General features: G+C 53.1%; 2 protein-coding genes across 2 annotated transcripts; one reads left to right on the forward strand and one right to left on the reverse strand.

The window, feature by feature from the left end:
• The first annotated feature begins 3,433 nt into the window (after nt 1-3,433).
• LOC147094598 (nuclear protein 1-like) lies at nt 3,434-11,395 on the forward strand. The gene is made up of 3 exons (XM_085974438.1): nt 3,434-3,633; nt 9,978-10,122; nt 11,090-11,395. The coding sequence occupies exons 1-2, from the start codon at nt 3,552-3,554 to the stop codon at nt 10,109-10,111; spliced, it is 216 nt and encodes a 71-aa protein (XP_085830564.1). The 5' UTR covers nt 3,434-3,551; the 3' UTR covers nt 10,112-10,122; nt 11,090-11,395.
• Nucleotides 11,396-15,292: 3,897 nt separating this feature from the next.
• On the reverse strand, nt 15,293-52,602 carry LOC147094599 (uncharacterized). The gene is made up of 12 exons (XM_085974433.1): nt 52,348-52,602; nt 45,050-45,161; nt 43,766-43,859; nt 36,722-36,776; nt 31,173-31,313; nt 25,841-26,001; nt 25,272-25,370; nt 24,230-24,375; nt 23,317-23,488; nt 22,906-23,018; nt 22,699-22,783; nt 15,293-16,266 (listed from the first exon to the last, which is right to left on the reverse strand). The coding sequence occupies exons 1-12, from the start codon at nt 52,457-52,459 to the stop codon at nt 16,210-16,212; spliced, it is 1,347 nt and encodes a 448-aa protein (XP_085830559.1). The 5' UTR covers nt 52,460-52,602; the 3' UTR covers nt 15,293-16,209.
• Nucleotides 52,603-70,521: the final 17,919 nt, after the last annotated feature.

Below are 70,521 nucleotides of genomic sequence, written 5' to 3' on the forward strand. Positions count from 1 at the left end.
CACACTCACACACACAGACCGAGACACACACTCACACACACAGACCCAGACACACACTCACAGACCCAGACACACACTCACACACAGACCCAGACACACACTCACACACACAGACCGAGACACACACTCACACACACAGACCCAGACACACACTCACACACACAGACCCAGACACACACTCACACACACAGACCCAGACACACACTCACACACACAGACCCAGACACACACTCACACACACAGACCGAGACACACACACTCACACATACACACACATATATTATGAGGTGTGGCAGTGTAGTGGTTATGTTACTGGGCTAGTAATCCAGAGGCCTGGACTAGTTAAACCAGTGACGTGAGTTCCAATCCCACCATGAATTTAAATTCAGTTTATTAAATAAATCTGGAATAAAAAGCTAGTATCAGTAATGGTGACCCTGATTGTTGCAAAAACCAGCTGGTTGACTAACTAGGTAATCTTGAGGTCATCCAAATCTCGGCCAAGTCCTGTTCGCCCGTCACCCCCTGTACTCGCTGACCTACATTGGCTACTGGTTAAGCAACGCCTCGATTTCAAAATTCTCATCCTAATTTTCAAATCCCTCCATGGCCCTCGCACCTCCCTATCTCTGTAATCTCCTCTGTATGTCTCAGAGACATGGACCATGTACAGCAGGCACCTCAAAGCACTGGAGAGGTACCACCAACACTGCCTCCGCAAGATCCTGCAAATCCATTGGCAGGATAGGCGCACCAATGTCAGTGTTCTTGCTCAGGCCAACATCCCCAGCATCGAAGCTTTGACCACGCTCGATCAGCTCCAATGGACAGGTCACATTGTCCGCATGCCCGATACGCGACTCCCAAAACAAGCGCTCTACTCGGAGCTCCGACACGGCAAGAGAGCCCCAGGTGGGCAGAAGAAACGCTTCAAGGACACCCTCAAAGTCTCCTTGGAAAAAGTGTAACATCCCCACCGACACCTGGGAATCCCCTGGCCCAAGACCGCACAAAGTGGAGGAGAAGCATCCGGGAAGGCGCCGAACACCTCGAGTCTCTTCGCTGGGAGCAAGCGCAAGCCAAGTGCAGGCAGTTCAAGGAGCGCACGTCAACCCAAGCACCCCACCCACCCGCCCCCTTCAACCACCGTCTGCCCCACCTGTGACAGAGACTGTAGGTCCCGCATTGGACTCATCAGTCACCTGAGAGCTCATTTTTAATGTGGAAGCAAGTCATCCTCGGTTCCGAGGGACTGCCTAAGAAGGGAAGAATCTCCTCCAGCCTCACACCACCACCCCCCCCCCCCCAAGATATCTGCGCTCCTCCCATCCTGCCCTCTTGAGCATCCCTGATTATAATCGCTCAACCTTGTTGTGCTGTGAGGAGGATGCCGAGAAACTCCAGTATGATTTGGACAGGTTGGGTGATTGGGCAAAAGCATGGCAGATGCAATATAACGTGGATAAATGGGAGGTTGTCCACTTTGGTGGCAAAAACAGGAAGGCAGATTATTATCTGAATGGCAATAGATTGGGAGAAGGGGAGGTGCAACGAGACCTGGGTGTCCTTGTGCACCAGTCGCTGAAGGTAAGCATGCAGGTGCAGCAGGCGGTTAAGAAGGCAAATGGTATGTTGGCCTTCGTAGCGAGAGGATTCGAGTACAGGAGCAAGGATGTCTTGCTGCAGTTGTACAGGGCCTTGGTGAGACCACACCTTGAGTATTGTGTGCAGTTTTGGTTGCCTTATCTGAGGAAGGATGTTCTTGACATGGAAGGAGTTCAGCGAAGATTCACCAGACTGATACCTGGGATGGCAGGAATGACGTATGAGGAGAGATTGGGTCAATTGGGCTTATACTCACTGGAGTTTAGAAGAATGAGAGGGGATCTCATCGAAACTTATAAAATTCTAACAGGACTAGACAGACTAGATGCAGGAAGGATGTTCCTGATGGCCGGGGAGTCCAGAACCAGGGGTCACAGTCTAAAGATAAGGGGTAAGCCATTTAGGACAGAGATGAGGAGGAATTTCTTCACCCAGAGAGTGGTGAACCTGTGGAATTCTCTACCACAGAAGGCAGTTGAGGCCAATACATTAAATATATTCAAGAAGGAGTTGGATATATTTCTTAAGGCTAAAGGGATCAAGGGATATGGGGAGAAGGCAGGGACAGGGTACTGAATTTGGATGATCAGCCATGATCGCATTGAATGGCGGAGCAGGCTCGAGGGGCCGAATGGCCGACTCCTGCTCCTATCTTCTATGTTTCTATGGTGGTCGTGCCTTCAGCTGCCTGGGCCCGGAGCTCTGGAATTCCCTCCCTAAACCTCTCTCTCCTCCTTTAAGACGCTCATTAAAACCGACCTCTTTGACCCAGCTTTTGGTCACCTGCCCTGAGTTCTCCCTATGTGGCTCGGTGTCAAATGCTTTGTTTTGTAACACTCCTGTGCAGCGCCTTGGGATGTTTTACTATGTTAATAGCACTATCTAAATTGCTGCCGTTGTCATGTCCTTTAGGGAAGGAAATCTGCCGTCCTTACCCGGTCTGGCCATCTTCGTCTGCCGTCCGGACACGCCTTGGCATGGCGTCTTGCCGGCCGGCGGAGGTCCCCAATGGAGGGCTCTCTACGCGGGAGTCCTCCCTTGTTCCATCGGGGACTTGGCCTGGAGGGTGTTGCACGGAGCGGTCCCGTGCAATATGGTTTTAAATAGGTTCACGGACTCCCAGGCCGCCTGTATTTTCTGCGGCCTGGAGGAGTCCGTGTTTCACGTTTATATGCAGAATGTGAGAGGTTGCAGCCCCTCTTTCACTACTTGAAGGGGCTGCTCCTTGATTTTTGGTTGCACTTAAGTCCCACGCTCTTGATCTACGGTCACCCGGTGCGGAGGGGAGCGGGCAGGTTGGAGGACCTCCTTGTGGGCCTGCTCCTGGGCCTGGCTAAAAAAGCCATCAATTGGTCCCGGCAGCGGGCGGTCGTCCAGCCGGATTGCCTGCCTCTCTTCCGCGGCCATGTTCGCGCCCGGGTGGCCCTGGAGATGGAGCACGCGGTGTCCGCCGGCGCGCTCGAGTATTTCCGCGACCGGTGGGCGCCACGGGGACTGGAGTGCATCATCAACCCGGCCAACACAATTTTAATTTGATTTGTTTAAGTTTCAGTTGAAGTTTGTTTAATTTACAGTCAAAATTGTTTAAGCATCAACCAAAAAGAGTACCCGGTCTGGCTGATACGTGACGCCAGACCCGCAGTAATGCGGTTGACTCTTAACCGCTCACCTTCTCGAGGCCAATTAGCGACCGGCAATAGATGCTGGCCTCACCAGCGATGCCCATATCCTGTGGCCGAATATAGAAAAAGTGATTGTGCAAGGTTTGTTTGCACACAGGGAGAGAGTTCCGCCTACATTTTTTTTTCTCTCTCAACGGCTGATGTAATCGCTTCCTGAACTGTGGATATAAACAGGCCGAGAGAGGAAGTCGCAGCAACTAAAGTCTGTTTTTCATTTCTGCACCGTGTTAAAGATCGCAGACTAGCTTCTGAATTCAAGGCACCATGACAGACGTCGGGAACAGCACTTTCGAAGAGAATTACTACGACCAGTACGAGTTTTATAACCACCAAGATCGCTATTGCAGTGAGTTCCTCATCTTTACCGCTTATTTATTTTGATTTCCAACTGTGTTTATAGACTTTAAAAAATTCTGTCGAGAAACCTCTTCGTCATTTATAAATAAACCTCCTTGCAAAAGTTTGGAACAAGTTTTTAATCTGATTTGTTCGTGCAAAGTTCACAAAACAACTTTTAGCAAAGTTTACAAAACAACTTTTAGCCAAGTTTGTTAACTTTTTACAAAGTTTGCGAACCACCTTTTAACCAAGTTTGTTAACTTTTTACAAAGTTTACAAAACAACTTTTAACCAAGTTTGTTAACTTTTTACAAAGTTCACAAAACAACTTTTAGCAAAGTTTACAAAACTTTTAACCAAGTTTGTTAACTTTTTACAAAGTTTACAAAACTTTTAACCAAGTTTGTTAACTTTTTACCAAGTTTTGAGCCAACTTTTAGCCAAGTTTGTTAACTTTTTACAAAGTTTACAAAACTTTTAACCAAGTTTGTTAATTTTTTACAAAGTTTACAAAACAACTTTTAACCAAGTTTGTTAACTTTTTACAAAGTTTGCAAAACAACTTTTAACCAAGTTTGTTAACTTTTTACAAAGTTTGCAAAACAACTTTTAACCAAGTTTGTTAACTTTTTACAAAGTTTGCGAACCAACTTTTAGCCAGGTTTGTTAACAATTTTTTTTACAAAGTTTGGAACCCAAATTCCTCTACACAAAAGTTACCAACGAGTTTCACGTCGATTTAAAGTTTCAACATCGTTTAAAAAAAACAACAGGAAGTTTTGAAACCGATTTGTCAGCCTTTAACAACTTTTAACCAGCTACGCAACATTGTAAACACATTTCTCAAACCCGATTTTTTTCAAACGAGTCTGGCAATATTTTTAAACAACTTTCACACTTGGAGAAGCTTTTTTTTGTAACATTTCTACATATCTCCAAAGCTTTTCAAAACACGTAGGAACTTTTTGAGATCTAACGAGTTTTAAACAAGCGTTTAATTTGATTTGGGAGCCAGTGTTGTGAACAAGTTTTATTTACCCGGTGTCCCCGGACCTCGGAACGAAGGGGCGTCACCTGATTTTCAGACCACATGAGTGAGTCTGTTTTTGCTGCTTTGTCTATGGGTGCTAAGGCAGCTGGCTCTGGGAGTGAAGATTTCTCAAAGTGGGCTGCAATTTTAAGAACATATCCCCACAAAGCACACTGTGTTCTCTATCTGTCGCTCTCTTTTTCTCTGTCTGTCTGTGTGTGTGTCTTTCTCTGCCTCTTCCCTCTGTCGGTCTCTCTTTCTGTCTCTTAACTCTCTCTGTCTCTCCCTCTCTCTTTGTCTCTCTCTCTGCCTCTCTTTCTGTGTCTCTGTGTCTCTCTCTCTGTTTCTGTCTGTGTGTGTGTCTCTGCGTCTTCCCTCTGTCACTCAATTCAATTCAATTCAAATGCTTTATTGGCATGAAAGTTTACAGGGAACCATATTGCCAAAGCTTACATAACAAAAAGTACAGTTTTCCAACATTCTGTAGGTGTCAAACAATTCTGACCTTCGTTGGGTACATACACTATTACTTTAAACAATATTAATTTAAACAGTCTTTGTACATCAGTGGGTACATTCAGTATTAATTTTAAACAGTCCTCAGGTTGTGACATGTTGTTACATATTTGGCCCCAAGGTATGGTCTGTCTCCTCCCAGGACTAATCTTAATTTTGACAGGTCATCCAATTCCTTGAAATCTGGGGTTGTTTGGCTGAGCTTGTCAAATAATATGTTTCTTGATGTGTTGAATTTTTTGCATTTTAGGAGGAAATGCATCTCTGTCTCAACCTCGCCGGCCAGACATTGATCACATATTCTATTCTCTCTAGGCTGCCAGAATTTCTTGTATCTTCCTTTTTCAATTGCCAGTTGGTGGTCGCTTAGTCTGTACTTGGTGAGGGTCTGTCTCTGTTTTGTGTCTCTGATGGTCGTGAGGTAGTCTGCCAGTTTATATTCTCTTTTTAGGGCCCGGTAACATTCTAATCTGCTTTGGCTTTTGGTTATTTTGTTCCAATGTTCCAGGTAGGTTTCTTTGCATTGTTTAATGATTTGGTTCACTCGGATTGGTGTTTGGATGGCAGTGTTGGTCTGGGACTGGTCAGGGTCCGGCTGAGTAGGAGTACTTAGTTTCAGTAGCAGCTGACTCGGGGGACTCTTTTCTGGGTTTAGCTCTTGGGTCTGAAAGGCTTTGAAATGAAGGGTGTCTGGGGAGCTAGATTTGAGGTGATTTAGGAAGTTTAGTGCTCGTTTTTGGATGTTTATTATCAGTGGGTATCTGCCTAGTTCGGCTCTGCATGCATTTGTTGGTGTTTTCCTTTTGGTGCGAAGGATGCTTCGGCAAAATTCTGCATGTAGGGCTTCTATTGTGTGTTTTTCCCATTTAGTGTAGCTATGGTGATTGAGCGGGCCCCATACTTCACTACCGTACAGTGCAATGGGCAGGATTACGCTGTCAAATATTTTTAGCCAGATTTTGATTGGGATTTGGATGTTGTAGAATTTTCTTTTTATTGCATATAGGGCTCTTCGGGCTTTTTCTTTTAGTGCATTCACTGCTATGCTGAAGCTCCCTGATGCTGTAATGGTTAGACCAAGGTAAGTGTAGCTCATAGTGTGTCCTATGATGGTATCACTGAGATGGTATCCCTATCTCGGTCACTCTCCATCTGTCTCTCTCTCTCCCCCAGTCTCTCTGTCTCTCTCTCTGTCTTTGTCCCTCTCTCCCCGCCCCCCCAGTCTCTCTCTCTGTCCATCTCTCCCGTCTCTCTGTCTGTCTCTGTCCCTCTCTCCCCCGTCTGTCTCTCTGTCTCTCTGTCCCTCTCTCCCCCAGTCGCTCTGTCTCTGTCCCTCTCTCCCCTGTCTGTCTCTGTCTCTCTCCCCAGTCTCTCTCTCTCTGTCCCTCTCTCCCCTGTCTGTCTCTCTCTGTCCCTCTCTCCCCAGTCTCTCTCTCTCTCTCTCCCTCTCTCCCCCAGTCGCTCTGTCTCTGTCCCTCTCTCCCCTGTCTGTCTCTGTCTCTCTCTCTCTGTCCCTCTCTCCCGTCTGTCTCTCTCTGTCCCTCTCTCCCCAGTCTCTCTCTCTCTCTCTCCCTCTCTCCCCCAGTCGCTCTGTCTCTGTCCCTCTCTCCCCCAGTCTCTCTCTCTCTGTCCCTCTCTCCCCCAGTCTCTCTCTCTCTGTCCCTCTCTCCCCCGTCTGTCTCTCTGTCTCTCTCTCTGTCCCTCTCTCCCCCAGTCGCTCTGTCTCTGTCCCTCTCTCCCCTGTCTCTCTGTCTGTCTCTGTCTCTCTCTCCCCCAGTCTCTCTCTCTCTGTCCCTCTCTCCCCTGTCTGTCTCTCTTTCTCTCTCTGTCCCTCTCTCCCCCGTCTGTCTCTCTGTCTCTCTCTCTGTCCCTCTCTCCCCCAGTCGCTCTGTCTCTGTCCCTCTCTCCCCTGTCTCTCTGTCTGTCTCTGTCTCTCTCTCCCCCAGTCTCTCTCTCTCTCTCTCTGTCCCTCTCTCCCCTGTCTGTCTCTCTCTCTCTCTCTCTCTGTCCCTCTCCCCCAGTCGCTCTGTCTCTGTCCCTCTCTCCCCTGTCTCTCTGTCTGTCTCTGTCTCTCTCTCCCCCAGTCTCTCTCTGTCCCTCTCTCCCCTGTCTGTCTCTCTCTCTCCCCCAGTCGCTCTCTCTGTCCCTCTCTCCCCCAGTCTCTGTCTGTCTCTGTCCCTCTCTCCCCTGTCTCTCTCTCTCTCTGTCCCTCTCTCCCCCGTCTGTCTCTCTCTGTCCCTCTCTCCCCCAGTCTCTCTCTCTCCCCCGTCCCTCTCTCCCCCAGTCGCTCTGTCTCTCTCTCCCCTGTCTCTCTCTGTCTCTGTCCCTCTCTCCCCCAGTCTCCCTGTCTGTCTCTGTCCCTCTCTCCCCCAGTCCCTCTCTCTCTGTCCCCCTCTCCCCATCTGTCTCTCTGTCTGTCTCTGTCCCACTCTCCACCAGTCTCTATCTCTGTCTGTCTCTCTCTCCTCCTCTCTGTCTCTCTCTCTCCCTCTCTCTGTCTCTGTTCCTCTCTCTCTCCCTCTCTCTGTCTCGGTCTCTCTCTCTCAATTCAATTCAATTCAATTCAAATGCTTTATTGGCATGAAAGTTTACAGAGAACCATATTGCCAAAGCTTACATAGCAATAAGGTACAGTTTTCCAACATTCTGTAGGTGTCAATCGATTTGACATTTGTTGGGTACATACAATATTACTTTTAACAATATTAATTTTAAACAGTCTTACTTTTAAACAGTCCTCAGGTTGTGACATGTTGTTACATATTTGGCCCCAAGGTATGGTCTGTCTCCTTCTCCCAGGACTAATCTCAATTTTGACAGGTCATCCAATTCCTTGAAATCTGGGGTTGTTTGGCTTAGCTTGTTGAATAATATGTTTCTTGATGTGTTGAATTTTTCGCATTTTAGGAGGAAATGCATTTCTGTTTCAACCTCGCCGGCCAGACATTGATCGCATATTCTATTCTCTCTGGGCTGCCAGGATTTCTTGTATCTGCCTTTTTCAATTTCCAGTTGGTGGTCGCTTAGTCTGTATCTGGTGAGGGTCTGTCTCTGTTTTGTGTCTCTGATGGTCGTGAGGTAGTCTGCCAGTTTATAATCTCTTTTTAGGGCCCGGTAACATTCTAATCTGCTTTGGCTTTCGGTTATTTTGTTCCAATGTTCCAGGTAGGTTTCTTTGCATTGTTTAATGATTTGGTTCACTCGGATTGGTGTTTGGATGGCAGTGTTGGTCTGGGACTGGTCAGGGTCCGGCTGAGTAGGAGTACTTAGTTTCAGTAGCAGCTGACTCGGGGGACTCTTTTCTGGGTTTAGCTCTTGGGTCTGAAAGGCTTTGAAATGAAGGGTGTCTGGGGAGCTAGATTTGAGGTGATTTAGGAAGTTTAGTGCTCGTTTTTGGATGTTTATTATCAGTGGGTATCTGCCTAGTTCGGCTCTGCATGCATTTGTTGGCGTTTTTCTTTGGGTGCGAAGGATGCTTCGGCAGAATTCTGCATGTAGGGCTTCTATTGTGTGTTTTTCCCATTTAGTGTAGCTTTGGTGATTTAGCGGGCCCCATACTTCACTACCGTACAGTGCAATGGGCAGGATTATGCTGTCAAATATTTTGAGCCAGATTTTGATTGGGATTTGGATGTTGTAGAATTCTCTTTTTATTGCATATAGGGCTCTTCGGGCTTTTTCTTTTAGTGCATTCACTGCTATGCTGAAGCTCCCTGATGCTGTAATAGTTAGACCAAGGTAGGTGTAGCTCATAGTGTGTCCTATAGCGGTATCACTGAGGGTAAATTGGTATTTGTTTTCCTGACATCTGGGCCTTTTTTGAAAAATCATGATGTTGGTTTTCTTTAGATTTACTGTTAGAGCCCAATTTTGGCAGTATTTGTCGAGTAGGTCTAGTTGTTGCTGTAATCCCTGTTCTGTGGGAGACAGCAGAACCAGGTCGTCCGCATAGAACAGGGATTTCACTTCTCCATCAAGGAGACGGAGACCTGGTGACTCGCTTTGCTCCAGCATGTCTGCTAATTCATTTATGTATATGTTGAACAGGGTCGGGCTCAAATTGCAGCCCTGTCGGACGCCTCTTCTCTGGGTGAAGAAATCGGTGCGTTTGTCTCCAATTTTGACCCTGCATTTGTTTTTCAGATACATTGATTTAATAAGGTCATAGACTTTGCCCCCTATTCCACACTGAAGAAGTTTATAATAGAGCCCTTCGTGCCATATAGAGTCAAAGGCTTTCTTGAAGTCGATGAAACAGGCGAATATTTTCCCATTTTTTGTTTGGTGTATATGTTTTTCAATGAGGGTGTGAAGGGTATAGATATCTGTCCCTCCCCCTCTCTGTCTCTCTGTCTCTCTCTCTCTCTCCCTCTCTCTGTCTCTGTCCCTCTCTCCCCCCCCCAGTCTCTCTCTCTCTCTCTCTCTTACCTCCCGTGTACGATTGCTGAACCGCACTCTAACTGCTCTCAAACCTGCTCCTCTCATTAATTATTTTCCTTTGGGACTGGTGCCCCGCCCAGTGTTCACTGCTCCTGGGAGTCAGGAATCAACTTATCCTCCACTCCCCGGGGTACGGGTCCCCCGCGGGCGCCGACTCTCCCCGGGGTACGGGTCCCCCGCGGGCGCCGACTCTCCCCGGGGTACGGGTCCCCCGCGGGCGCCGACTCTCCCCGGGGTACGGGTCCCCCGCGGGCGCCGACTCTCCCCGGGGTACGGGTCCCCCGCGGGCGCCGACTCTCCCCGGGGTACGGGTCCCCACGGGCACCGACTATGGGCTGAGACTCTCTCTCTGTCTCCCCTGGCAGCTAGCGCCAGTCGCAAGGGTCGCACCAAGAAGGAGGCGAGCAAGAACACCAACCGTTTCAACCCGTCGGGCCACGAGCGCAAGATCACCTACAAACTGCAGCGCTCCGCAGAGAAGAAGAAGAAGGGGAACTGAAGGAGTCGCAGGTGAGCGAGGGAGGGAGGGAGGTTGAGGGGGAGGAGGAAGGGAGTGAGGATGAGGTGGAGGAGGTAAGGGGATGAGGTGAGGAGGGGAGGGAGTGAGGATGAGGTGGAGGGAGGAAGGGAGTGAGGATGAGGTGGGGGGAGGGAGAGGATGAGGTGATGGAGGGAGGGAGTGAGGATGAGGTGGAGGGGGCAGGGGAGGAGGGTGGAGAGCGGTAACGGCGATGTTGTGGGCGATGGGATTTGGGTCGTCCTGGCGGTACTGCCGCCGGTGGGACATGGGGGGTAAGTGGGGGGCGGGAGGCAGGGTTGGGGAGGGGAGGGGAGGGGAGCATCACGGCTAAGAGTTCATGTCCACTACCTGGGCTTGCTGAAGCTTTTGAGTAGCCCGAATCCTTCTCGCCCCCCCGCCCTCTTCCTCCCTCCCTCCCTCCTCCCTCCCCTCCTCCTCCTCCTCCTCCTCCCCCCCCCTCCTCCTCCCCCCCCTCCTCCTCCTTCCCCCCTCCTCCTTCCCCCCACTCCTCCTCCTTCCCCCCCTCCTCCTTCCCCCCCCTTCCCCCCACTCCTCCTCCTTCCCCCCCCTCCTCCTTCCCCCCCCTCCTCCTTCCCCCCCTCCTCCTCCTTCCCCCCACTCCTCCTCCTTCCCCCCTCCTCCTTCCCCCACTCCTCCTCCTTCCCCCCCTCCTCCTTCCCCCCCCTTCCCCCCACTCCTCCTCCTTCCCCCCCCTCCTCCTTCCCCCCCCTCCTCCTCCTTCCCCCTCCCCCTCCTCCTCCTCCTCCTTCCCCTCCTCCTCCTCCTCCTCCTCCTCCTCCCCCTCCTCCTTCCCCTCCTCCTCCTCCTTCCCCCCCCCCCCTCCTCCTCACCCAACATCAGCCATGATTTCAGGCTCGAGGGGCCGAATGGCCGACTCCTGCTCCTATTTCTTTCCTTTGTGACTTTTAACTCTCGCCTCTGCTCCTGTGCTTTAAGGTGGACCCTCGTGTTGGATACAATGGCTCCCGGAACTGAGTGAACGGACCCCTTCGGACAAGGCAGCGGATTTCAGGGGATGACAGACCCGAGACCTCCGGCAGGGGAGGCAAGGGGAACTCTGACCCCCGCCCTCACAGGGAGGTGGAGGGGGGGGGGGGGGGCAAGGAAAACCGCCCCCCACCCCCACACGTCCCCTCCCTTCACACGACGGAGCACATCGGCCCGAGGTGGCTGAGCTCCGAGTTTTCAAAGGTAACTGTGTTTGTGTCGGATGATGTTTTAAATAAAATTCAGTGAGATTTTTTCCGGCATTGTGTGTTTTATTCTCGACTCGACTTCCTTCTCTTGTCCCGAGCTCAACTTCAAAACCCCCAACCCACTGCCTTCCGCCTCCTACCCCCTCCCCCGCTCGCTCTCTGTCCCTCCCGCGCTCTCGCTCCCCCGCCTTCCCTCCCCCGCCCTCCCTTGCTCGCGCTCGCCCTCCCCCGCTCTCTCCCTCCTTCCCCCGCTCTCAATTCAATTCAATTCAATTCAAATCGCTTTATTGGCATGACAAGGTACATCTTATGTTGCCAAAGCACCGAAAAAACATGTATGGTTGAACACATAAACGCAGATCTATCCATACAGTGTATAAACAGATATATCCCTGAGTGTATATAAATATATATTCATATAATATGTATATACTCTTTTAGATTTAATGGTTGTCCCTCTGCTTATGGCAAGCTGTAACGTAGTGTGCCGCTAAAGTTACACAATTTCTCTGTTCCCCTAGTAGGTATGGGAGTTATTGGTCGTCATTCAAATTTTTGAATTCAGGGCATATTTTTATGAATTTTGGGTAGAAATTCCCCCTTATGTCCTGATATTTTCCATAAGCCGTGAGGAAGTGCATCTCTGTCTCCACTACTCCCTGACTGCAGTGAGAGCATATCCTGTCCTCTCTTGGCAGCCTGGTCTGCCTGTGTCTGCCTTTTTCGATAGCCAGGCTATGCTCACTAAGTCTGTACATAGTCAAGGTTTTTCTCCATTTGCTATCTTTTACCGTGGTCAGGTATTCAGCCATGTTGTATTGTCTGTTTAGGGCCAAGTAGCAATCGAGTTTGTTTTGGGTTTTTGTTGTTTCTGTCCAATATGTCAGATATTTTTCCTTTTGTTTAGTGACAATTGTGTTGGGTCGAATTCTCTGTGCTACGATGTCACTGTCCTGGGGCTGGTTATTATTAGTAGTTACTTCACTGAGTCCCAGGACTAGTTGACTGAGGGGACTCTTCTTTATGATCCTCTCTAGGCATTTGAGGGCTTCGCAATGATAGCAGTGGGGGTTGCTCATTTTTAGGTGTTTCCAAAATTTGGTGGCTCTTTTTTGGATAGTAATTAGTAGTGGATATTGGCCTAGTTCTGCCCTGCATGCATTGTTTACAGTTTTCCTTTGAGTCCGGAGGATACTTTTACAGAATTCTGCATGTAGGATCTCAATTGGGTGTTTGTCCCATTTTGCAAATTCTTGTTGTGTTAGCGGTCCCCACACCTCACTGCCATAGAGTGCAATTGGTTCAATTACTGATTTAAAAATTTTGAGCCAAATGCCAATTGGGATTTCTATTTGGATTGACTTTTTAATGGCATAGAAAGCCCTTCTTGCTTTCTCTTTCAGTTTCCTGTAGAACTGATTTTTAAGCCTAAGTATGTGTAGTTTGTGGTTTGTTCAATTTTAGTTGTTCCTAGTGTGAAATTTATTCTGGGTCCCTGATGTCTGGATCTTTGCTGGAACACAAGAACTTTGGTTTTTGGGGGTTTATTGTCAGGGCCCAGGTCTGACAGAATGACTAGCAGATCCAGGTTCTGCTGTAGACCCTTCTTAGTTGGTGACAGCAGAACCAGGTCATCTGCATAGAGGAGGAATTTAACCTTGGATTCATATAGGGTGAGGCCGGGTGCTGTAGATTGTTCAAGTAGTGTGGTAAACCACTGTTATCGTTCACAACCGTTCACTATTGTTACACTGTTGTTATCACTACACAAGGTTACCTCTTGCCACGCACGCTGTTATACCTAGGCATACCTCAGCTGACTCCGCCCATGGCTCCGCCTGCTTGCTCAGGTATAAAGGTGACTGATTGGCTAGTATTCTTCCTTGTTGGAACCGATCACCCACGAGGGTGGGCTCTGTTATTTAGCCAATAAAAACCTATAGTTACTATCTTAACTCGTCGCTTTTCATGGAATGAATTGATAGGTATATCAAGTAGTTTTGCCAATTCATTTATGTAAATATTAGAGTGTCGGTGAGATGGGCGAGCCCTGCGCCACACCACGCCCCTGTGAGAAGTATTTTGTTTGTCTCCAATTTTAACTGCACATTTATTGTTTGTATACATTGATTTAATTACATCATATTGCAGGTGGTGTAGGGGAAGTTTTAAGAATAGACCGTCGTGCCAAATAGAATCGAAAGCCTTCTGGAAATCTATAAAGCAGGCAAAAATTTTGCTTTTGTTTTGGTGAACATGTTTGTCAATTAGGGTGTGTAGGGTAAAGGTATGATCCGATGTTCTATAATTTGGTAAGAATCCAATTTGGCTTTTACTCGAGACATTGTGCTCCTCAAGGAAGTTTATAAATCTTTTGTTTGTGATACTACAGAATACCTTCCCCAGGTTACTGTTTACACAGATGCCTCGATAGGGTATGGGTCCTCCCCGGGGCACGGGTCCCCGCGGGCGCCGACCCTCCCCGGGGCACGGCTCCCCGCGGGCACCGACCCGCCCCCGGGCACCGACCCTCCCCGTGGGCACGGCTCCCCGCGGGCACCGACCCTCCCCGGGGCACCGACCCTCCCCGGGGCACGGCTCCCCGCGGGCACCGACCCTCCCCGGGGCACGGCTCCCCGCGGGCACCGACCCTCCCCGCGGGCACCGACCCTCCCCGGGGCACGGCTCCCCGCGGGCACCGACCCTCCCCGCGGGCACCGACTCTCCCCGGGGCACGGGTCCCCGCGGGCACCGACCCTCCCCGGGGCACGGCTCCCCGCGGGCACCGACCCTCCCCGGGGCACGGGTCCCCGCGGGCACCGACTCTCCCCGGGGCATGGGTCCCCACAGGCATAGAGGGCCTCAATTCCCGCCCACCCCACCCACTCCCCTCCCCTGAACCAGACTCAGTGTAACTAACATCTCACCAACCGTGGCTCAGTGGGCAGCACCCTCGCTCTCTCTGTGTCACAATGTTGTGAGTTCAAGCCCCACTCCAGAGACTTGAGCACAGTGCAGTACTGAGGGAGCGCCGCACTGTGAGGGGCAGTACTGAGGGAGCGCCGCACTGTCTGAGGGGCAGTACTGAGGGAGCGCCGCACTGTCGGAGGGGCAGTACTGAGGGAGCGCCGCACTGTCGGAGGGGCGGTACTGAGGGAGCGCCGCACTGTCGGAGGGGCGGTACTGAGGGAGCGCCGCACTGTCGGAGGGGCGGTACTGAGGGAGCGCCGCACTGTCGGAGGGGCGGTACTGAGGGAGCGCCCACCTGAGAAGGCAGACGTGGGCTCGGTTTAACGTTTCGTCCGAAAGATCGCACCTCTGACAGTGCGGCACTTTAACCTTACAACAGTGACCACACTTCGAAAAAGTCTCATTGAAACTTATACAATTCTAACAGGACTAGTCAGACTAGATGCAGGAAGGATGTTCCCGATGGCGGGGGAGTCCAGAACCAGGGGTCACAGTCTAAGGATAAGGGGTAAGCCATTTAGGACAGAAATGAGGAGGAATTTCTTCACCCAGAGAGTGGTGAACCTGTGGAATTCTCTACCACAGAAAACAGTTGAGGCCAATTCATTAAATATATTCAAGAAGGAGTTGGATACATTTCTTAAGGCTAAGGGGATCAAGGGATATGGGTAGAAAGCAGGGACAGGATACTGAACTTGGATGATCAGCCATGATCTCATTGAATGGCGGAGCAGGCTCGAGGGGCCAAATGGCCTACTCCTGCTCCTATCTTCTATGTTTCATTGACTGTGAAGCGCTTTGGGATGTCCCGAGGTGGTGAAAGATGCCGGAGAAATGAGAATCTCTCTCTTTCTGAGCAGAGATCAGGACTGGGAGGTGAAACCAGCAGCTAGGCTGTAAACTGAAGGAAGCTCCCCGAGTGACCACCGACCCCCAAAAAACACACACACACACACACACACACACACCCACATGAATTTCAGAACCTTTATTTAGTAATTGTATAAAATAGGTAGAAAACTCTGCAAGGCTCCATATGCCTGTGAATAGGGAGTAACACTGGCAGGATTTAGTTAATGTTTAGGGGTGAGAGGTGAGGCCCAACACCGTTCCCTTGTACAGCCTAATACAGATTAGATTTCTTCTAACTAAAAATTAATTCAAGGGACTGGATTTGGGAGGTCACAGACCACGACATCAACCCGGTTCCCCATTCACAAGTGCCCAGGTCCTCATGGGCTCCGACTCTCCCCGGGTACGGGTCCCCGCGGGCGCCGACTCTCCCCGGGGTACGGGTCCCCGTGGGCACCGACTCTCCCCGGGGTACGGGTCCCCGTGGGCACCGACTCTCCCCGGGGTACGGGTCCCCGTGGGCACCGACTCTCCCCGGGGTACGGGTCCCCGCGGGCGCCAACTCTCCCCGGGGTACGGGTCCCCACAGGCACCGACTCTCCCCGGGTCGGGGGCAGAGGAGGGAGGGAGGAGGAGAGGGAGATGGGGCGGAGGGAGGGAGATGGGGCGGAGGGCGCGGAGGGAGATGGGACGGAGGGAGAGAGGGCGGAGGGAGAGATTCCCAATTAATTTACAACAGAGCCTGGACAACAATAACAGTTTAAACAGGAGAGAAGGGAATTGATGGGAGCCAGTGCCCGGTGTCTGGCGCAGTTAGGAGGCGATATGGGTGGAGAGTCAAAGTCCTCAGCAGCTCGAAGTACAAACGGTGCATTGACCAGCGAGGGGATGAACCCTGCCGGCAGTTCGGTTTGTCCTTCACATGTTGTGTTATTTAAAATTAAAAATAAGTTAAGAAAATGCCATTCACAGTTGAGACTGTCGATGATCGCTGTGGATACTGGGTGAGAGGTCGGGTCGGGTCCTGGGGGTCCGGGGTCAGGCCAGGTCGTGCTCTCCCACGCTCTGTCGCAAGTATCCCTCGTAAAGCTGCCTCTGTTGAACAAACCCCAAAAACCGGGGATTGGGAGGGGAGGGGAGGGGAAGAAAAAACAAAAAGGGCAGGTTACAAATCGCCAAACTCCTCATTCAACATCCAGTCCTGGCTCGGCAGAAATGTCCTGCCGTTAAATATCAGGAAGAGCCAAGCCGCGAACTCCGTTCCCCAGACACCGACTCCACCCCTCTGCCTGGCCACTGAGGCCGAGCCAGACTGTTCGCAACTTCCCCGTCCTCTTTGACCCGGGGAGGAGCGTCCTCCCGCCCAGCCACCATCACCAAGACCGCCAACTACCACCTCCGTAACATCGCCCGTCTCCAGCCTCTTGCCCCAGCTCATCCGCTGCCGAAACCCTCATCCCTCGTTGCCTTTGTAAGCGCGACTAATTCCAATGCTCTCTCCTGGGCCGGCCTCGCACCGCAGGCAAACTCGAGCTCATCCAAAAACTCTGCTGCCCCCAGAGTCCTAACTCGCAACGAGTCCCGTTCACCCATCACCCCCCGCTGTTGCTCGCTGACCGACACGGGCTTCCGGTCCGGCAACGCCTCGATTTTAAAATTCTCATCCTGGTTTTCAAATCCCTCAATGGCCCTCGCCCCCTCCCTATCTCTGTAACCTCCTCCAGCCCCTACAACCCTCCCTATCTCTGTAACCTCCTCCAGCACCTACAACCCTCCCTATCTCTGTAATCTCCTCCAGCCCCCTACAACCCTCCCCATCTCTGTAACCTCCTCCAGCCCCCTACAACCCTCCCTATCTCTGTAACCTCCTCCAGCCCCTACCACCCTCCCTATCTCTGTAACCTTCTCCAGCCCCCTACAACCCTCCCTATCTCTGTAATCTCCTCCAGCCCCTACAACCCTCCCTATCTCTGTAACCTTCTCCAGCCCCCTACAACCCTCCCTATCTCTGTAACCTTCTCCAGCCCCCTACAACCCTCCCTATCTCTGTAACCTCCTCCAGCCCCTACAACCCTCCCTATCTCTGTAACCTCCTCCAGCCCCCACAACCCTCCCTATCTCTGTAACCTCCTCCAGCCCCTACAACCCTCCCTATCTCTGTAACCTCCTCCAGCCCCTACAACCCTCCCCATCTCTGTAACCTCCTCCAGCCCCTACCACCCTCCCTATCTCTGTAACCTCCTCCAGCCCCTACACCCCTCCCTATCTCTGTAACCTCCTCCAGCCCTACAACCCTCCCTATCTCTGTAACCTCCTCCAGCCCCTACCACCCTCCCTATCTCTGTAACCCCCTCCAGCCCCTACAACCCTCCCTATCTCTGTAACCTCCTCCAGCCCCTACCACCCTCCCTATCTCTGTAACCTCCTCCAGCCCCGACAACACTCCCTATCTCTGTAACCTCCTCCAGCCCTACAACCCTCCGGGATCTCTTCACTCCTCCAATTCCGGCCTCTTGCGGATCCCCGATTTCCATCGCCCCATCATTGGCGGCCGTGCCATCAGCTGCCTGGAATTCCCTCCCTAAACCTCTCCGCCCCTCTACACCTCTCTCTCCCCTAAAGCGTTCCCTAAAACCTACCTCTCCGAGCGAGCATTTGGTCACCTGTCCCCAATATATCTCCTTATAAAGAACATAAGAAATAGGAGCAGGAGTCGGCCATTCGGCCCCTCGAGCCTGCTCCGCCATTCAATAAGATCCTGGCTGATCATCGACCTCAACTGTGTGCAGTTTTGTTCACCTTATCTGAGGAAGGATGATCTTGCCATGGAGGGAGTGCAGCGAAGATTCACCAGACTGATACCTGGGATGGCAGGAATGACGTACGAGGAGAGATTGGGTCGATTGGGCTTATACTCGCTGGAGTTTAGAAGAATGAGAGGGGATCTCATTGAAACTTATAAAATTCTAACAGGACTGGACAGACTAGATGCAGGAAGGATGTTCCCGATGGTCGGGGAGTCCAGAACCAGGGGTCACAGTCTAAGGATAAGGGGTAGGCCATTTAGGACTGAGATGAGGAAGAATTTCTTCACCCAGAGAGTGGTGAACCTGTGGAATTCTCTACCACACAAGGCAGTGGAGGCCAATTCATTAAATATATTCAAGAAGGAGTTGGATATATTTCTTAAGGCTAAAGGGATCAAGGGATATGGGGAGAAGGCAGGGACCGGGTACTGAATTTGGATGATCAGCCATGATCTCATTGAATGGCGGAGCAGGCTCGAGGGGCCGAATGGCCTACTCCTGCTCCTATCTTCTGTGTAAATCCACTTTCCCGCCCGATCCCCATATCCTTTGATTCCTTTAATATTCAAACATCTATCGATCTCGGCCTTGAATATACTCAACGACTGAGCCTCCACAGCCCTCTGGGGTAGAGAATCCCAAAGATTCACCACCCTCTGAGTGAAGAAATTCCTCCTCATCTCAGTCCTAAATGGCCGACCCCTTCTCCTGAGACTGTGACCCCCTAGTTCTAGACTCTCCAGCCAGGGGGAAACAAACCGTACAATTGTAGCAAGACTTCCTCACACTTACACTCCAATCCCCTTGCAACAAAGGCCAACATACGAATTAGGAGCAGGAGTCGGCCACTCGGCCCCTCGAGCCTGCTCCGCCATTCAATAAGATCATGGCTGATCCGATGACTCCACATTCCCGCCTACCCCCGATAACCTTTCACCCCCTTGCTTACCAAGAATCTATCTACCTCTGCCTTAAAAATATCCACAGACTCTGCTTCCACTGCCCTCTGAGGAAGAGAGTTCCAAAGACTCACCAACCTCTGAAGTAATTTCTCCTCATCTCTGTCTTAAGTGGGCGACCCCTTATTTTTGAACAGTGACCCCTAGTTCTAGATTCTCCCACAAGAGGAAACATCCTCTCCACATCCACCCTGTCCAGACCCCCTCAGGATCTTATATGTTTCAATCAAGTCACCTCTTACTCTTCTAAACTCCAGCGGATACAAGCCCAGCCTGTCCAACCTTTCCTCATAAGACAAGCCGCCCATTCCAGGTATTAGTCTAGTAAACCTTCTCTGAACTGCTTCCAACTCATTTACATCCTTCCTTAAACAAGACGACCAATACTCAGAGTCATAGTCAGAGTCATACAGCACAGAAAGAGGCCCTTCGGCCCGTCGTGTCCGCGCTGGCCATCAAGCCCTGTCTAATCTAATCCCATTTTCCAGCACTTGGTCCCTAGCCTTGTATGCTATGGCGTTTCAAGTGCTCATCTAAATGCTTCTTGAATGTTATGAGGGTTCCTGCCTCTACCACCCTTTCAGGCAGTGAGTTCCAGATTCCAACCACCCTCTGGGTGAAAAAGTTCCTCCTCAAATCCCCTCTAAACCTCCTGCCCCTTACCTTGAAACTATGCCCCCTGGTTATTGACCCCTCTACTAAGGGGAAAAGTTCCTTTCTATCCACCCTATCTATGCCCCTCATAATTTTGTACACCTCAATCAGGTTCCCCCTCCACCTTCTCTGCTCTAAGGAAAACAACCCCAGCCTGTCCAGTCTCTCTTCATAGCTGAAGCGCTCCAGCCCAGGTAACATCCTGGAGAATCTCCTCTGCACCCTCTCCAATGCAATCACATCCTTCCTATAGTGAGGCGACCAGAACTGCACACAGTATTCCAGCTGTGGCCTCACCAGCGTTTTGTACAGCTCCATCATAACCTCCCTGCTCTTATATTCTATGCCTCGGCTAATGAAGGCAAGTATCCCATATGCCTTTTTAACCACCTTATCTACCTGTCCTGCTGCCTTCAGGGATCTATGTACATGCACACCAAGGTCCCTTTGATCCTCTGTCCTTCCTAGGGTCCTACCATTCATTGGGTATTCCCTTGCCTTGTTAGTCCTCCCAAAATGCATCACCTCACACTTTTCAGGGTTAAATTCCATTTGCCACTGTTCTGCCCATCTAACCAACCCGTCTATATCGTCTTGTAGCCTGAGGCTTCCCTCCTCGCTATTTACCACTCCACCAATATTCGTGTTATCTGCAAACATACGGATCATACCTCCTACATTCATAATCTAAATCATTAATGTACACTACAAACAACAAAGGACCCAGCACCCATCCCTGCGGTACACCACTGGACACAGGCTTCCAGTCACTAAAACAACCTTCGACCATCACCCTCTGCCTCCTGCCACTAAGCCAATTTTGGATCCAACGCGCCAAGGCACCCTGGATCCCATGGGCTCTTCCCTTCTTGACCAGTCTCCCATGCGGGACTTTGTCAAAAGCCTTACTGAAATCCATGTAGGCTACATCAACGGCACTACCCTCGTCCACACACCTAGTCAACCCCTCGAAAAATTCAATCAAATTGGTCAGACACGACCTCCCCCTGACATAGCCATGCTGACTATCCTTGATTAATCCTTGCCTCTCCAAGTGGAGACTAATTCTGTCCCTCAGAATCATGAGGAACGACACATCTGAGAGTAGGTTTAATCAAGTACCCCTTACAAAGAGTACCGTAGAGTTAAAAACCTACTCGGGAGAAATCCTGGCGACGTGGATAAATGGAATGTACAGTTCAACACAATGGCCAGTCAGTAAAGCCGCCTATTATTGTAGCGAAATAGTCATTGCCTGGCACTTAAGTGGCAGGTGACATTCGCGCCACAGATCAGCCCAAGCCTGAACGTTGTCAGAGTCTTGTTGCATGCGGGCATGGGCTGCTTCATTCTCACAGGTACACGGGTAGCGTGCTGAGTCACTGTTCGACGGGACTCGGAAGCCTCAGTATTCCAGCTGTGGCCTAACTAGCGTTTTGTACAGCTCCATCATAACCTCCCTGCTCTTATATGCTATGCCTCGGCTAATGAAGGCAAGTATCCCATATGCCTTTTTAACCACCTTATCTACCTGTCCCGCTGTACACAGTACTACAGATGTGGTCTCCCCAACGCCCTGCTTAAGTGAAGCACAACTTCCCTGACGTGAATCAGTCATTCATGAAAGACTTATGAAATAATGCTGAGCGGCCTACGGGTGGCGCTGTCCAGGGGTGGGGGAAGAGTATAAATACTCGGGCACGGGCCCAGCTTGCGCAGGACATTCTTAACAGGAACTAGTGAAGGACACAACCAGATCTCCATGTTGTAAAACAGTTGATTAAAGCTTTGTTTAACATTTAGACCAAGTACCTAGTATTTTTCTTACGTCAGACCCTACTTTTGTGGTGTATTTGGATTTTCAAAAGGCTTTCGATAAGGTCCCGCATAAGAGATTAGCGTGTAAAATTAAGGCACATGGGATTGGGGGCAAGGTATTGACTTGGATAGAGAACTGGTTGGCAGACAGAAAGCAAAGAGTTGGAATAAACGGCTCTTTTTCCGAGTGGCAGGCAGTGACTAGTGGGGTACCGCAGGGATCGGTCCTCGGACCCCAGCTATACACAATATATATTAATGATCTGGACGAGGGAACTAGATGTAATATCTCCAAGTTTGCAGACGACACAAAGCTGGGTGGGCGTGTGTGCTGTGAGGAGGATGCTGAGAAACTCCAGTATGATTTGGACAGGTTGGGTGATTGGGCAGATGCATGGCAGATGCAATATAATGTGGATAAGTGCGAGGTTATCCACTTTGGTGTCAAAAACAGGAAGGCAGATTATTATCTAAATGGCAATAGATTGGGAGAAGGGGAAGTGCAACGAGACCTGGGTGTCCTTGTGCACCAGTCGCTGAAGGTAAGCATGCAGGTGCAGCAGGCGGTTAAGAAGGCAAATGGTATGTTGGCCTTCGTAGCGAGAGGGTTTGAGTACAGGAACAAGGATGTCTTGCTGCAGTTGTACAGGGCCTTGGTGAGACCACACCTTGAGTATTGTGTGCAGTTTTGGTTGCCTTATCTGAGGAAGGATGTTCTTGCCATGGAAGGAGTGCAGCGAAGATTCACCAGACTGATACCTGGGATGGCAGGAATGACGTATGAGGAGAGATTGGGTCGATTGGGCTTATACTCGCTGGAGTTTAGAAGATTGAGAGGGGATCTCATTGAAACTTATAAAATTCTAACAGGACTAGACAGACTAGATGCAGGAAGGATGTTCCCGATGGTTGGGGAGTCCAGAACCAGGGGTCGCAGTCTAAGGATAAGGGGTAAGCCATTGAGGACAGAGATGAGGAGGAATTTCTTCACCCAGAGAGTGGTGAACCTGTGGAATTCTCTACCACAGAAGGCAGTGGAGGCCAGTTCATTAAATATATTCAAGAAGGAGTTGGATATATTTCTTAAGGCTAAAGGGATCAAGGGATATGGGGAGAAGGCAGGGACAGGGTACTGAGTTTGGATGATCAGCCATGATCTCATTGAATGGCGGAGCAGGCTCGAGGGGCCGAATGGCCTACTCCTGCTCCTATCTTCTATGTTTCTATGTTTCTAGTGGGACAATGTCTTACGACGTTAAAGGTGCTGGGTAATTGGGAGTTGGCGTTACCTTCTTCTGCTTCACCACCTCCTGCACGAGCTCTCGCTGGTCCAACAACTTGCGTTTCTGTTTGCTCGTCAGGGTCCGGGTTGTCCTGAAAGGGGGGGTGGGGGGAGCCGAGCGGAGAGAAGGGGAATCAGTCACACACAGTGGATTCAACTCAGCCACCGCACCCCCCCCCTACCCGCCGACTAACTGGTAACGGAGGGTGTTTACCTGAAGGAGAATCGGGCGACGATGAGGAGTGCCAAAGAGAGGACAGCCAGTGCCAAGATCACGTATTGAGCCATCTCGCTGGGGATCAGTGCCCAGAACGTGGAGACAGGGCCCTGGGAGGAAACAAACAGCAGCAGGTCATCAAAATCAGAGTGGCGGGGGGGGCGGGAAAAGAGAGAGAGAGAGCGAGCGGGGGCCAGAGCGAGCGGGGGCCAGAGAGAGCAGGGGCCAGAGAGAGCAGGGGCCAGAGAGAGCAGGGGCCAGAGAGAGCAGGGGCCAGAGAGAGCAGGGGCCAGAGAGAGCAGGGGCCAGAGAGAGCAGGGGCCAGAGAGAGCAGGGGCCAGAGAGAGCAGGGGCCAGAGAGAGCAGGGGCCAGAGAGAGGATTCTTGAAACACACAGCCACACCTTACCATGTAAACCTGTAGTGTCTCGGTACCGTTGTCTCCCAGTACAGCACTGATCATTTCCCGTGAGAGAGTCCCCAGCACCGCACTGACCAGGAGGAACGTGGGCACGAGAAGGCCCAGTAACCCGAACAGGCAGCCTTTCGACTGAGCTTTGCGGTTACGGGCAGCCGCCAGGCTGAAAGAAAGGAGGGAGGAAAGAGAACACGTCAGCACTTCAGTTCGGTTCCTGCTTGCAAACCAGGCACTCTGGAGCCTGCTGGGGCAGTACTGAGGGAGCGCCGCACTGTCGGAGGGGCGGTACTGAGGGGGCGGCGCACTGTCGGAGGGGCGGTACTGAGGGGGCGCCGCACTGTCGGAGGGGCGGTACTGAGGGGGCGCCGCACTGTCGGAGGGGCGGTACTGAGGGAGCGGCGCACTGTCGGAGGGGCGGTACTGAGGGAGCGGCGCACTGTCGGAGGGGCAGTACTGAGGGAGCGGCGCACTGTCGGAGGGGCAGTACTGAGGGAGCGGCGCACTGTCGGAGGGGCAGTACTGAGGGAGCGCTGCACTGCCGGAGGGGCAGTACTGAGGGAGCGGTGCACTGTCGGAGGGGCAGTACTGAGGGAGCGGCGCACTGTCGGAGGGGCAGTACTGAGGGAGCGCCGCACTGTCGGAGGGGCAGTACTAAGAGAGCACCGCGCTGTCGGAGGGGCAGTACTGAGGGAGCGCTGCACTGTCGGAGGGGCAGTACTGAGGGAGCGCTGCACTGCCGGAGGGGCAGTACTGATGTTTCGCCCCCTCCCCCAAGGTGCATGGACTTGGTGTGGGGGGGAAGAGTGCGCGGGGTGGGGTGGGACGGAGGAGCCGCAGCGAGCACGCTAGCCGCCCACCCTATGTTTGAGAGTGAATCTCGCTTGCCGCTCCCTCCCTCCCTCACCTGTCCTCCTGCAGGGCGCGGTCCACACTGCTGGCGATCAGCTCACAGTCCCTCTCCAGCTGGTTCAAGTTGTTCTGCACAGTTTGGTTGATGGTTTTCTCGATGGTCTGACACACATCCTCGATTTGGTTCACACAGCGACTCAGCTGCAGGGCGACAAAGGACAGAATGAGCGAGAGCGGGGAGGGCTGGGGAAGAGACGGATGAACACACACAGGCACAGAGAGCGGGCGGCGAGCGAGGGAGGGGGGGCGGCGAGCGAGGGAGGGGGGGCGGCGAGCGAGGGAGGGGGGGGGCGGCGAGCGAGGGAGGGGGGGCGGCGAGCGAGGGAGGGGGGGGCGGCGAGCGAGGGAGGGGGGGGCGGCGAGTGAGGGAGGGGGGGCGGCGAGCGAGGGAGGGGGGGGCGGCGAGCGAGGGAGGGGGGGGCGGCGAGCGAGGGAGGGGGGGCGGCGAGCGAGGGAGGGGGGGCGGCGAGCGAGGGAGGGGGGGCGGCGAGCGAGGGAGGGGGGGGCGGCGAGCGAGGGAGGGGGGGGCGGCGAGCGAGGGAGGGGGGGCGGCGAGCGAGGGAGGGGGGGCGGCGAGCGAGGGAGGGGGGGGCGGCGAGCGAGGGAGGGGGGGCGGCGAGCGAGGGAGGGGGGGCGGCGAGCGAGGGAGGGGGGGCGGCGAGCGAGGGAGGGGGGGCGGCGAGCACACAGAGAGAGACGCCACTCCTACCAGCAGGGAGCAGGGCCGCACTGCGAGCGAGCCACAGCCAGTATTAAACCTGCCTGGAAGAATGATGTGCCCTAAAGTTCGATGCCAAGCGGCCGGATTTCAGCGGCAGCTGCGGTTTTACTGTCGCGACTGCCATCTGTTCCTCCTGTCTGTAAGCCCACTGACCAAAATGCATAACCAGCTTGAAAGTCCAGTCTGTGCCCTCCCCCACCCAGGGTCCCAGAGAGAGAGAGAGAGAGAGAGAGAGAGAGAGGCCCTCGTCCCCAGTGTGCCTGGGGCTGGGAGCGGGGGACAGAGTCTCGGTCTTCGAGGAGAGAGTTGACCTCACCTTGTTTGGGTGTGGAATGTAGATGGTGGGCATGTCGAAGCCACACTTGTTCAGCCCCGGCCTCTTGCAGAGTTCCTGGACAATCTGCATCATCACCCTCTGTGGACAGAGAGGGAGAGAGAGAGAGAGAAAAAGGTGTCAGCAGCTTGCAAATTGACACATACCGGAGCAATAGCGCACAATGTGTTTCATCAAACTAATCCGATTTCTGGGATTGGTGAGGGGTGGGGAAACGTGGGACAGAGTTCCGGCTCCTCCTCGTTATGTGGAGGAGAAGACCGGGCTCAGCGGGGCGGACACCCAGAGCGAGAGCGGGGCGGACACCCAGAGCGAGAGCGGGGCGGACACCCAGAGCGAGAGCGGGGCGGACACCCAGAGCGAGAGCGGGGCGGACACCCAGAGCGAGAGCGGGGCGGACACCCAGAGCGAGAGCGGGACAGGATGGGACGACACATGGGACAGACCACGGGGACGGGCCGAGACATGGGACAGATCACGGGGACGGGACATGACATGGGACAGATCACGGGCCGGGACGTGACGCAGACACCAGGGATGGTTCGCTGTACCTGCCGGTCGGTCTCGGAGCCCGCCTCGTCGGCCTTGCTGAGGTAGAAGCGGATCTTCTCGCCCTGCGTCTTGTTGAGCCTCTCCACGATGTTGAGCGTCCGCTTGCACAGGGCCTGGCCCATGGGGTCGAAGAAGACAAACACCAGTTCGCTCAGCTCACCTGGGATCCGGTGCAGAAAGAGGATGGGGGGGGGGGGGGGTAAAAAGAGAGACCCATTGGTGATTGCAATCCATCTTCCCGGCGCCGTGCCCCCACCTTCCCGCGTCCAGGGTTATAGAACCACGGAAATTTACAGCTCAGAAGGAGGCCATTCGGCCCGTCATGTCCATGGGGGCCGACAAATAGCTACCCAGCCTATTCCCACTTTCCAGCTCTTGCTCCGTAGCCCTGTAGGTTACGGCACTTCAAGCGTATATCTAGGTGGAACTAGATGTAATATCTCCACGTTTGCAGATGACACAAAGCTGGGTGGGCGTGTGTGCTGTGAGGAGGATGCCGAGAAACTCCAGTACGATTTGGACAGGTTGGGTGATTGGGCAGAAGCATGGCAGATGCAGTGTAATGTGAGGTTATCCACTTTGGTGGCAAAAACAGGAAGGCAGATTATCTGAACGGCAATAGATTGGGAGAAGGGGAAGTGCAACGAGACCTGGGTGTCCTTGTGCACCAGTCGCTGAAGGTGAGCATGCAGGTGCAGCAGGCGGTTAAGAAGGCAAATGGTGTGTTGGCCTTCGTAGCGAGAGGGTTCGAGTACAGGAGCAAGGATGTCTTGCTGCAGTTGTACAGGGCCTTGGTGAGACCGCACCTTGAGTATTGTGTGCAGTTTTGGTCGCCTTATCTGAGGAAGGATGTTCTTGCCATGGAGGGAGTGCAACGAAGATTCACCAGACTGATACCTGGGATGGCAGGAATGACGTACAAGGAGAGATTGGGTCAATTGGGCTTGTATTCGCTGGAGTTTAGAAGAATGAGAGGGGATCTCATTGAAACTTATAAAATTCTAACAGGACTAGACAGACTAGATGCAGGAAGGATGTTCCCAATGGCGGGGGAGTCCAGAACCAGGGGTCACAGTCTAAGGATAAGGGGTAAGCCATTTTGGACTGAGATGAGGAGGAATTTCTTCACCCAGAGAGTGGTGAACCTGTGGAATTCTCTACCACACAAGGCAGTTGAGGCCAATTCATTAAATATATTCAAGAAGGAGTTGGATATATTTCTTAAGGCTAAAGGTATCAAGGGGTATGGGGAGAAGGCAGGGACCGGGTACTGAATTTGGATGATCAGCCATGATCTCATTGAATGGCGGAGGAGGCTCGAGGAGCTGAATGGCCTACTCCTGCTCCTATCCTCTATGTTTCTATCCGAGTACTTTTTAAATGCGATGAGTGTTTTGGTCTCCTTACCTAAGGAAAGATATACTTGCCGTAGAGGGAGTGCAACGAAGGTTCACCAGATTGATTCCTGGGATGGTGGGACTGTCGTATGAGAAGAGATTGAGTAAACTAGGCCTGTATTCTCTTGAATTCAGAAAAATGAGAGGGGATCTCATTGAAGCATACAAAATTGTTACAGGGCTTGATAGGGTGGATGCTGGGAGAATGTTTCCCTTGGCTGGGGAGTCTAGAACCAGGGGCCACAGCCTCAGGGTAAAGGGTCGGCCATTCAGGACTGAGATGAGAAGAAATTTCTTCACACAGAGGGTGGTGAATCTTTGGAATTCTCTACCCCAGAGGGCTGTGGAGGCTCAGTCATTGGGTAGATTCAAGACAGAAGTCGATAGATTTCTGACCAGTAAGGGCATCGAGGGAGATGGCGATGGGGTCGGTGAATGGAGTTGAGGCAGAAGATCAGCCATGATCTCATTGAACGGCGGAGCAGGCTCGAGGGGCCGAATGGCCTGCTCCTGTTCCTTATGTTCTTAACTCTGACACTGCCGCAATGAGAGACCTCCCAAACCATTCTGCCACTCCACCCCACCCCAACGCAGCATGGACCAGCTGCTAAGAACAGCAGCGACGGCACGGAAATCAATCATTCAGGCTGTCACTGGCTGGGCAATGTCGTCGCGCACCGGTGACTCGACGCTGGCCGAGCGCCTGCCCTTCCTTCTACCCTCACCCGCCCGCAGCCTGTGGGCAGGGAACATGCCTCGGCAGGGGGTGGGGGGGGGGCACCGCTCGATTGCTGCCCCCTCCTCGGCAGCCAGCAGGAATACAGGAGGCCGCACAAGCCCGTGGAGCCACTTCAACTCTCCGAGGCCGTGGGCGGCACTCGAGGAGCCAGGGCCGCCGCGGGCCGTGGCTCAGTGGGCAGCACACACTTACTCAACTCGGAGTCAGAAGGTCGTGGGTTCGAGCCCCACACACTGCAGAGGCTCGAGCCCACATGATCCAGGCCGACACTCTCCAGTTGCCAGTGCTGAGGGAGGGCCGCACTGTCAGAGGGGCGGTACTGAGGGAGGACTGCACTGTCGGAGGGGCAGTACTGAGGGAGAGCCGCACTGTCAGAGGGGCAGTACTGAGGGAGGGCCGCACTGTCAGAGGGGCAGTACTGAGGGAGAGCCGCACTGTCGGAGGGGCAGTACTGAGGGTGAGCCGCACTGTCGGAGGGGCAGCGCTGAGGGGGCGCCGCACTGTCGGAGGGGCGGTACTGAGGGAGCGCCGCACTGTCGGAGGGGCAGTACTGAGGGAGCGCCGCACTGTCGGAGGGGCGGTACTGAGGGAGCGCCGCACTGTCGGAGGGGCGGTACTGAGGGAGTGCTGCACTGTCAGAGGGATAGTACTGAGGGAACGCCGCACTGTCGGAGGGGCAGTACTGAGGGAGCGCCGCACTGTCGGAGGGGCGGTACTGAGGGAGCGTCGCACTGTCGGAGGGGCAGTACTGAGGGAGCGCCGCACTGTCGGAGGGGCGGTACTGAGGGAGAGCCGCACTGTCGGAGGGGCGGTACTGAGGGAGCGCCGCACTGTCGGAGGGGCAGTACTGAGGGAGCGCCACACTGTCGGAGGGGCAGTACTGAGGGAGCGTCGCACTGTCGGAGGGGCAGTACTGAGGGAGAGCCGCACTGTCAGAGGGGCGGTACGGAGGGAGCGCCGCACTGTCGGAGGGGCAGTACTGAGGGAGCGCCGCACTGTCGGAGGGGCAGTACTGAGAGAGCGCCGCACTGTCGGAGGGGCGGTACTGAGGGAGAGCCGCACTGTCGGAGGGGCAATACTGAGGGAGCGCCGCACTGTCGGAGGGGCAATACTGAGGGAGAGCCGCACTGTCGGAGGGGCAATACTGAGGGAGCGCCGCACTGTCAGAGGGGCGGTACGGAGGGAGCGCCGCACTGTCGGAGGGGCAGTACTGAGGGAGCGCCGCACTGTCGGAGGGGCAGTACTGAGGGAGCGCCGCACTGTCGGAGGGGCAGTACTGAGAGAGCGCCGCACTGTCGGAGGGGCAGTACTGAGGGAGAGCCGCACTGTCGGAGGGGCAATACTGAGGGAGCGCCGCACTGTCGGAGGGGCAGTACTGAGGAAGCGCCGCACTGTCGGAGGGGCAGTACTGAGGGAGCGCCGCACTGTCGGAGGGGCAGTACTGAGGGAGCGCCGCACTGTCGGAGGGGCAGTACTGAGGGAGCGCCGCACTGTTGGAGCGCCGCACTGTCGGAGGGGCAGTACTGAGGGAGCGCCGCACTGTCGGAGGGGCCGTCTTTTGGATGAGATGTTAAACTACGGGCCCGGTCTGCCCTGTCAGTTGATGTAAAAGATCCCACAGCCATTATCGGAAGAAGAGCAGGGGAGGTCCACCCTGGGGACTATATTTATCCCTCAACCAACACTTTATAACAGATAATCTGTCATTTATCAAATTGCTGTTTGTGGGACCTTGCTGTGCACAAATTTGCCTACATTACAACAGTGGCCACATTCCTGCAAAGCTTTTTGAAGTGTAATCAGAGAAAAATCGACACGGAGCCGCTTCAGGAATATATATTAGGACAGGTGGCCAAAAGCTTGGTCAAAGAGGTCGGTTGTAAGGAGCGTCTTAAAGGAGGGGAGAGAGGCGGAGAGGTTTAGGGAGGGAATTCCAGAGCTCGGGGCCCCAGGCGGCTGAAGGCACGGCCGCCAATGGTGGGGTGAAGTGGTTGGGGGAGGGCCAGAATCGGAGGAGCGCAGCTATCTCGGAGGGTTGTAGGGGCTGGAGGAGGTTACAGAGATAGGGAGGGTTGTAGGGGCTGGAGGAGGTTACAGAGATAGGGAGGGTGGTAGGGGCTGGAGGAGGTTACAGAGATAGGGAGGGTTGTAGGGGCTGGAGGAGGTTACAGAGGTAGGGAGGGTTGTAGGGGCTGGAGGAGGTTACAGAGATAGGGAGGGTGGTAGGGGCTGGAGGAGGTTACAGAGATAGGGAGGGTGGTAGGGGCTGGAGGAGGTTACAGAGATAGGGAGGGTGGTAGGGGCTGGAGGAGGTTACAGAGATAGGGAGAGTTGTAGGGGTGGAGGAGGTTACAGAGATAGGGAGGGTTGTAGGGGCTGGAGGAGGTTACAGAGATAGGGAGGGTTGTAGGGGCTGGAGGAGGTTACAGAGATAGGGAGGGTTGTGGCGGCTGGAGGAGGTTACAGAGGTAGGGAGGTTTGTAGGGGCTGGAGGAGGTTACAGAGATAGGGAGGGTTGTGGCGGCTGGAGGAGGTTACAGAGATAGGGAGGGTGGTAGGGGCTGGAGGAGGTTGCAGAGATAGGGAGGGTTGTAGGGGCTGGAGGAGGTTACAGAGATAGGGAGGGTTGTCAGGCTGGTGGAGGTTAGAGAGAGAGGGAGGGTTGTAGGGGCTGGAGGAGGTTACAGAGATAGGAAGGGTTGTAGGGGCTGGAGGAGGTTACAGAGATAGGGAGGGTGGTAGGGGCTGGAGGAGGTTACAGAGATAGGGAGGGTGGTAGGGGCTGGAGGAGGTTACAGAGATAGGGAGGGTTGTAGGGGCTGGAGGAGGTTACAGAGATAGGGAGGGTGGTAGGGGCTGGAGGAGGTTACAGAGATAGGGAGGGTGGTAGGGGCTGGAGGAGGTTACAGAGATAGGGAGGGGCAAGGGCCATGGAGGGGTTTGAACAGGAGGGCGAGTATTTTAAACCGGAGGTGTTGGGGGGTCTGGGAGCCAAATCAGGTGAGCGAGCGCAGGGTGGGGGTGGGTGAAGGGGGCTCGGTGCGGGTTAGGACATGGGAGATTTGGACGAGCTGCAGTTGACTGACGGAGGGCGATGGCCGGCCAAGGGAGGGTTGGAATAGTGGAGTCTGCAGGGGAGAGAGGCAGGGATTGCAGAGAGATAGCCAGGCCTCGGAGAACAGCAGCAACACTCACCCAGCCACAGGATTGCCTGGTCGACGTCGAAGGGGTACTTCATGTCCCCATCCACCAGTCCCGGTGTGTCGATGAAGGTCACCAGGCTGAACTTCTTCTGTTTCGAGGTGGAGATCTCCGTGTTCAGGTATTCGGACACTCCTGCCGGGGAGGGAGAGGAGAGCGCACAAACACCAGGGTAGCTTAGACGGTCCCGCAAGAGTCGAGCGGCAAAACACAACCCATGTGCTGGGTCGACCCAGTGGAAGAATCACTCCCAGGGCAGGTACAGCACGGGTTAGATACAGAGTAAAGCTCCCTCTACACTGTCCCATCAAACACTCCCAGGGCAGGTAGAGCACGGGGTTAGATACAGAGTAAAGCTCCCTCTACACTGTCCCATCAAACACTCCCAGGGCAGGTAGAGCACGGGGTTAGATACAGAGTAAAGCTCCCTCTACACTGTCCCATCAAACACTCCCAGGGCAGGTAGAGCACGGGGTTAGATACAGAGTAAAGCTCCCTCTACACTGTCCCATCAAACACTCCCAGGGCAGGTACAGCACGGGTTAGATACAGAGTAAAGCTCCCTCTACACTGTCCCATCAAACACTCCCAGGGCAGGTACAGCACCGGTTAGATACAGATTAAAGCTCCCTCTACACTGTCCCATCAAACACTCCCAGGGCAGGTACAGCACGGATTAGATACGGAGTAAAGCTCTCTCTACACTGTCCCATCAAACACTCCCAGGGCAGGTACAGCACGGGTTAGATACAGAGTAAAGCTCCCTCTACACTGTCCCATCAAACACTCCCAGGGCAGGTACAGCACGGGGTTAGATACAGAGTAAAGCTCCCTCTACACTGTCCCATCAAACACTCCCCGGGCAGGTACAGCACAGGTTAGATACAGAGTAAAGCTCCCTCTACACTATCCCATCAAACACTCCCAGGGCAGGTACAGCACGGGGTTAGATACAGAGTAAAGCTCCCTCTACACTGTCCCATCAAACACTCCCAGGGCAGGTACAGCACGGGGTTAGATACAGAGTAAAGCTCCCTCTACACTGTCCCATCAAACACTCCCAGGGCAGGTACAGCACCGGTTAGATACAGATTAAAGCTCCCTCTACACTGTCCCATCAAACACTCCCAGGGCAGGTACAGCACGGATTAGATACGGAGTAAAGCTCTCTCTACACTGTCCCATCAAACACTCCCAGGGCAGGTACAGCACGGGGTTAGATACAGAGTAAAGCTCCCTCTACACTGTCCCATCAAACACTCCCCGGGCAGGTACAGCACAGGTTAGATACAGAGTAAAGCTCCCTCTACACTATCCCACGCCAGGTGCGAGTCAGCTAACTCGGGAGAGTCCGGGGATGGAGCCTGGGTTGTGACACTAATTCACAGGAGGCCCTAGCTTTGAATCTCGCACATGCTAACACTGTCACCTTCAGGCCGCGACATCACATGATGGGGGAGGGAAGGGGTCGTGTGTATGGTTGCCAAAACGTATTCGTGGAGGTTTCATCTCATAACCTCTGAAGGAGCCCATTCAGCCCCTTGAGCCTGTTACACACGAACAGGAGGAGGCCGTTCAGCCCCTCGAGTCTGTTACACAGGAACAGGAGGAGGCCATTCAGCCCTTCGAGCCTGTTACACAGGAACAGGAGGAGGCCATTCAGCCTCTCGAGCCTATTACACAGGAGCAGGAGCAGACCTATTCAGCCCCTCGAGCCTGTTACACAGGAACAGGAGGAGGCCATTCATCCCCTCGAGCCTGTTACAGGAACAGGAGGAGGCCATTCAGCCCCTCGAGCCTGTTACATAGGAACAGGAGGACGCCATTGAGCCCCTTGAGTCTGTTACAAAGGAACAGGAGGTGCCCATTCATCCCCTCGAACCTGTTACACAGGAACAGGAGGAGGCCCATTCAGCCCCTCGAGCCTGTTACACAGGAACAGGAGGAGGCCATTCAGCCCCTCGAGCGTGATGGAATACTCTCCACTTGCCTGGATGAGTGGAGCTCCAACAACACTCAAGAAGCTCGACACCATCCAGGACAAAGCAGCCCGCTTGATCGGCACCCCATCCACCACCTTAAACATTCACTCCCTCCACCACCGGCGCACCGTGGCTGCACTGTGTACCATCTACAAGATGCACTGCAGCAACTCGCCAAGGCTTCTTCGGCAGCACCTCCCAGACCCGCGACCTCTTCCACCTAGAAGGACAAGGGCAGCAGGCGCATGGGAACACCACCACCTCCAAGTTCCCCTCCAAGTTATTATTTGAATGGCAATAGATTGGGAGAAGGGGAAGTGCAACGAGACCTGGGTGTCCTTGTGCACCAGTCGCTGAAGGTAAGCATGCAGGTGCAGCAGGCGGCAAATGGTATGTTGGCCTTCGTAGCAAGAGGGTTCGAGTACAGGAACAAGGATGTCTTGCTGCAGTTGTACAGGGCCTTGGTGAGACCACACCTTGAATATTGTGTGCAGTTTTGGTCGCCTTATCTGAGGAAGGACGTTCTTGCCATGGAGGGAGTGCAGCGAAGATTCACTAGGCTGATACTTGGGATGGCAGGAATGACGTATGAGGAGAGATTGTGTCGATTGGGCTTATACTCACTGGAGTTTAGAAGATTGAGAGGGGATCTCATCGAAACCTATAAAATTCTGTCAGGTCTGGACAGACTAGATGCAGGAAGGATGTTCCCGATGGCGGGGGAGTCCAGAACCAGGGGTCATAGTCTAAAGATAAGGGGTAAGCCATTTAGGACTGAAATGAGGAGGAATTTCTTCACCCAGAGAGTGGTGAACCTGTGGAATTCTCTGCCACAGAGGGCGGTGGAGGCCAATTCATTAAATATATACAAGAAGGAGTTGGATATATTTCTTGAGGCTAAAGTGATCAAGGGATATGGGGAGAAAGCAGGGACTGGGTACTGAATTTGGATGATCAGCCATGATCACATTGAATGGCGGAGCAGGCTCGAGGGGCCGAATGGCCTACTCCTGCTCCTATCTTCTATGTTTCTATGCTTCTATAAGTCACACACCATCCTGACTTGGACATATATCGGCCGTTTCTTCATCGTCGCTGGGTCAAAATCCTGGAACTCGCTCCCTAACAGCACTGTGGGAGTACCTTCACCACACGGACTGCAGCGGTTCAAGAAGGCGGCTCACCACCACCTCCTCGAGGGCAACTGGGGATGGGCAATAAATGCTGGGCCTTGCCAGCGACGCCCACATCCCATGAATGAATTAAAACCCAAAAGGAGGCCATTCAGCCCCTCGAGCTTGTTCCACCATTCAACGAGATCATGGCAGGTCTGCATCTTAACTGCATCCACCCGCCCTTTTTTTTTTAAACACAATTTGTGAAACGCCCCTGATGATTTTGCTCTTGGGGGGGTTTGCTCGTAGGAAGTGTGGAGATGAATCGTTCATTCAAAGATGGGAGGGAAAGCAGTGAGTGAGTGAGGACATAAAAAACCTGCAAAAGGACATAGACAGGCTAAGTGAGTGGGCAGAGATTTGGCAGATGCAATATAATGTTGGAAAGTGTGAGGTTATGCACTTTGGCAGAAAAAATCAAAGAGCAAGTTATTATCTAAATGGAGAGAAACTGCAAAGTGCTACAGTACAAAGGGATCTGGGGGTCCTGGTGCATGAAACACAAAAAGTTAGTATGCAGGTGCAGCAGGAAGGCCGATGGAATCTTGGCTTTTATTGCGAGGGGGATGGAGTATAAAAACAGGGAAGTCTTGCTGCAGTTATACAGGGTATTGGTGAGGCCACACCTGGAATACTGCGTACAGTTTTGGTTTCCATATTTAAGAAAAGATATACTTGCTCTCGAGGCGGTTCAGAGAAGGTTCACTCGGTTGATTCCAGAGATGAGGGGGTTGACGTATGAGGAAAGGTTGGGCCTCTACTCATTGGAGTTCAGAAGAATGAGAGGCGATCTTATCGAAACATATAAGATTGTGAGGGGGCTTGATCGGGTGAATGCGGTGAGGATGTTTCCACTGATGGGTGAGACTAGAACTAGGGGGCATAATCTTAGAATAAGGGGCTGCCGTTTCAAAACTGAGATGAGGAGAAACTCCTTCACTCAGAGGGTGGTGAATCTATGGAATTTGCTACCCCAGAGAGCTGTGGAAGCTGCAACATTAAATAAATTTAAAACGGAGATAGACAGTTTCCTAGCAGATAAGGGAATTAGGGGTTACGGGGAGAGGGCAGGGAAGTGGACGTGAGTCTGGGTTCAGATCAGCCATGATCCTATTGAATGGCGGAGCAGGCCCGAGGGGCCGTATGGCCTACTCCTGCTCCTACTTCTTATTTCAGGTCAATTCTGGAGCAGTTTCCAACCCCTAGACCTGGAGCAGATCAACACAGAGAGAGGGCAACTGTGGAGGTCAAATGCAGTGCTCGATGAAAGAGGAGAACACAGCGTGGGCCCACACACACACACACCTGGGCTGGGTGCAGGCCGATCTTTCTGTGCTGTATAATTCTATGACAAGGGCAGCAGGCGCATGGGAACACCATGTCTTACTGCAGTTGTACAGGGCCTTGGTGAGACCACACCTTGAGTATTGTGTGCAGTTTTGGTCGCCTTATCTGAGGAAGGATGTTCTTGCCATGGAGGGAGTGCAGCGAAGATTCACCAGGCTGATACCTGGGATGGCAGGAATGACGTATGAGGAGAGATTGGGTCGATTGGGCTTATACTCGCTGGAGTTTAGAAGAATGAGAGGGGATCTCATTGAAACTTATAAAATTCTAACAGGACTAGATGCAGGAAGGATGTTCCTGATGGCGGAGGAGTCCAGAACCAGGGGTCACAGTCTAAGGATAAGGGGTAAGCCATTTAGGACAGAGATGAGGAGGAATTTCTTCACCCAGAGAGTGGTGAACCTGTGGAATTCTCTACCACAGAAGGCAGTAGAGGCCAATTCATTAAATATATTCAAGAAGGAGTTGGATATATTTCTTAAGGCTAAAGGGATCAAGGGATATGGGGAGAAGGCAGGGACAGGGTACTGAATTTGGATGATCAGCCATGATCTCATTGAATGGCGGAGCAGGCTCGAGGGGCCGAATGGCCGACTCCTGCTCCTATCTTCTATGTTTCTATGTCTCCCCATACATCGGTCAGAAGGTCCACACAGCTTTGCCAGGTGGCTCGTCTTCGGTTTGACAGCTGATGCCCAGTCAAGGCTCCTGGGCAGCCGTTTTCTGCTGTACGGGAAGCGGGCAGAGGGACGAGGGCTTGGCAGCTCAACACCTGAGCCACACCCACACACACACACCCACACGCACAGCAGGAAAGGCCCAGGTTCCAGCCCCGGGCCTAGTGCGGAGTTAGCCGTTCTCGCACCCGGTGGGTGGGACGGAGCTCCACACGGGAGTCAGGGAGGGACCGACAGATGGACCGGGCGGCGAGGAAGGAAGGAAGGAGGGAGGGAGGAACCGGGGGCCTGGTTTAGGAGCGCAGGTTTCCCCGCAACCCCGCTCCAGAGAGTGAGTCGTCACAACAAAAGCAGCCACTTACCTTCGATCTGCTGCAGGGGTTTGAAATGTGGGTACAGATGGAGCGTCGCATTGCCCTGAGAGAGAGACACACACACAGCAAAGTCACAATGCAGTGGGCACACAGTAACGCACCTGCCCCCCTCCCCCTTCAACCCTTTCAATATTATATATTAATGATCTAGACGAGGGAACTAGATGTAATATCTCCAAGTTTGCAGACGACACAAAGCTGGGTGGGCGTGTGTGCTGTGAGGAGGATGCCGAGAAACTCCAGTATGATTTGGACAGGTTGGGTGATTGTACTGCATCTGCCCAATGTGCATAAATGTGAGGTTATCCACTTTGGTGGCAAAAACAGGAAGGCAGATTATTATCTGAACGGCAATAGATTGGGAGAAGGGGAAGTGCAACGAGACCTGGGTGTCCTTGTGCACCAGTCGCTGAAGGTAAGCATGCAGGTGCAGCAGGCGGTTAAGAAGGCAAATGGTATGTTGGCTTTCGTAGCGAGAGGGTTCGAGTACAGGAACAAGGATGTCTTGCTGCAGTTGTACAGGGCCTTGGTGTGACCACACCTTGAGTATTGTGTGTAGCTTTGGTCGCCTTATCTGAGAAAGGATGTTCTTGCCATGGAGGGAGTTCAGCGAAGATTCACCAGATTGATACCTGGGATGGCAGGAATGACGTATGAGGAGAGATTGGATCAATTAGGCTTATATTCGCTGGAGTTTAGAAGAATGAGAGGGGATCTCATTGAAACTTATAAAATTCTAACAGGACTAGACAGACTAGATGCAGGAAGGATGTTCCCGATGGTCGGGGAGTCCAGAACCAGGGGTCACAGTCTAAGGATAAGGGGTAAGCCATTTAGGACAGAGATGAGGAGGAATTTCTTCACCCAGAGAGTGGTGAACCTGTGGAATTCTCTACCACAGAAGGCAGTGGAGGCCAATTCATTAAATATATTCAAGAAGGAGTTGGATATATTTCTTGAGGCTAAAGGGATCAAGGGATATGGGGAGAAGGCAGGGACAGGGTACTGAATTTGGATAATCAGCCATGATCACATTGAATGGCGGAGCGGGCTCGAGGGGCCGAATGACCTACTCCTGCTCCTATCTTCTATGTTTCGGCCGCATGTTCCCGCCTGGATCAGGCGCAGCCCAGAGAGGACGAGAGGGAGGTCGCAGTTATTATCTGGAAGCAGCCCCGACGAGGGCGCCGCCCAGTTGCGCACGTCTCCAACTGCCTGCTCTCGGTGGCTGGGGTTCAAGGGAAGGGGGGGCGGGGGGGGGGGGTGGAGGCTGGGCAGGGGCAGGGGTACCTTTCGGTGTCCAGGAGTGAGGCACAGAAGAAAAAAACCCACAAGAAACAGGAGCAGGAGCGGGCCGGACGGGCCCCTCGAGCCTGCTCCGCCATTCAGCAGGATCGTGGCGGATTTTATGGAGTGGAGTTCCACGGCTGGATCCCGGCGGGATCCACAGGCATCGAGTCCAAACGCAAGGAAGTTACTGCTAAATTTTTATAAAACACTGGGTTAGGCCCCAGCTGGAGTATTGTGTCCAATTCTGGGCACCGCACTTTAGGAAGGATGTCAAGGCCTTGGAGAGGGTGCAGAGGAGATTGACCAGAATGGTACCAGGGATGAGGGACTTCAGTGATGTGGAGAGACTGGAGAAGCTGGGTTTGTTCTCCTTAGAGCAGAGAAGGTTAAGGGGAGATTGACCAGAATGGTACCAGGGATGAGGGTCGTCAGTGATGTGGAGAGACTGGAGAAGCTGGGGTTGTTCTCCTTAGAGTAGAGAAGGTTAAGGGGAGATTGACCAGAATGGTACCAGGGATGAGAGACTTCAGTGATGTGGAGAGACTGGAGAAGCTGGGGTTGTTCTCCTTAGAGCAGAGAAGGTTAAGGGGAGATTGACCAGAATGGTACCAGGGATGAGGGTCGTCAGTGATGTGGAGAGACTGGAGAAGCTGGGGTTGTTCTCCTTAGAGCAGAGAAGGTTAAGGGAGAGATTGACCAGAATGGTACCAGGGATGAGGGGCTTCAGTGATGTGGAGAGACTGGAGAAGCTGGGGTTGTTCTCCTTAGAGCAGAGAAGGTTAAGGGAGAGATTGACCAGAATGGTACCAAGGGATGAGGGACTTCAGTGATGTGGAGAGACTGGAGAAGCTGGGGTTGTTCTCCTTAGAGCAGAGAAGGTTAAGGGAGAGATTGACCAGAATGGTACCAGGGATGAGGGGCTTCAGTGATGTGGAGAGACTGGAGAAGCTGGGGTTGTTCTCCTTAGAGCAGAGAAGGTTAAGGGAGAGATTGACCAGAATGGTACCAAGGGATGAGGGACTTCAGTGATGTGGAGAGACTGGAGAAGCTGGGGTTGTTCTCCTTAGAGCAGAGAAGGGGACAGGGAGATTTGAAAGAGGTGTTCAAAATCAGGAAGGGCTTTGATAGAGTGGAGAGGGAGAAACTGTTTCCAGTGACAGGAGGGTCGGTAACCAGAGGACACAGATTTAAGGTGATTGGTAAAAGAACCAGAGGGGAGATGAGGAGAATGTTTTTCCGCAGCGAGTTGTGATCTGGAATGCGCTGCCTGAAAGAGCGGTGGAAGCAGATTCAATAGTAACTTTCAGAAGGGAATTGGATAAGTTTTACAGGGCTGTGGGGGAAATGAGCAGGACTAATTGGAGAGCTCTTTCAAAGAGCCGACAAAGGCACGATGGGCCGAATGGCCTCCTTCTGTGCTCTAAGGTTCTATGATTGAGTGGGTGGCAATCGGGCGCTGAGTGGCAGGCTGGCCTCTCTCACCCACCCTTCTGCCCCAACCCAGGGAGAGAGGGGTTGGGTGACCGGGGACTATCCTTGTGAAAAAAAAAAACGCACTTCGGAACGCGAGCAGCGTGGGGCTCCTCCGCTACTGAAACCCTTGTCCGTGCCCGTTACCTCCAGGCTTGACCATTCCAACGCACTCCTGGCCGGCCTCCCGCATTCCACCCTACGTAAACCTGAGCTCATCCTAAACTCTGCTGCCCGTGTCCTAACTCGCACCGAGTCCCCGTTCACCCATCACCCCGTGTTCGCTGACCGACACTGGCTCCCAGTCCGGCAACGCCTCGATTTCAAAATCCTCATCCTGGTTTTCAAATCCCTCCATGGCCCTCGCCCCCTCCCTATCTCTGTAACCTCCTCCAGCCCCTACCACCCTCCCTATCTCTGTAACCTCCTCCAGCCCCTACCACCCTCCCTATCTCTGTAACCTCCTCCAGCCCCTACCACCCTCCCTATCTCTGTAACCTCCTCCAGCCCCTACCACCCTCCCTATCTCTGTAACCTCCTCCAGCCCCTACAACCCTCCCTATCTCTATAACCTCCTCCAGCCCCTACCACCCTCCCTATCTCTGTAACCTCCTCCAGCCCCCAACAACCCTCCCTATCTCTGTAACCTCCTCCAGCCCCCGACAACCCTCCCTATCTCTGTAACCTCCTCCAGCCCCCTACAACCCTCCCTATCTCTGTAACCTCCTCCAGCCCCTACAACCCTCCCTATCTCTGTAACCTCCTCCAGCCCCTACCACCCTCCCTATCTCTGTAACCTCCTCCAGCCCCTACCACCCGCCCTATCTCTGTAACCTCCTCCAGCCCCTACCACCCTCCCTATCTCTGTAACCTCCTCCAGCCCCTACCACCCTCCCTATCTCTGTAACCTCCTCCAGCCCCTACAGCCCTCCCTATCTCTGTCGCCTCCTCCAGCCCCTACCACCCTCCCTATCTCTATAACCTCCTCCAGCCCCTACCACCCTCCCTATCTCTGTAACCTCCTCCAGCCCCCAACCCTCCCTATCTCTGTAACCTCCTCCAGCCCCCTACAACCCTCCCTATCTCTGTAACCTCCTCCAGCCCCCTACAACCCTCCCTATCTCTGTAACCTCCTCCAGCCCCCTACAACCCTCCCTATCTCTGTAACCTCCTCCAGCCCCTAAAACCCTCCCTGTCTCTGTAACCTCCTCCAGCCCCTACCACCCTCCCTATCTCTGTAACCTCCTCCAGCCCCTACAACCCTCCCTATCTCTGTAACCTCCTCCAGCCCCTACAACCCTCCCTATCTCTGTAACCTCCTCCAGCCCCTACCACCCTCCCTATCTCTGTAACCTCCTCCAGCCCCTACAACCCTCCCTATCTCTGTAACCTCCTCCAGCCCCTACAACCCTCCCTATCTCCGTAACCTCCTCCAGCCCCTACCAACCTCCCTATCTCTGTAACCTCCTCCAGCCCCTACAACCCTCCCTATCTGTAACCTCCTCCAGCCCCTACAACCCTCCCTATCTCTGTAACCTCCTCCAGCTCCAACCACCCTCCCTATCTCTGTAACCTCCTCCAGCCCCTACAAACCTCCCTATCTCTGTAACCTCCTCCAGCCCCTACAACCCTCCCTATCTCTGTAACCTCCTCCAGCCCCTACCACCCTCCCCATCTCTGTAACCTCCTCCAGCCCCTACCACCCTCCCTATCTCTGTAACCTCCTCCAGCCCCTACAACCCTCCCTATCTCTGTAACCTCCTCCAGCCCCTACCACCCTCCCTATCTCTGTAACCTCCTCCAGCCCCTACCAACCTCCCTATCTCTGTAACCTCCTCCAGCCCCTACAACCCTCCCTATCTGTAACCTCCTCCAGCCCCTACAACCCTCCCTATCTCTGTAACCTCCTCCAGCTCCAACCACCCTCCCTATCTCTGTAACCTCCTCCAGCCCCTACAAACCTCCCTATCTCTGTAACCTCCTCCAGCCCCTACAACCCTCCCTATCTCTGTAACTTCCTCCAGCCCCTACAACCCTCGCTATCTCTGTAACCTCCTCCAGCCCCTACAACCCTCCCTATCTCTGTAACCTCCTCCAGCCCCTACAACCCTCCCTGTCTCTGTAACCTCCTCCAGCCCCTACCACCCTCCCTATCTCTGTAACCTCCTCCAGCCCCTACAACCCTCCCTATCTCTGTAACCTCCTCCAGCCCTACCACCCTCCCTATCTGTAACCTCTTCCAGCCCCTACAACCCTCCCTATATCTGTAACCTCCTCCAGCCCCTACAACCCTCCCTATCTCTGTAACCTCCTCCAGCCCCTACAACCCTCCCTATCTCTGTAACCTCCTCCAGCCCCTACAACCCTCCCTGTCTCTGTAACCTCCTCCAGCCCTACAACCCTCCCTATCTCTGTAACCTCCTCCAGCCCTACAACCCTCCCTATCTCTGTAACCTCCTCCAGCCCTACAACCCTCCCTATCTCTGTAACCTCCTCCAGCCCCTACAACCCTCCCTATCTCTGTAACCTCCTCCAGCCCCTACAACCCTCCCTATCTCTGTAACCTCCTCCAGCCCCTACAACCCTCCCTATCTCTGTAACCTCCTCCAGCCCTACAACCCTCCCTATCTCTGTAACCTCCTCCAGCCCTACAACCCTCCCTATCTCTGTAACCTCCTCCAGCCCCTACAACCCTCCCTATCTCTGTAACCTCCTCCAGCCCCTACAACCCTCCCTATCTCTGTAACCTCCTCCAGCCCCTACAACCCTCCCTATCTCTGTAACCTCCTCCAGCCCCTACAACCCTCCCTATCTCTGTAACCTCCTCTAGCCCCTACAACCCTCCGAAATCTCTGCGCTCTCCAATTCTGGCCTCTTGCGCATCCCCCTGATTTCCATCGCTCCACCATTGGCGGCCGTGCCTTCAGCTGCCCGGGCCCTCAGCTCTGGAATTCCCTCCCTAAACCTCTCCGCCTCTCTCTACCTCCTTCAAGACGCTCCTTAAAACCGACCTCTTCGACCCAGCTTTTGATCACCTGGTCCCTAATAACTCCTTATATGGCTCGGTGTCAAATTTTGTTTGATAATCGCTCCTGTGAAGCACCTTGGGACATTTTACTACGTTAAAGGCTCGATATAAATACAGGTTAGAATATAAGAACATAAGAAATTGGCCCCTCGAGCCTGCTCTGCCATTCAATGAGATCATGGCTGATCTTCTCCCTCATCTCCACTTTCCCGCCCAATCTCCATAACCCTCAATTCCCCTAGAGTCCAAAAATCTATCGCTCTCAGTCTTGAATATACTGAACGACTGAGCCTCCACAGCCCTCTGGGGTAGAGAATTCCAAAGATTCACCGCCCTCTGAGTGAAGACATTTCTCCTCCTCTCAGTCCAAAATGGCCGACCCCTTATTCTGAGACTGTGACCCCTGGTTCTAGACTCCCCAGCCAGGGGGAAAACAACCTCCCTGCATCTACCCTGTCAAGTCCTGTAAGAATGTTGTATGTTTCAATGAGATCACCTTAGATCAGCACCTGAAACACCACAGCATACAAGGCTACGGACCAAGTGCTGGAAAATGGGATTAGAATAGACAGGGCTTGATGGCCGGCGCGGACACGATGGGCCGAAGGGCCTCTTTCAGTGCTGTGTAACTCTATGACTCATTCTTCTAAACTCTAGAGAATATAGGCCTAGTCTACTCAATCTCTCCTCATTGGACAATCCCCCCATCCCAGGAACCAGTCTGGTGAACCTTCGTTGCACTCCCTCTATGGCAAGTATATCCTTCCTTAGGTAAGGAGACCAAAACTGTACACAATACTCCAGGTGTGGTCTCACCAGGGCCCTATATAACTGCAGTAACACGTCTTTACTCTTATACTTGTGGTAAACCACTGTTTGTATTCCTGTTTGTCCTGTTTGTATTCCACTGTGTACATGCCTGGACATGCCTCGGCTGACTCCTCCCACAGGTCCTAGTATAAAGGTGACTGCTCCCCAGCCCTTGGTATCCTGGACCGGTCGACCACTCGAGGCAGACCTCCATTCTGTTGTTAATAAAAGCCTTTAGTTACTCTTCTAACTCTCAGTCTTTTATGAGTAATTGATAGCGCATCAATACTCAAATCCTCTTGCAAATAAAAGTTGTTGCTGTTGTCGAAAGCTCAAGAATACCATGCTGCCGCCCACCCGCCCCCCCCCCCCCCCGCCCAGCTTCCCCTGTCCAGTTCGCTCCGGGGCGTGCCGCCTCGCCGGCGCTCACTCACGGTTAACGACTCCCTCTTGCGGCCGCTGGTCACGAAGGTGAAGCCCTGCGTCTCGATGGCCACCCCGGTGCGTTGGATGTGCTCCTCCACGTACCTGCGGGCGACACGGAGCGCCGTTAGAGGGGGCGGGTGAGAGGGAGCGAGCGAGCGACGGATGTGTACGTCAAGATGCTGCGCCCACGGATGGGCCTGGTGCCAGCTTGCCCGGGTGGGTGACACATTCGTGCCCATGCAGGGCACGAACTCTTTTAACCTGAGGGTCACACCCTACAGGGAGGGAATAGCCCCTCCGACAGTGCAGCGCTCCCTCAGTACCGCCCCTCCGACAGTGCGGCGCTCCCTCAGTACTGCCCCTCCGACAGTGCGGTGCTCACTCAGTACCGCCCCTCCGACAGTGCAGCGCTCCCTCAGTACCGCCCCTCCGACAGTGCGACGCTCCCTCAGTACTGCCCCTCCGACAGTGCGGTGCTCACTCAGTACCGCCCCTCCGACAGTGCAGCGCTCCCTCAGTACCGCCCCTCCGACAGTGCGGCGCTCCCTCAGTACTGCCCCTCCGACAGTGCAGCGCTCCCTCAGTACCGCCCCTCCGACAGTGCGGCGCTCCCTCAGTGCTGCCCCTCCGACAGTGCGGCGCTCCCTCAGTACTGCCCCTCCGACAGTGCGGCGCTCCCTCAGTACTGACCCTCCGACAGTGCGGTGCTCCCTCAGTACTGACCCTCCGACAGTGCGGCGCTCCCTCAGTACTGCCCCTCCCACAGTGCGGCGCTCCCTCAGTACTGCCCCTCCCACAGTGCGGCGCTCCCTCAGTACTGCCCCTCCGACAGTGCGGCGCTCCCTCAGTACTGCCCCTCCGACAGTGCGGCGCTCCCTCAGTACTGCCCCTCCGACAGTGCGGCGCTCCCTCAGTACTGCCCCTCCGACAGTGCGGCGCTCCCTCAGTACTGCCCCTCCGACAGTGCGGCACTCTCTCAGTACTGCCCCTCCGACAGTGCGGCGCTCCCTCAGTACTGCCCCTCCGACAGTGCGGCACTCTCTCAGTACTGCCCCTCCGACAGTGCGGCGCTCCCTCAGTACTGCCCCTCCGACAGTGCGGCACTCTCTCAGTACTGCCCCATGGCGCTCCAAAACCACACGCCCTGGACCCACATTGCTGTGCGCCCGCACTGTGTGTCTCCGATCAGCGACACACCAGGGGAAACGTCGAGGGCACGGAGTGGCGGAAGGGGCGAGGTCTCAGCCCTGGCGCCGGTACCGCGACCCGGAGCAGCGCCCGCGCCCGATTACCAGTTAATGAAGGAGCTCTTGCCAGCCGAGTGGTTCCCCATCAGCATCACGTTGATCTTCTTGCGCGGCGGCAGCAGGTGAAGGCCGAGATTCGAGGCGATGTTCACTAAACCTGGGCGGGAGAACGGGTCTGACGTAAGGAAACTACTAGGCACTTGGTCTAAGCGTTAAACACAGCTTTAATCAACTGTTTTACAACATGGAGGTCGAGTTGTGTCCTTCACTAGTTCCTGTTAAGAATGTCCTGCGCAAGCTGGGCCCGTGCCCAAGTATTTATACTCTCCCTGGACAGCGCCACCCACAGGCTGCTCAGTATTATTTCATAAGTCTTTCTTTCACGAATGACTGATTCATGTCAGGGTCCATCAACATACAGAAAATAGACAAATCAGCCCAGCCCAGCGGGCATTCCGCAACTCCATACTCCCTCGGTGCCCACTGACCCTCACCCACAGGGACCGAGAGGCTCCTGTCTCCCTCAGTGCCCACTGACCCTCACCCACAGGGACTGAGAGGCTCCCATCTCCCTCAGTACCCACTGACCTTCACCCACAGGGACCGAGAGGCTCCCGTCTCCCTCAGTACCCACTGACCCTCGCCCACAGGGACCGAGAGGCTCCTGTCTCCCTCAGTACCCACTGACCTTCACCCACATGGACCGAGAGGCTCCCATCTCCCTCAGTACCCACTGACCTTCACCCACAGGGACCGAGAGGCTCCTGTCTCCCTCAGTGCCCACTGACCCTCACCCACAGGGACCAAGAGGCTCCTGTCTCCCTCAGTACCCACTGACCTTCACCCACATGGACCGAGAGGCTCCTGTCTCCCTCAGTACCCATTGACCCTCACACACAGGGACCGAGAGGCTCCCATCTCCCTCAGTGCCCACTGACCCTCACCCACAGGGACCGAGAGGCTCCTGTCTCCCTCAGTGCCCACTGACCCTCACCCACAGGGACCGAGAGGCTCCTGTCTCCCTCAGTACCCATTGACCCTCGCCCTCAGGGACCGAGAGGCTCCTGTCTCCCTCGGTGCCCACTGACCCTCGCCCACAGGGACCGAGAGGCTCCCATCTCCCTCAGTACCCACTGACCCTCACACACATGGACCGAGAGGCTCCTGTCTCCCTCAGTGCCCACTGACCCTCACCCACAGGGACTGAGAGGCTCCTGTCTCCCTCAGTACCCACTAACCGACGCCCTCAGGGACCGAGAGGCTCCCGTCTCCCTCAGTACCCACTGACCCTCGCCCTCAGGGACCGAGAGGCTCCTGTCTCCCTCAGTACCCACTAACCCACGCCCTCAGGGACCGAGAGGCTCCTGTCTCCCTCAGTACCCACTGACCCTCACCCACAGGGACCGAGAGGCTCCTGTCTCCCTCAGTACCCACTGACCCTCACACACAGGGACCGAGAGGCTCCCGTCTCCCTCAGTACCCACTGACCTTCACCCACATGGACCGAGAGGCTCCCGTCTCCCTCAGTACCCACTGACCTTCACCCACATGGACCGAGAGGCTCCCATCTCCCTCAGTACCCACTGACCCTCGCCCACAGGGACCGAGAGACTCCTGTCTCCCTCAGTGCCCACTGACCCTCGCCCACAGTGATCGAGAGACTCCTGTCTCCCTCAGTGCCCACTGACCCTCACCCACAGGGACCGAGAGGCTCCCGTCTCCCTCAGTACCCACTGACCTTCACCCACATGGACCGAGAGGCTCCCATCTCCCTCAGTACCCACTGACCCTCACCCACAGGGACCGAGAGGCTCCTGTCTCCCTCAGTGCCCACTGACCCTCACCCACAGGGACCGAGAGGCTCCTGTCTCCCTCAGTACCCACTGACCCTCACCCACAGGGACCGAGAGGCTCCCGTCTCCCTCAGTACCCACTGACCTTCACCCACATGGACCGAGAGGCTCCTGTCTCCCTCAGTACCCACTGACCCTCGCCCACAGGGACCGAGAGGCTCCTGTCTCCCTCAGTACCCACTGACCCTCACCCACAGGGACCGAGAGGCTCCTGTCTCCCTCAGTACCCACTGACCCTCACCCACAGGGACCGAGAGGCTCCTGTCTCCCTCAGTACCCACTGACCTTCACCCACATGGACCGAGAGGCTCCCATCTCCCTCAGTACCCATTGACCCTCACACACAGGGACCGAGAGGCTCCCATCTCCCTCAGTACCCATTGACCCTCGCCCTCAGGGACCGAGAGACTCCTGTCTCCCTCAGTACCCACTGACCCTCGCCCACAGGGACCGAGAGGCCCCTGTCTCCCTCAGTACCCACTGACCCTCACCCACAGGGACTGAGAGGCTCCTGTCTCCCTCAGTACCCACTGACCCTCACCCACAGGGACCGAGGGGCTCCTGTCTCCCTCAGTACCCACTGACCCTCACACACAGGGACCGAGAGGCTCCTGTCTCCCTCAGTACCCACTGACCCTCACCCACAGGGACTGAGAGGCTCCTGTCTCCCTCAGTGCCCACTGACCCTCACCCACAGGGACCGAGAGGCTCCTGTCTCCCTCAGTACCCACTGTCCCTCACCCACAGGGACTGAGAGGCTCCTGTCTCCCTCAGTGCCCACTGACCCTCACCCACAGGGACCGAGAGGCTCCCGTCTCCCTCAGTACCCACTGACCCTCGCCCACAGGGACCGAGAGACTCCTGTCTCCCTCAGTACCCACTGACCCTCACCCACAGGGACCGAGAGGCTCCTGTCTCCCTCAGTACCCACTGTCCCTCACCCACAGGGACTGAGAGGCTCCTGTCTCCCTCAGTACCCACTGACCCTCACACACAGGGACCGAGAGGCTCTTGTCTCCCTCAGTACCCACTGTCCCTCACCCACAGGGACTGAGAGGCTCCTGTCTCCCTCAGTACCCACTGACCCTCGCCCTCAGGGACCGAGAGGCTCCTGTCTCCCTCAGTACCCACTGACCCTCACCCACAGGGACCGAGAGGCTCCTGTCTCCCTCAGTACCCACTGACCCTCACACACAGGGACCGAGAGGCTCCTGTCTCCCTCAGTACCCACTGTCCCTCACCCACAGGGACTGAGAGGCTCCTGTCTCCCTCAGTACCCACTGACCCTCGCCCTCAGGGACCGAGAGGCTCCTGTCTCCCTCAGTACCCACTGACCCTCACCCACAGGGACCGAGAGGCTCCTGTCTCCCTCAGTACCCACTGACCCTCACCCACAGGGAGCGCGAGGCTCCTGTCTCCCTCAGTACCCACTGACCCTCGCCCACACGGACCGAGAGGCTCCTGTCTCCCTCAGTACCCACTGACCCTCACCCACAGAGACCGAGAGGGTCCTCTCTCCCTCAGTACCCACTGACCTTCACCCACATGGACCGAGAGGCTCCTGTCTCCCTCAGTACCCATTGACCCTCGCCCTCAGGGACCGAGAGACTCCTGTCTCCCTCAGTACCCACTGACCCTCACCCACAGGGACCGAGAGGCTCCTGTCTCCCTCAGTACCCACTAACCGACGCCCTCAGGAACCGAAAGGCTCCCGTCTCCCTCAGTACCCACTGACCCTCGCCCACAGGGACCGAGAGGCTCCTATCTCCCTCAGTGCCCACTGACCCTCGCCCTCAGGGACCGAGAGGCTCTTGTCTCCCTCAGTACCCACTGACCCGCACCTGCAGGGACCGAGAGGCTCCTGTCTCCCTCCGTACCCACTGACCCTCATCCACCGGGACTGTGAGTCGCCTGTCTCCTTAAGTGCCCACTGATGCTTAATGTCCCTCAGAGAGGAGCCTTTCAGTCCATGTCTGAGACTGGATTTTACCCCAGGTCCCAGCGGACTTGAAAGGCCTGCGACTCTCTGCCTTGTCTCGCCCTCAGCATCTATAAAGGTCGAGAGACAGAGAGATTGTTTCCCACGGCCGGAGTGTCTCGAACTAGGGGGCACAGTCTCAGGATAAGGAGTCGGCCATTTAGGACTGAGATGAGGAGAATTTTTTTTCACTCAAGAGGGTGGTGAATCTTTGAAATTCTCTACCCCAGAGGGCTGTGGATGCTCAGTCGTTGAGTATATTCAGGACTGAGAGGGAAAGAGAGATTTTTGGACTCTAGGGGGAATCAAGGGATCGGGGGATAGTGAGGGAAGGTGAATTTGAGGTCGAAGATCAGCCATGATCTTATTCAATGGCAGAGCAGGCTCGAGGGGCTGTATGGCCGACTCCTGTTCCTAATTCTTATGTCAGTGCCAAGTTTCCTTCACCCGCGCCCCCACCCCCCGGATACGCTCCTGTCCACTGGCCCGGGCCTGGAGTGTGGCTCACAGCCCAGCGGAGCTGTGTGAAGGTGCCGTGGGCTCAGGTATACTGCACCTCAGGACAAAGAGCTGCTCACTTATCTGGGCCCAGCCATCTCGGAACAGGACGCGTCGCCCCTGTTGGGTGGGACTGCGGGCAGCGCGGGTCACAGCTTCGTGCCAAGGTCGCAGGGTGTTCCCCGCCGTTAAGCGGGCGGACATTTTGCTGCGCCACTGTACACGGGACTGCCTGATGTCAGGATCAGGATCAGGAGCTCCGACGGTCAGAGCGCCAGAAGGGAAAGGCTCCTCTTTCTCCCCCCCCCCGCCCCCACCACCTCCGCCACTCCCCGGACAGGTCAGACGGCTACGCCCTGAATCAGTTCTATCTCCCTCACCGGAGGTCTGGCGCTTGCTGGGGAACGGTTCCCATGGGACCAACGCATTCCCGTTCCCCATCCCTCTCCCATACCCAATCTGCTGGTCTCCCCCATACCCTCACACTCTTCCCCTCCCCCATACCCTCACATTCGCCTCCCTCCCCTCACACTCTCCCCCCTCCCCCATACCCTCGCACTCTCCCCCATACCCTCGCACGCTCCCCATACCCTCGCACTCTCCCCCTCCCCCATACCCTCGCACGCTCCCCATACCCTCGCACTCTCCCCCTCCCCCATACCCTCGCACGCTCCCCATACCCTCGCACTCTCCCCCTCCCCCATACCCTCGCACGCTCCCCATACCCTCGCACTCTCCCCCTCCCCCATACCCTCGCACGCTCCCCATACCCTTGCACTCTCCCCCTCCCCCATACCCTCGCACTCTCCCCCTCCCCCATACCCTCGCACGCTCCCCATACCCTCGCACTCTCCCCCTCCCCATACCCTCGCACTCGCCTGCCTCCCCTCACACTCTCCCCCTCCCCCATACCCTCGCACTCTCCCCCCTCCCCCTGCCCTCCCCTCACACTCTCCCCCATACCCTCGCACGCTCCCCATACCCTCGCGCTCTCCCCCTCGCACGCTCTCCCTCCCCCATACCCTCGCACTCCCCCATACCCTCGCACTCTCCCCCTCCCCCATACCCTCACACTCTCTCCCTCCCCCATACCCTCACACGCTCCCCATACCCTCGCACTCTCCCCCTCCCCATACCCTCGCCTGCCTCCCCTCACACTCTCCCCCCTCCCCCATACCCTCGCACTCTCCCCCCTCCCTCCCCCCGCCCTCTCCCCCCCTCTCCCCCCGCCCTCTCCCCCCCTCCCCCCGCCCTCTCCCCCCTCCCCCCGCACTCTCCCCCCTCCCCCCCGCACTCTCTCCACCCCCCATACCCTCACACTCTCCCCCCCTCCCCCATACCCTCACACTCTCCCCCCTCCCCCATACCCTCACACTCTCCCCCCTCCCCCATACCCTCACACTCTTCCCCCCTCCCCCATACCCTCACACTCTTCCCCCCTCCCCCATACCCTCACACTCTCCCTCCGACAGTGCGGCGTTCCCTCAGTACTGCCCCTCCAACGGTGCGGCGTTCCCTCAGTACTGCGTTCCCTCAGTACTGCCCCTCCGACAGTGAGGCGCTCCCTCAGTACTGCCCCTCCGACGGTGAAGCGCTCCCTCAGTACTGCCCCTCCGACAGTGCGGCGCTCCCTCAGCACTGCCCCTCCGACAGTGTGGCGCTCCCTCAGCACTGACCCTCCGACAATGCGGCGCTCCCTCAGTACTGCCCCTCCGACAGTGTGGCGCTCCCTCAGTACTGACCCTCCGACAATGCGGCGCTCCCTCAGTACTGCCCCTCCGACAGTGTGGCGCTCCCTCAGTACTGACCCTCCGACAATGCGGCGCTCCCTCAGTACTGACCCTCCGACAATGCGGCGCTCCCTCAGTACTCCCCCTCCGACAGTGTGGCGTTCCCTCCGGGAGTGTGGGACTGGATTAAGGGTTTGAGTCTCTGGATTGGGTGGGGTGGGCGCTCGAACCCACGACCTTCTGACTCGGAAGAGAGGGTGGCACCAGCCTTGAACTCCATGAGCTGGGCTGCCTGACTGCTTCCAAGAAATGAGAGAGAGAGAGGCCACTGAGCCCATCTTTCCTCAGCTATTGACTCCATTCGCCTGCCCTGGAACGCATACCAGGTATTGATCAGATCGTAAAGAGTGCTGACGAGAGGATTCCAACTTTTAAATCGCAGGATTTTTTGGGATTGTTTATGGGATGTGGGCGTTCCTGGCAAGGCCAGCATTTATTGGCCTCGAGATGGAATTGACAGAACAAGGCTGTTCGGCTTCACTGAAGCGCTTGACATCCGCAGCGAGCTGGTCCAGTTAATCTGGGCTGCATTTGGGTGGGATTGGCCTCAGAGAACTCCCCCCCCACTGCTCGTCTACCAGTAGTGAGGAAGGGACACCAAGTGCTGTAAAACTGGTGTCTTGGGGGTGGGGTGTGTGTGGGAAACACCGAGTCTTCCAATACTGGGGTCCTGGGAGTGTGTGTCTGTCTGTGTGTGTGGGAAACACCAAGTCTTCCAATACTGGAGTCCTGGGGGGAATCCCAAATGCAATAAAATTGGGTTGATTGGGGAGTGAGACACCAAATTTTCTAAAATTGGGGTAATTGGGGACACCAAGTTTGGTAATACTGGGGGGACCCCTTTGAACTAAGTTTGCTAATACTGGGGGGAGCCCCCTTGGAACTAAGTTTGGTAATACTGGGGGGAGCCCCCTTGGAACCATGTTTGGTAATACTGGGGGGAACCCCCCTTGGAACCAAGTTTGGTAATACTGGGGGGAACCCCCCCTTTTGAACCAAGTTTGTTCAGGAGGGGCTGGAGCTGGGGGGGGAAAAACCCGGCGCCGGAGTCAGAGGCGGGGTGGGGAGGATCGGGAGGCGGAGCCAGTGGCGCCGGGACAATGGCGACTCCCGATCCCGACTTGGCGAGTGAGTGAATCAAGGGGGGGGGGGGGGTGGGGGGGGGGGGGGGGAAAGAAATCCAGTCCGGGCTTTCCCCCTCTCCGTCCCCGTCCGCCATCTTACCGGTCTCCGGGTGGCCGTAGAGCGAGTGGCACTCTCGCAGGATGCGCTCGCCGACCGACACGGCGCTGCGCTCGACGTTGGCCGCGTTGCGTTGCTTGGGCTTGCCGGCCATTTTTGTCAGAAGGTGAGGAGATGAGGTATTTTTTTGGGTCTTCTCCACCCCCCTTGCTCAACGGCCGGCTGCCAGCTTCAAACCACAACCGTCTCCCCCTCCCTTGCTCTCGCTGCTGGTCCAGCTGCGGCGCGGCGCCCGCTGGGATTTGTAGTCTCCGAGCCCCGCGGCCGTCCGTTGCGCCCGGTGGGGTGACGTAACCGCGCGGACTACAACTCCCGTCCGGCTCCGGCGGCGCCTGCGCAGGCTCTTCCCTGGCCAGGAAAAGGAAACCACGCCCCCCCCTCGCCTCCCCGTGAGGCCTGCTGGGAGATGTAGTCCCGCCCGTTGTCAGCGGCAGGCCGGCGGACCACAAAGGAGGAGACCGCGCAGCCGCAGCCTGAATGTGTGGTCCGAGACCTCCGCCATCTTGGTAGAGGAGCGGCTGAAATGGTTGAACTTGATGTTGAGTCCGGAAGGCTGTAAAGTACCTAATCACAAGAGGAGGTGCTGTCCCTCGAGCTTATGCTGAGCATAAGAAATAGGAGCAGGAGTAGGCCAATCGGCCCCTCGAGCCTGCTCCGCCATTCAATAAGATCATGGCTGATCTGATCCGAACCGCCAATCCACTATCACAGAACCATCTCCTGAATCTAACAGAATTAGACACACAAAATAGGAGCAGGATCAGGCTACACGGCCCCTGGGCCCGCTCCGCTACCCACAGGGCCATGACCGATCCGAACCTAGACTCATGTCCACATTCCTGCCCGCTCCCTGTAACCCTCAATTCCCTTTACTTCTAGGAAACTGTCTATTTCTGTTTTAAATTTATGTAATGATGTAGCTTCTACAGCTTTTTGGGGCAGCATATTCCATGGACCTACCACCCTCTGAGTGAAGTGGTTCCTCCTCATCTCAGTTTTGAAAGAGCAGCCCCTTATTCTAAGACTATGCCCCCTAGTTCTAGTTTCACCCATCATCGGGAACATCCTCCCCGCATCCACCCGATCCAACCCCTTCACAATCTTATATGTTTCAATAAGATCGCCTCTCATTCTTCTGAACTCCAATGAGTAGAGTCCCAATCTACTCAACCTCTCCTCATATGTCCATCCCCTCATCCCCGGGATTAACCGAGTGAACCTTCTTTGTACTGACTCGAGAGCAAGTATGTCCTTTCTTAAGTATGGACACCAAAACTGTATGCAGTATTCCAGGTGTGGTCTCACCAATACCTTGTACAACTGAAGCAATACCTCCCTATTTTTATATTCTATCCCCCTAGCAATGAAAGCCAATATTCCATTGGCCTTCTTAATCACTTGCTGCACCTGCATACTAACCTTTTGAGTTTCGTGCACCAGGACCCCCAGATCCCTTTGTACTTCAGTACTTTCCAGTTTCTTGCCATTAAGATAATAACTTGTGTGGTGTATGTGCCTTTAAGAGCAATTATGGTGCATGTGCCTTTAAGAGCCCCAGGTGTGCGTAATGCCGGTAATTGCCACTTGGGCTATATAAGCCTGTGTATTGTGTATATCCTTTAGAAACCCCCCCCAGACTTGCTTAGTAAATACCTATGAACCAACTCCTGTCTTCAGTGTCTTTATCTACACACGGACACTACAGTGGCGACGAAGTGGAAACGGACTTACCTGCAATTCGGCAGCACCTCAAGGACATCGATTCCTCCAGCGTCCAGAAGACTCAAGGAAGTAATAGAAACTGTGGTTTCACCAGCTGGCCAAGCTGGTGACAGGTACTGCGCTAATCCTTCCTGGGCGTCAGGCTGGAGCTCCAGCGGCGGGCTCTACAGCTGAGACAGGCAACGAAATCGGAGGCAAGCAATAACGGACTGGGAGGGTGCACTCGAGAGACGGCCGGCGCGGCAAGCAGGTCAGCGTTTAGACCTCCGTCGGGAACGAGTCTCCAACAGTGAATAAACGGAAACCGCAGTAAAACAGCGTTGTTATCGGTAGCAGCGGCGGAAAAGCGCGGGAAGCGCCATATCGTTGCTACAGAGAGAAAAAAAAAGCGCGGGAAGCGCCATATCTTTTCTGAAATGCCTAAATCTGGTAATATTGAGGCTTTTGATGGCGAAATAGAAGATTGGACCACATACGTGGAAAGAGTAGAGGTTTATTGCACTGCAAATGGAATAACAGATGAAAAAAAAGCTTCAGTACTTCTGAACTTAATGGGCGCGAAGACATACGGGCTGTTACGAAATTTAATCAATCCAGCCAAACCAAAGGACAAGACTTTTAAAGAAATTGTTGATACCCTGCAGGAGCATTTAAACCCAACACCGCTGCTGATAGTGGAACGATTCAAGTTCTTCAAGAGAAATCAACACAAGAATGAAAGTAACGCTGATTACCTAACCGAATTAAGAAAGCTATCAAAGTACTGCCAATTCGGAGCAGGACTATCGGATTATCTTCGAGACAAATTTGTTTGCGGTCTCTTAAGTGAAGGAACACAAAAAGACTGCTTTCTGAAAAAGATTTAACATTGGACAAAGCTTTCAGTATGGCTGTATCATACGAAGCAGCAGCAAAAGGAGCTGCAGAGATACAACAAGAGACACAGGACTTCGGCACCCATAAAATGACACAGGAGTTCGGAAGATGTTATCGCTGCGGCAGATCCACCCATAACCAGAGGGACTGCTGGTTCAAGGGCAAAGCATGCAGGCAATGTGGTAAGATTGGACACATTGCACGGGTATGCCAATCTGGACAAAATAAATCCACTGACAGAAAACAAAAAATCAATAAAGAAAAGTACAGGAAGGTACAAATGATGACGGACAATAGCTCCGAAGACCAGAATAGCGATAGCGACTCCGGAAACAAGAGACTAAGCTGTCTCAAATTACATAATGTACTTGCCAAAGAGGATTACCAAACCATTTGGGTTACCCTCACAATAGCAGGGTCCCCAGTTAAAATGGAGCTAGATACAGGATCAGCTCTAACCGTAATAAATCAACAAGATTACGAGAGGCTATTTTCGCATATACCTCTAAAAGACACATCCATTATCTTAAAAACATATACGGGGCAGAAAGTCTACCCCAAAGGAAAAATAAGGGTGCCTGTGGTATACAACGGCAAAGAAATACAAAAGTTGTATTTATACATTCTACAAGATGGTGGTCCACCGTTGTTGGGACGTGAATGGATAAGGAAGATACGTTTAGACTGGCACTCCATTCAGGCACTGACGGTGACCAGTAAGGAAAAAAACAATGATGACATCATACCTGAACGATTAAAAGACATCTTGGCCAACGCCAAAGAAGTGTTTCAAGAGAAACTAGGAACCTTGAAAGGCATCACCGCCTCAATAAAAGTGGAAGATACAGCAATTCCAAAATTTTTTAAGGCAAGACCGGTGCCATACGCAATACGTCCGGCAGTCGAGGCAGAGCTGAAGAATTTGGAAAAGGCAGGCGTATTATCCAAAATAGATTGGAGCGAATGGGCAACACCCATCGTTCCAGTCATGAAAAAAACATTGAAAAATAACTCTGAGGAACAGAAAAAAATTCGCATCTGTGGGGACTTTAAGGTGACTGTAAACCCGGTCCTTCACACGGTACAGTATCCTCTTCCGAGGATAGAAGATATTTTCGCCTCACTATCCGGAGGGAAACGTTTCACAAAAATTGACTTGGCACAGGCATATCTACAGATGGAGGTTGAGGAGGCCTCTAAAAAGTATCTCACAATAAACACACAAAGGCCTGTACCAGTACAATCGACTGGTTTTTGGAATAGCATCAGCTCCAGCTATCTGGCAAAGAGCTATGGAGCAAGTCCTGCAAGGGATTCCGGGGACTCAATGCTACCTAGACGACATCCTTATAACAGGAGAAAACGACAACGAGCACCTTGCCAATTTGGAGCAGGTGCTCACTAGACTGAAAGAACGGGGCCTACGAGCAAATCGCCCCAAGTGCGAATTTTTCCAAAATCAGATATCATATTGTGGCCACATAATTAATAAGGAAGGGTTGCATAAGTCACCTGAAAAAATTGAAGCAGTTATAAAAGCCCCAGCACCTGAAAATGTTTCACAATTAAGGTCATTCCTGGGATTAATAAATTACTATCATAAATTTTTACCGAACTTATCAACTATTCTACACCCTCTTAATGATCTTCTACAGACAGGAGTGATTTGGAAATGGAACGAAGACTGTAAACGTGCCTTCCATAAATGTAAAGACTTAATCACATCCGAGAAAATTTTGGCTCATTACAACCCATCACTACCAATCAGACTGGCGTGCGATGCATCCCCTTACGGCATAGGAGCGGTATTGCCCCATAGATTCCCTGATGGCTCGGAACGGCCGATAGCTTTTGCGTCACGCTCATTGAACTCAGCTGAGCGTAACTATGCCCAGATAGACAGGGAAGCACTCAGCCTGGTATGGGGAGTGAAGAAATTCAACCATTACCTACACGGACAAAAATTTACCTTGCTGACTGACCATCAACCCCTCATCTCCATATTCAACCCTAAAAAAGGTGTCCCCATTATGACGGCACAAAGACTACAGAGGTGGTCCCTTTTTCTAGGGGCACACCAATACAACATTGAATACAAAGGGTCAAAACAGCATGGGAATGCTGACGGTTTATCACATCTACCGTTGCCAACGATAGAAGAGGCACCTACAGTAGACCCAGTAGAGATATTCCACTCTACCATAGTGGAATGTCTACCGGTGACAAATTCTGCCATTGAAAGGGAGACAAGAAATGACCCTACTCTCTCACGGGTCTACGATTTAACAGTGAAGGGATGGCCAGCACATGGCGAACCACTGTTGCCAGCATTCTCGCAAAGAAGAGAACAGCTGTCAGTGTGCCGAGGAACCTTGATGTGTGGATCCAGAGTGGTGATTCCACCCAAACTCCAGGATAAAGTGCTAAAGGAGCTTCACGAGGGGCATCTGGGTGGAGTGAAAATGAAGAACCTAGCTAGGGCGTTTGTATGGTGGCCAGGTATCGATGGAGACATCGAAGACATGACCAAGAGCTGCCTAGGATGCCAGAAGGTCCAAAATGCTCCGCCACAGGCCCCTCTACATCCATGGGAGTGGCCCTCATCTCCCTGGCAAAGGGTGCACATCGACTTTGCTGGTCCATTTATGGACTCAATGTTCTTAATCGCAGTTGATGCACACTCCAAGTGGCCGGAGGTAATAAGGATGTCCTCCACCACCACGGAAAAAACCATCACAGTATTAAGGACCATATTTGCCAGGAATGGGCTGCCGGAGCAGATATGTTCTGATAATGGACCGCAATTTGTGTCCGAAGAATTCAGAAAGTTCTTAAAGAACAATGGGGTAAAGCACTACACGTCCGTCCCATACCATCCCGCCACCAATGGATTGGCTGAAAGGTTTGTCCAGACCTTCAAGAAGGCCATCAAGGCCATGGGTAATGAAGACATAAAACTTCAGCACAAGGTGGATAACTTCTTATTTGCATATAGGAATGCAGCGCATATGGTTACTAATCAAACTCCCGCCATGATGTTCTACAATAGAAACCTAAGATGCCGGCTGGATTTGGTCAAGCCCAACATCCGAAGGGACGTGGAGAACCGGCAGTTTCAGGGCATGAATGAAAGGCCAACTAGGGCCTTCCAGATAGGCCAACCGGTTTTGGCCCGGGACTACCGTACCGAGAAATGGCAGCCTGGAACTATCTGCACACGATTAGGACCACTGATGTATACCGTGGACATCGGAGACAGCATAATAAGGCGCCATGCTGACCAAATCATCAAGTCATCCGAAAAGGGACAACCTACACCACCACTCTATACATCTAACGATGAAGTAGAGATACCCATATCTACCTCCGATCCGGTGATACTGGAGCCCAATGAACCCGACACTGGCCTTCAAGCCGAATCAGCCTTGCCAGAAGAACCTACTACACCACCAGAAACTACTACACCCCTGAGGCGTTATCCAGACCGAGTCAGGAAGCCCCCTGAGAGACTAACTTATAATTAATTAATACAGCAATGTATATTATTTTGCATATAACATGTAATTAATAATTACTTAAAATATGATGTACTAGTTAGCTAGAAGGGGAGGAATTGTGGTGTATGTGCCTTTAAGAGCCCCAGGTGTGCGTAATGCCGGTAATTGCCACTTGGGCTATATAAGCCTGTGTATTGTGTATATCCTTTAGAAACCCCCCCCAGACTTGCTTAGTAAATACCTATGAACCAACTCCTGTCTTCAGTGTCTTTATCTACACACGGACACTACAACTTGCTCTACGATTTTTCCTGCCAAAGTGCATAACCTCACACTTTCCAGTATTGTATTCCATCGGCCAAATCTCTGCCCACTTACTTAGCCTGTCTATGTCCCTTTGCAGGTTTTTTATGTCCTCCTCACTCTCACTACTTTCCCTCCCATCTTAGTATCATCTGCAAACTTTGATATGTTACACTCGGTCCCCTCCTCCAAATCGTTAATATAGATTGTAAAGAGTTGGGGACCCAGCACTGACCCCTGCGGAACACCACTAGTTACTGATTGCCAGTCTGAGAATGAACCATTTATCCCAACTCTCTGCCTTCTGTTAGATAGCCAATCCTCTATCCATGCCGGAATATTACCCCCAATCCCGTGATTTTTTATCTTAAGCAATAATCTTTTGTGTGGCACCTTGTCAAATGCCTTCCGTGGAACAATGCAAGAGTCCGAGTACGGTGAGGTCTGAGTTGGAATGGGGCGGTGAATTAAAATGACAGGCTGTAGGAATCTACGGATTCCTGTCTAAATCACTGAGGTCGAGTCAGTTCAGTAAATTAACCGAATTTAATTAAACTGATGAACAAAACAAAATATGCAGGAGAAATCACAAACAGGTCTGTACAGTAGCTAGTTCCACGAGGACTGAACTTAGAACCGCCCAGCTCTGACGTCATGACGTCGTCACGTTTCCCGCCACTCGGGGCACCACGTGACCAACGTGATGACGTCATCGCGTTATTTCAGGGTTTTTACAGAAAGCTTGTTTACTCTCAGCAATCGGACCTAGGTGCTGTAACATTGCTTTAAAGACAGTTATTCACTTGTGCAGAAGTTCCTTGGTGGTTTTACCACATGCGCCGCCCCCCCCCCCCCCCCAGAAGTGTCTTTAATCATCAAAGTCAATCGCAGAGGAGGTCGGACAATCCTGTCGGAACGACTCCGATATTCCCGGAATCGCCAACTGTCATTGTGGAGGCGAAACCGACCTCGGGGCTTCCCTTCCGGTCTCGCAATCGGTGTTGCTGCTTTCGCGGTGCCGATGGCACGAATTTACACGGTGGCCGGCAGCATCTGGCTTTCTGACCGAAACAGGCGTGGTAGTAGCAAAAGCCGGTCTGTGGAGGTGCTGAGGCGGGGTTCTTGGAGGCGGGGCGCGTCGAGGTGGCACAATGCTGTTGTATCACCGCGTAAATGGTGTCGGCTTCGGCCGTGAGCGCCACACGTCCGTAGTCGTCGACCTGGCCAGGGCCGCTTGTACCTGCGCAGGGAGCTGACTCAGAAACAGTTCGCGAAATATAAAACACTGCGGCTCAGACCCGAGGAGGGTGAGCATGTGGCTCATCAACTCGGAAGGCTTAGCATCACCTAACCCGGGGAGTGCGTGCAAACGACGTGCGCGTTCCGCCTTTGTGAGACCAAATACTTGCATGAGGCGCGCATTGAGCATTTCGTACTTGTTCTCCACGGGCGGGGTCTCCAGCAGGCTGATAATGCGGGAAGCCGTCGAGCTGTCCAGTGTGGAGACCACATAAAGGTAACGGGTCTGATCCAGCACTATGTTTCGCAGTTGGAACTGAGCCTCCGCTTGAACGAACCAGGAGGCTGCCTGTTGTTCCCAAAATTGAGGGAGCTTCAAACTCGCTGCATTTACATCCATCTTGTTCTTGAGCTTGCCTCCGCGAAAATCGTCCGCGAAGCTTCGGGGTCACCAATGTAGGAATCTACGGATTCCTATCTAAATCACTGAGGTCGAGTCAGTTCAGTAAATTAACTGAATTTAATTAAACTGATGAACAAAACAAAATATGCAGGAGAAATCACACAGGTCTGTACAGTAGCTAGTTCCACGAAGACTGAACTTAGAACCGCCCACCTCTGACATCATGACGTCGTCACGTTTCCCGCCACTCGGGGCACCACGTGACCAACGTGATGACGTCATCGCGTTATTTCAGGGTTTTTACAGAAAGCTTGTTTACTCTCAGCAATCGGACCTAGGTGCTGTAACATTGCTTTAAAGACAGTTATTCACTTGTACAGGAGTTCCTTGGTGGTTTTACCACAAGGCGACCGGAAGCTCTGGGTCACCCTTACGGACTGAACGGAGGTGTTCCGCAAAGTGGTCGCCCAATCTGCGTTTGGTCTCCCCAGTGTAGAGGAGACCACATCGTGAGCAGCGAATACAGTATACAGGTAGACTATCCTTTATCCGAAAACCTCGGGACCAGCCGTGTTTCGGTTTTCGGAAAATTTCGGATTTCGGAAGGTATTTCATAAGACTGGGAAATTTGGCGGGGGTCTGCGGGGGGTCGGGGTCGGCGGTGGGGGTCGGCGGGGGGGTCGGCGGGGGTCCGCGGGGGGGTCGGCGGGAGCCGGGGTCGGCGGGGGTCCGCGGGGGGGGTCGGCAGGAGTCGGGGTCGGCGGGGGGGTCGGCGGGGGTTCGCGGGGGGGTCGGCGGGGGTCCGCGGGTGGTCGTCGGCGGGGGTCGGGGTCGTGCGCCGCTCTGGTCATGTCGTGCGCACGACTTACGCTGAACGAAAAAACCTTTGGTTTTTAGAGGGTTTCGGTTTTCGGAAGTTCGGATAAAAGGTAGTCTACCTGTACTAGAGTTTTATACAGTTCAAGCATCACCTCCCTGCTCTTATATTCTATGCCACGGCTAATAAAGGCTCGTATCAGACTGATACCTGGGATGGCAGGAATGACGTATGAGGAGAGATTGGGTCGATTGGGCTTATACTCGCTGGAGTTTAGAAGAATGAGAGGGGATCTCATTGAAACTTATAAAATTCTAACAGGATTAGACAGACTAGATGCAGGAAGGCTGTTCCCGATGGCGGGGGAGTCCAGATCCAGGGGTCACCGTCTAAGGATAAGGAGTAAGCCATTTAGGACTGAGATGAGGAGGAATTTCTTCACCCAGAGAGTGGTGAACCTGTGGAATTCTCTACCACACAAGGCAGTAGAGGCCAATTCATTAAATATAATCAAGAAGGAGTTGGATATATTTCTTAAGGCTAAAGGGATCAAGGGATATGGGGAGAAAGCAGGGACAGGGTACTGAATTTGGATGATCAGCCATGATCGCATTGAATGGCGGAGCAGGCTCGAGGGGCCGAATGGCCGACTCCTGCTCCTATCTTCTGTGTTTCTATGTGCAGTGGCGGTCCAAAGATCATTGGGGGGTGGTTTCAGGTACATAGATTATTAAAATGTCAGGCAATGATTTGGATGAGGGAACCAAATGTAATATTTCCAAGCTTGCTGACGACATGAAACTAGGTGGGATTATGAGGAGGATGCAAAGAGGCTTCAAGGCGATTTAGACAAGTTGAGTGAGTGGGCAAATACATGGCAGATGCAGTATAACGTGGATAAATATGAAGTTATCCACTCCGGTAGGAAAAACAGAAAGGCAGAGTATTATTTAAATGGTGATAGATTGGGAAATGTTGATGTACAGAGGGACCTGGGTGTCCTTGTACACCAGTCACTGAAAGCAAACATGCTGGTGCAGCAAGCAGTTAGGAAGGCAAATGATATGTTGGCCTTCATTACAAGAGGATTTGAGTACAGGAGCAAGGATGTCTTACTACAGTTATACAGGGCCTTGGTGAGACCACACCTGGAGTACTGTGTGCAGTTTGGGTCTCCTTACCTAAGAAAGGATGTTCTTGCCATAGAGGGAGTGCAGCGAAGGTTCACCAGACTGATTCCTGGGATGGCAGGACTGTTGTATGAGGAGAGATTGGGTCGACTAGGCCTGTATTCACCAGAGTTTAGAAGAATGAGAGGGGATCTCATTGAAATGTATAAAATTCTGACCGGGCTAGACAGACTGGATGCAGGGAGGATGTTTCCCCTGGCTGGGGGGGTCTAAAACGAGGGGTCACAGTCTCAGGATACGAGGTAAGGATATTTAGGACTGAGATGAGGAGAAATTTCTTCACTCAGAGGGTGGTGAACCTGTGGAATTCTCTACCACAGAAGGCTGTGGAGGCCAAGTCACTGAATATATTTAAGAAGGAGATAGATAGATTTCTAGACACAAAAGGCATCAAGGGGTAAGGGGAGAGAGCGGGAATATGGTATTGAGATAGAGGATCAGCCATGATCATATTGAAATGGCGGAGCAGGCTCGAAGGGCCGAATGGCCGACTCCTGCTCCTATTTTTCTATGTTTCTATGAACAGGTACAGAAAATAATCAAAAAGGTTAATGGAATGCTGGCCTTTAGATCTAGAGGACTAGAATCCAAGGGGGTAGAAGTGATGCTGCAGCTGTACAAAACCCTGGTTAGACCACACCTGGAGCACTGGGAGCAGTTCTGGGCACCACACCTTAGGGAGGATATATTGGCCTCGGAGGGAGTGCAGCGTAGGTTTACCAGAATGAGACCCGGACTCCAAGGGTTAAGTTACGAGGAGAGATTGCACAAGCTATTCCCTAGAATTTAGAAGGTTAAGGGGTGATCTGATTGAAGTTTTCAGTATATTAAGGGGAACAGATAAGGTAGAGAGAGAAAAACTATTCCCGCTGGTTGGGGAGTCTAGGACTAGGGGGCAGAGTCTAAAAATTAGAGCCAGACCTTTCAGGAGTGAAGTTAGGAAACACTTCTACACACAAAGGGTGGGAGAAGTTTGGAACTCTCTTCCGCAAACGGCAATCGATGCTGGGGTTCAATTGTTAATTTTAAATCGGCGATTGATAGATTTTTGTTAACCAAAGGTATTAAGGGATGTGAGCCAAAGGCGGGTGTATGGAGTTAGGTCGCAGATCAGCCATTATCTCATTGAATGGCGGAACAGGCTCGAGGGGCTTCTTCTTCTTATCATGTCCACGGACAGCCTATACATAGCCCAGCCAGAACTGGACACATTTTTGCGCCTTGTTTTTGGATTCAGCAAGATCTACAACAGTGCAGGGTTCCTCTAACGATGGGCATTGCAGGAGATGCTGCATGGTCTGTGCCTCAGTTCCACATTCACAAGTTGTCGGGCTGGTTGAATATCCCCATTTGCTTAGTGACACCTTTGAGCAACATACACCGGTCCTAAGTCTGTTAAGGCACTTCCAGGTTGCCCAGTTGCAATTAGCTCCTGGGGGAAGGCTTTCATCAAGTAAAATTTCCATCGCTGGGGGTTGTTCAAGACTGGCGAGCCGGTCTTTCCACAAGGCGATGCGGGCTTCAGATGAGGTTGATTGTAATGGAACAACACTGTTCATGAAGCTCTTTCTTGACTTTAGGCAGCTGGGTGTAGGTGTATGACAATGCAGAGGGTGCCTCTCATCTGATGTTTGACGGAATCGCTCTTTCTTGCTGGCTACCGTTCTTCTTATATCAGGGGGAGCGATACCCGCCAGGATATATAGGCTGTTGGTGTTTGTTGGTTTTAAGCAACCTGTGATAAATCGGCAGCTTGCATTCAGAACGGCATCCATCTTCTTGGCATGAGTAGACCTTTCCCATGCAGGGCCGGCGTATTCGGCAGTGGAATAGCAAAGAGCAAGTTCACTGGTTCGCAATGTTTTCGGGCTTGCTCCCCATCTTGTGTTAGTGAGCTTATTCAGGATGTTGTTTCGTGCGCTCACTTTTGCCTTTGTCTTCTCGATGTGGTTCTTGAAGGTGAGGCATCGGTCAAGGGTGACTCCTAAGTAGATAGGGTGCTCGCAATGCGTCAGTGTTGCTCCACACCAGGTTACTTTCAGCTGGCGTTTGGCTTCACGGTTTCTGAGGTGGAATGCACAAACTTGCGTCTTTGATGGGTTTGCGCGAAGGTGGTTTTCTTCATAGTAGGATTTTAGTCCCTCCAAGGCCTCAGAAAGCGTTTTCTCCACGGTGTTAAAATCAGTGCTTTGGGCAGTGACACATAAGTCATCAGCATATATAAAACGGCGTGTGACACCATCTATAAGTTGGTCATTCGTGTAGATGTTGTACAGCAGCGGTGCAAGCACGCTTCCCTGAGGAAGACCATTCTTCTGAATACGCCACCCGCTGCGCTTCCCACCTAGTTCAACATAGAACCGGCGATTCTGAAGCATGCTTTCTAACAGCTGAATGGCCTTCTGCTCCTGTTTCTCATGTTCTTATGCCAGCCAGTGGCTCAGTGGGCAGCACCCTCGCCTCCGAGTCGGAAGGTCGTGGGTTCAAGTCCCACTCCAGAGACTCGAGCGCAAAAATCCAGGCTGACACTCCAGCGCAGTACTGAGGGAGCGCCGCACTGTCGGAGGGGCCGTCTTTCAGATGAGACGTTAAACCGAGGCCCCGCCTGCTCTCTCAGGTGGACGTAAAAGATCCCGCGGCCACTATTTCGAAGAAGAAGAGCGGGGGGGGGAGATATCCCCGGTGTCCTGGGGCCAATATTTATCCCTCAATCAACATCACTAAAACAGATTATCTGATCATTCTCACATTGCTGTTTGTGGGAGCTTGCTGTGCGCAAATTGGCTGCCACATTTCCCAACAGTGACTACACTTCAAAAAGTACTTCATTGGCTGTAAAGCGCTTTGGGTCGTCTGGTGGTTGTGAGAGCTGCTGTAGAAATATAAGTGTTTCTTTTTTTAATCTTATACAGGGCATTGGTGAGATCACAAAGCTGGGTGGGTGTGTGTGCTGTGAGGAGGATGCCGAGAAACTCCAGTATGATTTGGACAGGTTGGGTGATTGGGCAGATGCATGGCAGATGCAGTATAATGTGGATAAATGCGAGGTTATCCACTTTGGTGGCAAAAACAGGAAGGCAGATTGTTATCTGAACGGCAATAGATTGGGAGAAGGGGAAGTGCAACGAGACCTGGGTGTCCTTGTGCACCAGTCGCTGAAGGTAAGCATGCAGGTGCAGCAGGCGGTTAAGAAGACAAATGGTATGTTGGCCTTCGTAGCGAGAGGGTTTGAGTACAGGAACAAGGATGTCTTGCTGCAGTTGTACAGGGCCTTGGTGAGACCACACCTTGAGTATTGTGTGCAGTTTTGGTCGCCTTATCTGAGGAAGGATGTTCTTGCCATGGAGGGAGTGCAGCAAGGATTCTCCAGACTGATACCTGGGATGGCAGGAATGACGTATGAGGAGAGATTTGGTCGATTGGGCTTATACTCGCTGGAGTTTAGAAGAATGAGAGGGGATCTCATTGAAACTTATAAAATTCTAACAGGACTAGACAGACTAGATGCAGGAAGGATGTTCCCGATGGCGGGGGAGTCCAGAACCAGGGGTCACAGTCTAAGGATAAGGGGTAAGCCATTTAGGACAGAGATGAGGAGGAATTTCTTCACCCAGAGAGTGGTGAACCTGTGGAATTCTCTACCACAGAAGGCAGTTGAGGCCAATTCATTAAATATATTCAAGAAGGAGTTGGATATATTTCTTAAGGCTAAAGGGATCAAGGGATATGGGGAGAAAGCAGCGACAGGGTACTGAATTTGGATGATCAGCCATGATCTCATTGAATGGCGGAGCAGGCTCGAGGGGCCGAATGGCCTACTCCTGCTCCTATCTTCTATGTTTCTATGTAAAAGCAGGCCTTGCTTTTTAAAAGTGTAACTGCTAGAGACTTACCCTCCCGGAGAAACCTGGAAAAAAAACGGAAGTTCCAGGCGTACGCGCTGCCTCTCCGGCGCACGCGTTTGACCTGTGAACCCCTTCCTTTAAGGGAATGGAAATTTCTGTTTCCCGCGCAGGCGCAGTGCGTGCACGAAACTGGCACTTTCGTTGGGCCTACGGGTGAGTACCCAGCGCGTACTCACCCGTGGGGACCCGAAGTTCTGGGCCAGTGTCTCTGTGGAGAATAAGATCCAGGTTACAAACAACATACGTACAGTACACAACTGGGGACTATAATTTTGCAGTAATTCCCTTGTTGCTATGGTAGACTCTAACTCCACCCCTACCAACGAATTACCCAGTCGCATAAGCCCCTTCGCCTGGCTGAACCAAACGAAGCTTCCACCCCGGAATAGCCCAAAAAAGCTTCACTTCTGAGAAAAACCCTGAGCCCTTACACCTCACCCAGCTTGCCTGGGATATCTGGTTACCGGCTTGGGACACTCGAGACCATCCTCACCACCACACACAGTCGGTCTCGATCGCTCCGCTCAACTGTGGGACATCACTGCCCGGAGGCCGTTCCTTGTGACGGGTGTGTGGTTCTCAGTCTCAGCGGCTTCTTCCTCTGGTCCTTGAGGAAGGATGTTCTTGCCATGGAAGGAGTGCAGTGAAGATTCACCAGGCTGATACCTGGGATGGCAGGAATGACGTATGAGGAGAGATTGGGTCGATTGGGCTTATACTCACTGGAGTTTAGAAGATTGAGAGGGGATCGCATTGAAACTTATAAAATTCTAACAGGACTAGACAGACTAGATGCAGGAAGGATGTTCCCGATGGCCGGGGAGTCCAGAACCAGTGGTCATAGTCTAAGGATAAGGGGTAAGCCATTTAGGACTGAGATGAGGAGGAATTTCTTCATCTATCTATGTCTGTCTGTCTGTCTTGAATTAACTCGAAAGTTATAGAGCGTACCTACACGTGCGTTACGTCGAAAGAAAGCTGACGATTCCAGAACCGTCCTAAGCGTATTTACGTTTCGGCCGAACAAAAATTGTTCGCGCGTTATGCAAAAAACCTTCAAAATTAAACTCATTATCTGCTAAGTAGCATTGATTGACTGACGTCAAGGTCGACCAATCCTGTGCCGGCACGATTGACCAATCCTACAGTTCAGTCGCCTGATGGTTGGCCAATCGCTGTGTCTGTGGGCGGGACTAATGCTTTTCAACTCAGGCATCGGGCAGCCATTGCTTCACTACTTCCAGCTCAAACTCTGCTAATCCAGCTTCGAAAAAGTTAGTATCTCTTTTAAAAATTACATAACATTTACCAAAAACGTTTTATAAGTACTTTCACTTTCATCTTTGAAGCTATTAAAAGGTAGAAATGATGCCCGGCAGCAGATTCACACAGGGACAGACAGACAGGCCCCAAAGCCTGGCACTCGATTTAAACCGCCCGGCCCAAAACAGCCCTGGCAAAGCCGGGCTCCCCCAGCTAGTTAAATATATTCAAGAAGGAGTTGGATATATTTCTTAAGGCTAAAGGGATCAAGGGATATGGGGAGAAGGCAGGGACCGGGTACTGAATTTCAATTTAATTTTTATTTGTCATATATATGCAGCAGACGTGTGTACTGCACAATGAAATGTTGATTTTTACGAGTCCTCCCAACATTGGAATAAATACACCATAACAATGATAAAAATACTAATAGAAATACAGTATTAATAAATAAAACAACAGTAATAAATAATAATAAATTATTCGTTCATGAGTCTTAGGGCCTGGGGGTAGAAGCTGTTTCGAAACCTGCTGGTACGAGACCGTATGATCAGCCATGATCTCATTGAATGGCGGAGCAGGCTCGAGGGGCCGAATGGCCTACTCCTGCTCCTATCTTCAATGTTTCTTCTTGTTAGGTCGATCTTGGTGGAGCGAGAGCGAGAGAGAGAGAGAATGGTGGAAAAGGATCTATCTTTATAGGAAATAACAACAGAAAATGCTGGAAAAACTCAGCAGGCCAGGGCAACATCCGTGGAGAGAAAATAGAGTCAACGTTTCGGGTGAAAACCCTTTGTCAAGACTGAAGAAGCACAGGAAATGAAATGGATTAAGAGGCCAGGCTGGGAGAGAACAAAAGAGAAGAGACATTAAGAGGTATTCAAAACAATAGGAAGGATGTGATTGCATTGGAGAGGGTGCAGAGGAGATTTACCAGGATGTTACCTGGGCTGGAGCGCTTCAGCTATGAGGAGAGACTGGACAGGCTGGGGTTGTTTTCCTTGGAGCAGAGAAGGCTGAGAGGGCACCTGATTGAGGTGTACAGAATTATGAGGGGCATAGATAGGGTAGATAGAAAGGAACTTTTCCCCTTAGTAGAGGGGTCAATAACCAGGGGGCATAGTTTCAAGGTAAGGGGCAGAAGGTTTAGAGGGGATTTGAGGAAAAACTTTTACACCCAGAGGGTGGTTGGAATCTGGAACTCACTGCCTGAAAGGGTGGTAGAGGCAGGAACCCTCACAACATTCAAGAAGCATTTAGATCAGCACTTAAACGCCATAGCATACAAGGCTACGGACCAAGTGCTGGAAAATGGGATTAGATTAGACAGGGCCTGATGGCTGGCGCGGACGCGATGGGCCGAAGGGCCTCTTTCCGTGCTGCATAACTCTATGACTCTATGAAAACGAGACGAGATGGTGATAGGACTGGTGGAGACAAAAGGCGGCTCAGATTAGGTGTGAAATGCGCTGGCAGAATGGGAGACAGTTGCCATGTGGGAGAGAGGAAAAAAAAGGAAAGGGTGGGGGGTGGGGGGGAAAGGGCCAAAACAAAGGTGTGGATAAAAAATATAAGTAAAAATGTGATGGGGCCGAGGTTATGATCTGAAATTGTTGAACTCGATATTGAGTCCGGAAGGCTGCAGAGTGCCTAATCGGAATTACATTCTTACATATTACATTTTTACTTATGTCACCATCTCGTCTCGTTTTGAATACCTCTTAATGTCTCTTCTCTTTTGTTCTCTCCCAGCCTGGCCTCTTAATCCATTTCATTTCCTGTGCTTCTTTAGTCTTGACAAAGGGTTTTCACCCGAAACGTTGACTCTATTTCTCTCTCCACGGATGTTGCCCTGGCCTGCTGAGTTTTTCCAGCATTTTCTGTTGTTATTTCGGATTTCCAGCATCCGCAGTATTTTGCTATCTTTATAGGAGTCTTGCTACCCCTATCTTTTCCGCCAATCTTTGAAATCCTTTTGTTTGTAAGAACTCCGGTGCTTTAGTCAGTGATGGGCCATCATCAGACCCATGAGTATTCCGTGATTGGACTAATGGCCCTAAGTCTGCGACATATCTTTCGGTCTTTGTGTTGGGAAAAACTGGCTCCTCTTTGGCTGGCTGAGGCCAGTGGGTTCATTGTTCTGCTTCTCTTCTGAGATGGAGGTGAGAAGTGCTTTGGCATGCTAGAGTGGCTTTCTAATAGGTTCAAGTTTAACGGGTGCCTCAGGGTCCTCAGCCCCTTCGTCAATGGCCCCCTCCCCCTTCCCTTTTCCAGGACTGTCTGGCGAACCCATACATTCTGGATGACCGACAGTTCTTTTGCCACAGCCAACTGCCATGCGTTCTCTGGAGTTTTAACAAATCAGTTTTTCACGTATCTGCACAGGGCGATCCCATCACAGGGAAAATACCCTCAGAAAAATCCCATAAAGTCCACAAAATATTCTCGACTGAATCCATTCTTCAAACAGAGACTTTGCGATCTCTTCAGCTTGTTGGAGATAGTCATTGCCTGGCACTTGTGTGGCGCGACTGTTACCTGCCACTTATCAGCCCAAGCCTGAACGTCGTCCAGGTCTTGCTGCATGCGGGCATGGACTGCTTCATTGTCTGAGGAGTTGTGAATGGCGCTGAACATTGTGCAGTCATCAGCGAACATCCCCATTTCTGACCTTATGTTGGGGGGGAAGACCATTGATGAAGCAGCTGAAGATGGTTGGGACTAAGACACTGCCCTGAGGAACTCCTGCAGCGATGTCCTGGGGCTGTGATGATTGGCCTCCAACCACCACAACCATCTTCCTTTGTGCTAGGTATGACTCCAGCCAGTGGAGCGTTTCCCCCCCCGATATCCATTGACTTATGTTTTACTAGGGCTCCTTGATGCCACACTCGGTCAAATGCTGCCTTGATGTCAAGGGCAGTCACTCTCACCTCACCTC

This window comes from Somniosus microcephalus, unplaced genomic scaffold (assembly GCF_052327205.1).
Source record: "Somniosus microcephalus isolate GS21.2 unplaced genomic scaffold, FLI_Smic_1.0 unresolved_chr1, whole genome shotgun sequence".
NCBI classification, from domain to species: Eukaryota; Metazoa; Chordata; class Chondrichthyes; order Squaliformes; family Somniosidae; genus Somniosus; species Somniosus microcephalus.

Excerpts from the sequence above, each read along its gene's own strand:
- LOC147094598 (XM_085974438.1), top strand. The coding sequence starts at position 3,552 with ATGACAGACGTCGGGAACAGCACTTTCGAAGAGAATTACTACGACCAG. Across the intron at positions 3,634-9,977 it reads CCACCAAGATCGCTATTGCA|CTAGCGCCAGTCGCAAGGGT; the intron begins GTGAGTTCCTCA and ends CTCCCCTGGCAG.
- LOC147094599 (XM_085974433.1), bottom strand. The coding sequence starts at position 52,459 with ATGGCCGGCAAGCCCAAGCAACGCAACGCGGCCAACGTCGAGCGCAGC. Across the intron at positions 31,314-36,721 it reads ACCCCTGCAGCAGATCGAAG|GAGTGTCCGAATACCTGAAC; the intron begins GTAAGTGGCTGC and ends CCTCCCCGGCAG. Across the intron at positions 26,002-31,172 it reads CCAGGCAATCCTGTGGCTGG|GTGAGCTGAGCGAACTGGTG; the intron begins GTGAGTGTTGCT and ends ACCGGATCCCAG.